This window comes from Malaclemys terrapin, chromosome 23, assembly GCF_027887155.1.
Source record: "Malaclemys terrapin pileata isolate rMalTer1 chromosome 23, rMalTer1.hap1, whole genome shotgun sequence".
NCBI lineage: Eukaryota > Metazoa > Chordata > Testudines > Emydidae > Malaclemys > Malaclemys terrapin.
The window spans coordinates 4,128,767-4,196,365 of NC_071527.1; the positions used below are offsets into that span (position 1 = coordinate 4,128,767).

The window sequence follows — 67,599 nt, forward strand, 5'->3', positions numbered from 1 at the left end:
GGTTAACTGCCGCAGGGGGGGAGTCTCCCCGAGCGGGGTTAGCTGCCGCAGAGGGGGGTAGCTGCTGCGGGGGGGGGCTTCCTGGGTGGGGGTTGGCGGGCTCCCCAGGTGGGGGGCTGGGTTAGCTGCCGCGGGGAAGGGGGTTAGCTGGGGGGGGGGCGCAAGGTGGAAGTTTCACCTAGGGCGCGAAACTTCCTTGCACCAGCCCTGTGAACACCTGTCTGCCAATAGCATGATTTTGGGGGAGATTTTTAACAGCAGGTTAGACAAACACCTGTCTGCCAATATCATGATTTGGGGGAGCGGGGGGGGGCTGACTGATGATTTCTGAGCATTCAGGGCTGACCGTGCAGCTGATGGAAAAGAGATTGTAAACTCTCCGGGGAAAAGAGCGTCTTTTGGTCTGTGTTTGTACCCAGTGGGGGCCTGGTCTGTGTCTCCTTGTCGCTACCATGATAATAATTAATAATAAGTGGATGCTAATTTCGCAGGGTCCCATCCCCTCTTTGTGGCCCAACTCAGCTGTCTTCTCTGGGCAGTGGGGCTGGCCGGGCTCGGCCCTCCCATGCCCCAAGTCACTTGGATGCTAAGGATGATGCCCCATGGAAACAAATGTCTCGGAACAGCAGCCCATGATGGACCACTTACCTGCCCCAGGTGAGCAGGGCTAGGCTCCGCCCCCCCGCCCATCCTCCAATGGGAGCAGCAGGTTGGCCCCGCCTATCCAATCAGGGGGCGGGGGCGCCTCAAGATGGCTGCGTCCAGGCAGCCGCCTTCCTGCCACGTGGAGTTCGGCGGGGCGGTGGCTGCCCGGGAGCCGCCGGAGGCCGCCCCCGAGGGGCTGGAGGCCGTGTTCCCCCGGGACGTCGGGCTCTTCGCTGACGCCTTCCCCGAGGAGACCCGCTACGGCTTCTGCGGCCACGTGTTAACCATCGCCCAGCACCACGGGGCTCGGCTCGGGGTGGCAGCGCCCGTCTGGGAGGCGGTGAGGGTCAGGGTGCAGAGGAGCCCGGTGGAGGGGTGTGTGTGTGAAATGGGGGAGGGGTTGGGTGCAGGGGGGCGAAATGCGGGGGTTAGGTACCGGGGGGGGGGGGAGTTGGGATGGGTGCAGGGGTTGAAATGGGGAGGTGCGGGGGGGTGCGATTGGGGATGGATGCAGTGGAGGGATGGATGCCCTAAAGTACAGGGGGAGGATTAGCTGGGAGATTAGGAGGGTCTGGGGAGGGCTGGCTTGGAGGTGGTGAGAGCAGGGGCGGAGGGGTTGAAGGGGGAAAGTTAGGATGTTTGGCAAGGAGGTGGGGAGAGCTGGAACTTGGCAGTTGGCTGGAAACCTTTGAGCTCTGGGGCTGGGGCATCCCACAGCACATGGAGCTGGGGCTGGTGGTGGATGTGTACAAAGTGGTGTGTCTCCCCCCCCCCCCCCCCCCAGTGCCTGTAGGGTGTCTTGGTGCTCCATTCATGGGGAGTGGCTGGTTCATCAGATAAGGTGGGTGCTCTCTGTGCAGCTCAGGAGATGTCCCTGGCCTTGGGAAGCTGTAGCCTCTCACTTGTTCCTCTACCCCAGAATTCCTGTTCTCTAGCTACAAATCCCATCCATTTTAGGAGCTTCCATGGAAGATCAGACCTGTGGCGATCTAATTCAGAATCCCATCTTTGTCAGTGGCCAGTACTTCAAAGACAGGTGCAAGAAGCCCTGTAACAGGTCATTAAGAAATAACCAGCCTGGAGGGGAAGTTTCTCCCTAAATCTGCCAATTAAGAGTCAGTGCAGGAGGATCTGTCTCCCTTATGCTTTTGTTTTCCTGTCCTGTATATCACCGGATGGCCTCATTCTCCACCTGTCCGTCTGCTCTTCTCATCTCTGCACCGAAGGCTCTAACCCTGTGTAAATATTTTGAGGAGCAGAAGCTCAACTTCTGGGGCAAGAAGGTGATTGAGCTGGGCGCTGGGACAGGCATCGTAGGCATCCTTGCCACCCTGCTCGGTATGTACCGTTGCTTCACGGCGGAGCTGAAACATTGGGAGAGCAGGGGGGCAGTCATGCATCTGATCTGTGACATTTCTAATCTACCTATCACCATAGTGTCTAACTACCTAAATGGGACCTGAGGGGGACGCACTGTACAGAGAGACCTGTTGAGGTTTTGTAACTGGCCTGCTGGCGACAGTTTGCCGGTGTGCCCAACTTTGCTCATCTCAAGATGGCATCAGCAGCTTAGTGAAAGTCCAAGGGCCTCATCTGCTTACAGCGTGGCAAAGAGAACAGCTGTTCCCCTATTTAGTACCGTCTGTAGGTTAAAGAGGAGGGCAGCTGCCAGCTCAGTGTGCTAGACCTCCCCCTAGCCCTGCATTAGTTGGTATGTATAGCCAGCCTGGGGATGGGAAATATGGATCTGTTGCATGGTCATGGATCCAGGAAGCCAACGAAAATCCTGCAACATGTGGATAATGCGTACTGGGAGGGTTGGATTCTCCTCCTAACCAACCTCCATGCCTTCTGGGTTGCTCTTGTCTTTTCCAGGAGGAGATGTAACCATCACAGATCTCCCTCTGGCTTTGGAGCAGATACAGGAGAACGTCCATAGGAATGTGCCTACAGAGCATTTGGCTCGGGCCAGAGTTTGTGCTCTGTCTTGGGGTCTGGACCACAAGGAGTTCCTGAGAGACTACGACTTCATCCTGGGTGCAGATATAGTCTATCTGAAAGACACGTACCCCTTGCTCATCAGGACCCTCCGGCACCTCTGTGGCCCTCATTCAACCATCTACCTGTCTTCCAAAATGCGGCAGGAGCACAGCACGGCTGTGTTCTACGAGGCGCTGCTCCCGCTGCACTTCACTTCAGAACTGGCCTATAGGGATGAAAATGAGAACATTAACATCTATAGAGTCACCAGCAAGCAGAATAGCTGAGGTTAGGGCAGACCTTTCTCCCTGGCTGGAAAGGGACAGACCCAACATGGCCTTTGGCTTTTCCAAACTGAGAGCCACCAGCAGCCAAAATGGAGCACGCAGTGTGGGTGCTGACTCTGCCTAGTTGAGGCAGATTCCTCCTTTCTGCCAGCAATGTGGACCCAAGATGTTACCACCACCACCCTCCAACCTGAGGAGAGAAGCTGGGTTTTAGCTTTTCCCCAGACCTGGAGACAGCGTTTCTTGCCGTCAGTGGAAGTTCTAAAAGCAAAGATCTTTAAGAGGATGGCTGTTTTAGGCCCATCCCTGGAACCCTGGCCTTCCAAGCCAAAAGGTCTTCTGCCACTGAAGCAGGCCAAGTGACTTGAAGCAACCATCAAGAGCATTAAATGTCTCTTAAGAGACACCATAGTGCCTTGTTCCTATAATTTGGCTAAATATATTTTTTTCATAACTTGTCATATTTGAATTAAAAAGGGATTTCATGTGTCACTTCTCCTTGGGAATTGTGAAGGGGAAAAAAAAAAGAGTGAAAATCAAACTGTAAATGACTACAAACTATTTTGTACACCTACACCCTGTCTTGGGTTAGGCTTTGGACCTCTAGATGGCAGTGCAGTTCTATTTATGTGCAGGACACATACCTTCTCTCAAAAGGTAATGAAGGCTTTCCCTTGGGTTTTATTTAAGTAGAAATGGAGGTGTGAGCGCTCAGCATCTTAAATGTTGCAGTTGCTAGAGGCTGCACGGGCTGTGGGAACCACCCTCGGCCTCTGCCCCAGGCACGGCCCCTTTCTGCGGAGGAGGGAGGGAGTGGCACTTCCTTGGCTGCTGATCAGTGTGTCAGCTACCCATGTGTACACCCTTCACTTTTACCCAGCAGGGGCTGTGACTATACCGCTGGATGCTTTCCTAGTGCTGATACCTACCTCGTAACTACATCGAAATGTGCCCTTCCGGGAGAAAGCCTTGGGTCATGTTTGTATGTATAGTAGAGGGGTTTTGTCAGAAGGTACACGGGAAGAGGACTTGCACGGGTTGGGAAAGGTCCCTGGCTTCTGCTCTGCACCCTGCAGGCAGCCTGAGTGTGTTACACGGGGCCGATACGAATCCAACAGGGCAATGAGCAATTGGCCCCCAGCGCAGTAGGGGCTTTGCTTTGCTGCCTCCTCCCGTTCTATGGTGTATGGGTAAGGAAGGGGAGAGTGCAGGCTCGAGGATAGGGCCTCAGGACGCCTGGGTTCCATTCCTGGCTGGGGGAGGGGAGGGCAGGCAGGACTCCTGGGTTCCCCAGGTGGGCGGGGCATGGGCTGGAGGTATGGGGGGGGCAGGGTAGCCTTTGGGGGTGGGAGAGAAATGCCCAGGAGGTGGGTTGTCCCGCCCTCCCTGCTCCAGCAGCCAATGAAACGGCTCGCTCCTTCCCCCGCCTCCTTGCCATTGCCTTCTGTCGTCACCCTCTGCGACGGCCAATCGGCTCCGCGAGGGTTTACGGCGCCGACGTGAGCGGGAGGCGGCGCGGGTGGGGCACCCCTTGCGCACGCGCCCTTGGGCTGGCTGCTGACGCCGGCGCCTAGAGGCTGCGCGATGTGTGACGTATAATGTGCGCGCCGCGGCGGCTGGCCCCGGCAGGGAGCGGGGATGCAGAGGGCGGCGCTGAGCGGAGTTTGCGGCCTCCTGCGCGGGGGGGCCCGACCGGGGCCGGTGAGGGGGGGATAGGCCGGGGTTTGCCCTCCCCCCCCCCCGGGGAGCTGGTCCCAGCCCCTCGGCTTCCCTGTGACCCCCCCCCCGGGGAGCTGGTCCCAGCCCCTCGGCTTCCCTGTGACCCCCCCCGTGCCCTCCCCCCCCCCCCCGGGGAGCTGGTCCCAGCCCCTCGGCTTCCCTGTGACCCCCCCCCGTGCCCCCCCCGGGGAGCTGGTCCCAGCCCCTCGGCTTCCCTGTGACCCCCCCCCCGGGGAGCTGGTCCCAGCCCCTCGGCTTCCCTGTGACCCCCCCCCCCGTGCGCTCCCCCCCCCCCCCGGGGAGCTGGTCCCAGCCCCTCGGCTTCCCTGTGACCCCCCCCCCCGTGCGCTCCCCCCCCCCCCGGGGAGCTGGTCCCAGCCCCTCGGCTTCCCTGTGACCCCCACCCCCGTGCCCTCGCCCCCCCCCCTTCAGCCTATCCTGGCTCCTCTGGGGGGCGGGGCAGGACGCCTGGGTTCCCTCCTCAATTCCCCCCCCCCCCCCGGGGAGCTGGTCCCAGCCCCTCGGCTTCCCTGTGACCCCCCCCGTGCCCTCCCCCCCCCCCCGGGGAACTGGTCCCAGCCCCTCGGCTTCCCTGTGACCCCCCCCGTGCCCTCCCCCCCCCCCCGGGGAACTGGTCCCAGCCCCTCGGCTTCCCTGTGACCCCCCCCCCGTGCGCTCCCCCCCCCCCCGGGGAGCTGGTCCCAGCCCCTCGGCTTCCCTGTGACCCCCCCCCCGTGCGCTCCCCCCCCCCGGGGAGCTGGTCCCAGCCCCTCGGCTTCCCTGTGACCCCCCCCCGTGCGCTCCCCCCCCCCGGGGAGCTGGTCCCAGCCCCTCGGCTTCCCTGTGACCCCCCCCCGTGCGCTCCCCCCCCCCGGGGAGCTGGTCCCAGCCCCTCGGCTTCCCTGTGACCCCCCCCCCGGGGAACTGGTCCCAGCCCCTCGGCTTCCCTGTGACCCCCCCCCGTGCCCTCCCTCCCCCCCGGGGAACTGGTCCCAGCCCCTCGGCTTCCCTGTGACCCCCCCCCCGTGCCCTCCCCCCCCCCCGGGGAACTGGTCCCAGCTCCTCGGCTTCCCTGTGACCCCCACCCCCGTGCCCTCGCCCCCCCCCCCCTTCAGCCTATCCTGGCTCCTCTGGGGGGCGGGGCAGGACGCCTGGGTTCCCTCCTCAATTCCCCCCCCCCCCCCACCGGGGAGCTGGTCCCAGCCCGTTGGCTTCCCGGTTCGCCAATACGGCCTCCGTGCCCTCGGCCCCTCCCGTGGAGGCCCTGGGGGGGGCGGGGCAGGACGCCTGGGTTCCCTCCTCAAACCCACCCCTCCGGACTCGGGGTATGGGGCTCGCTTCCGCCCTCCCGAGCCTGGGGCACGGTGACACCATCCCTCCCCCCACCCTCCCGGGTGAGGAGGCGCCGGGAGACCCCTGCGGAGAGGCGGCCTGGTGCTGGGCCGGGGAGGCCGTCACTGGAGCCAGGTGCTGCCCCAGCCCAGCCCGAGGGCCTTGTGCGGGCTCCTCCAGTCGCGGGGTGTCAGCCTGTGCATACACTTGCATCAGGAGCGGGAGGCAGTAAGGAGCATGAAGCCAGTGGGAGCAAATGGGAGGAATGGGTTACATAGTAGGGGGCTGAGCTAAGTTAATGCTGAGATAGACAACAGGGCTGGGGTTTGGTCACCCCCAGCGCAATCATTCCCAGCCTGAGGCTGTTCCTTACCCCTTTCTTCAGCATCCAATGGGCCTCTCCTGCATGCGACTTCAACTTTTATCTTCTCCCCGCCAGCAGGTCGTTTCCTGGCAGCTGGTTTGTTTCTTTCACTCTGGTCTCCGTGCGTTTGCGGCAGATAAGGAGCTGCTGGTGAAGCTCAGGAGGAAAACTGGTTATTCCTTCGTGAATTGTAAGAAAGCCTTAGAGAAGTTCAGTGACGACTCCAAACAGGTGAGACCTTGCACTGAATTTCAGTGCGATTTGGGTACCTAACTCCCTTAGGCTTCTTTCAAAATGTCAATTTGTGTGAGTTTAGACTGGAATTCCTACTTGGGTGGGGGGAGGGTGGCGCACTGCATTCAGGTGTATAAAAACAAAGGAAGGATATATTTAAAACCAAGCGGTTCCTCTTACTTACCTCAGTCCATACTAAAGGAGATGGTGCATAGATACCAAGGCAATAGGTTTCATTGTGTTTCTGTTGTAGTCATTATGTAGGATTCTCTCCAACGGGCATTGATCATCGAAGGCTTGATTTTTAAAAAGGTCTGGATAATGTTGTGATCTCTATAGCTGTACAAGCTGACACTGATAGATGCATGGGGAATTTAGTTTCCTGCTCTCAAGGCATAAGTAGATCAGCGGCAGAAGGTCAGAAAGACGACATCCCTAATACATACAAGATAATGCTTGGAAATCCACCCAAAACATATTACCAAACTCATCAATGTCATCCTCACCCCCAAGAACATCACATTTAACAACACTGTCCAAACCAGGGGAACAGCCATGGGTTCTGGTGTGGCTCCCCACTTTACCAACCTCTTCATGAACCGCCTCAAGGAAGAATTTCTGGAAAAATGCAACATGAAACCAACAAAATATCTGAGATACTTCAATGATATTTTCATCCTCTGGGCAAAGATCTAAATTCCCTTAATTTCCACCACAACTTCAGCAACCACCACCCATCCATCAAACTCTCTAGAACGCACCCACACGAACATCAGCTTCCTGGACACCACAATCTGCGTCAACAATGGGATCCTACTAACAGCTTTATACAAGAAGCCACTGATCACCATGCAACGCAACCACTGCAGACACACCAAAAAATCTGTTATCTACAGCCAAGCACTCCGTTACCACAGAATTTGCTCCAACGAGAATGTCTGGAATACACACCTAAACACACTTAAAGTTGCTTTCGCTAAACAAGAACACTCCCCCAGCAAAGTAGATCATATCATGGAAAGGGACATCCAAATACTCTGGAAGAACCTGCATCAATACATGAAAAAGAAACCCACTGACCTCACCTCCCTAGTTGTCACCTACTACCCCACACTGGAACCACTATAGGTTATCATCAAACAAGTACAACCCATACTTGATGGGGACCATGTCCTGAAAGAAATGTTTCCTGAACCCCCTCTTCTGGCCTTTAAACAACTCCCAAGCCTTGCCAAACTCATCATCAGAAGCAAGCTCCCCACAGACCAGGGTGGATAAAAATCAATGATTTAAAAAAAAAAATTGGATTTTTTTGATAATTTTTTTCCCTCAAAAAGCATCTAAAGATAGTTTTAATTAAGATACATTATAGCTCAAAGATATCTCATCATGGAATAGGGATTATAAATTCTAATTCTATAGTGAGACAATATATTCATGTAATGTTTAAGAAAAGTTTTGTAAATGAGCTCCATTAGTTCATGGATTAGGGATCCAGGGGCTTCTGTATAGATTATTTAGGTTAATCTTTCTATCTACCCAATGGGACTCAGTGCTCAGTCTAGAAGATACCATCAGAGATGCTTAGTTTTGCAGTCCTCAAACTATGGATTTGTGTCTCCAGAGATAACATGCTTGTTAACAGGAAAAATGTTTTTAAACAAATAAATATATAGAGGTGAGAAATAACAGACCTCAACCCTTTTGTTCCTCTGCAAATTTGTGTACACAGAGTCAATCCCTTTCCTCTCTCTAAAAGTGCAAAGTTTCAAAAAGTTCAATGAATAGAAGATGGTTGGGGGCGGAATAGGTCTGGACAAGAAGAAGAAGTCTGGAGATAAATGTGAGAAGGGAGGGACAGGCAGTAGAAACAAAAGTGAAGCTGTTTGAGCAGCGTATTCCAGAATGCACTTTTATGTAGAAATCCATGATTGAATAGAGTCTTCCTGACTCGTGATTGAAATCAATTTGATTTAAATCAAATCCACCCTGACACAGACCAGGACACACCAACTCAAAAGCACCACCAGACCCTGCCAGAACAACAGATGCAAAACCTGCAGATACATCTCCACTGCTACAGTGATCAACACTCCCAGGCATGTCTTTCAAGATTCACAGGTCCTACATATGCCTATTGCAACATGTGCTGTACCCCATCCAGTACATCAAATACCCCACTAACAACTAGATGGGTGAAACCAATCACTCAGCTCTTGAATGAATTCACCCAGAAAAATGGTATACAACAAAAGCACCATATCACCTGTGGCTGAACACTTCAAAGTGATTACTCCATATCTGATCTTTCAATACTGTCCTCAAGAGAAACCTGCCCAACACCTTCAAAAGGCAAGTCTGGGAACTGAAATTCATAACTTTACTAGACACCAAAAGCCATGGACTTACCAGAGATGCTCATTGCAACAATTTGTAACACACCTCACTGCTACTACCCTTAATTGCCCACTTAATGGGCAGCAGGTTTAAAACAAACAAAAGGAAGTTCTTCTTCACACAGTGCACAGTCAACTTGTGGAACTCCTTGCCTGAGGAGGTTGTGAAGGCTAGTACTATAACAGGGTTTAAAAGAGAACTGGATAAATTCATGGAGGTTAAGTCCATTAATGGCTATTAGCCAGGATGGGTAAGGAATGGTGTCCCTAGCCTCTGTTTGTCAGAGGGTGGAGATGGATGGCAGGAGAGAGATCACTTGATCATTACCTATTAGGTTCACTCCCTCTGGGGCACCTGGCATTGGCCACTATCAGACAGGATACTGGGCTAGATGGACCTTTGGTCTGACCCAGTACGGCCATTCTTATGTTCAAACCCTTTATGCATAAGAATCTAACCCCCAATCGCCCACTTCATTTCAAGAGACCACCTCCAACATACATTACTCCTTTTGCTTAACAATCTGTCCCAACTTGTATTTAGCTCAGATGCTCTGCTTTCTGTCTCAGACCTAAAGAAGAGCTCTGTGTAGCTTAAAAGCTTGTACCTTCCATCAACAAAAGTTGGTCCAATAAAAGATATTACCTCGTTTCTCTCATGTCCTGGGACCAACGTGGCTACAAAGGCACTGCAAATAATCATCCCAAATGGGACAGCACCACACATTTGGTCAGTGTCACGCTGGCTTGGGTTTCTTGCATTTTTTGGAACAATTAGGACGTGGTCTGATCGTTATGGTCTCTCCTATGAGGCTACTTTTCCACTTTCAGTGTTACAAAACTTAGGTCAAGCAGAGAGTTTGGTCTCTGAACTGAGTTTTGGTGGGTTCATCTTCTTGGCTTTGTCTTCAAAGGCTGAAGCCTGGCTACATGAGCAGGCCCAAAAGGAGGGATGGAGCAAAGCTTCCAAACTGCAGGGCAGGAAGACAAAAGAAGGCCTTATCGGGCTGTTGCAGGAGGGGAACGCGGCAGTGATGGTGGAGGTAAGCTCCTCCCCTAGTGTGTGAGGGACCCTTTCCTTGGGATGGAGTAAGTCGTATTAACCTGGTAACTTCCCCTGTCCCTTGAGCTGACCTGTGTGCATAAATTCAAATCTTGCAGCTGTGAGTTTAACTAGGTTAAAATATTAAATAGACAAATCTGTCTAGTTAAATCATGATTAACAGAGTGTGTCTGGCATGAATGATACTAAACGGATTCCTTTTAACTGTAGGACTGACTGAGGGTTTGTTTCTGTTTCTAAATAGAATAGTAATAGCCACAGGGAGTTCCTGCTCTGAAAAGGTGGAGGGCTTATTTCTGTCGCATCAGGTTGCTGACTTCCCTGACAGCAGCTCTGACTGCCGTAACGGCCACCCCTTAAGTGGAAGGGCAGGTGTCAGACAATGACTTCAGAATAATCAGCTGTTTCTCTCTACCAGGTGAATTGCGAGACAGACTTTGTGGCCAGAAATGTCAAATTTCAACAGTTAGTTCAACAAGCAGCAACTGGGACAATGTTCCACCATCAAGGCGCTAAGGACCAGTTAACCACATATATCAAGGTAAGCGAGATCTGTCTAAAGTACTTATCCTTCCCATCTGACCACCTCTCTCTCTTTAATCTATATTTTCCTCCCAACGTCTCCGTGAGGTAGGGAAGTGCTATTGAGACACAAAGATATGGTGGCCGTGTCTGCACTTTGCCAATATAGCTCTGCTGGCAGAGCCCCCTAGTGGAGACTCACCAGAGGCCGACAGAAGCACTCTTCTAGCAGCACAGTTGTGCCTACATCATAGAATATCAGGGTTGGAAGGAACTTCAGGAGATCTAGTCCAACCCCCTGCTCAAAGCAGGACCAATCCCCAGACAGACTTTTGCCCCAGATCCCTAAATGGCCCCCTCAAGGATTGAACTCACAACTCTGGGTTTAGCAGACCAATGCTCAAACCACTGAGCTATTGGGACTTTGATGTTACAACTATGTGGTCTAGGGGATGTGACTTTTTTTCACACCAACATAGCTATGTCAGCAAAACTTTGAGTATAGGTTTAGAGCGAATCTACACTAGAAAATTAGATCCACCCAGCTACTTCGCTCAGGGGTGTAAAAACCCCACTCCCCTGACAGGTCAGCATAACTATGTCGAAGGCCCGTGTGGCCAGCGTTAGGTCGACAGAATAGGTTTTCTGTCGACCTCGGTGCCGCCTCTTGGGCAGGTGGATTTACTACGTCAAATGCATCTCGCTGAAGTGGAATTCTCGCTGACGCTGGCCTGCCTAAGACGTCCTTCCCAATCATGCGCGTTCGGCCAAGCCACTTTGCTGGGATATGTCCCAGCGAAGCAGCTATCCCGCCTCAAAATCCTTGTTTGAATTAGGGGACGTGAGGACGCGCTGGAGGAATTTGTTCTGCATAATCTCCAATGTGTAGAAGTCGATTGAACAGGAGGCCGTCTGGCGGTGCTGTGTGAGGATACGCCGCGTGAGACATCTCTTGGAGTTGCTGGGGCGAGGGAGGCTACCGCTCTCCCGGAGTCAGGGGGCTTGCGGCGTAATCCGTTGTCTCTCGTCTCTTTCAGCATTTCATGAAGGCAGCTGAGCTTTCTCAACTGCGGACCGGGCCTGCTGGATGTTTGCTCAGTGACCAGCTGGCTCTCGCTATCGGTGGGTGCTCTAGTACCAGCTGCCGGTTAGAAGATAGAAATGAGGGAGGCGATTGTGCGGCTTCCGTCAGCCTTGGGCGGGATTGACGGAGAAACCCCTTCCGCTGGCAGGATTCCGCCTTGCGGTCCCGGGGCTGGCTGCCATGAGTCGTGTCTGTTTCCAGCCTCGGCTTGTGCCGATGCCTCTGACAGCACTGAGGCTTAACTGGGGACCATTCAATTCTGTGACCTGTCCTATAACCACTCTCGGGCATTCAGAAGTAGTACTGCTGCAAAGTAGTTCAGAGGGAGTTTTCTGATGTGGGGCATCCCTTTAGGCTACTGCAATGTACTGTCATTCTAGCATTTCTAATAAGCAGTGAGCTAACCAAGCTCTCTTACAGAAAGGGCTTTTCTGTTTTTTTTAAATGCAGGGGAGAGGGTCAGATACTGTGGGGACAGGCCTAGTACCTATACGGAGACAACTCTCCAGCCTTACAATCCTTGAGCAGCAAAACTACCAAGGAAACTGACATCTCAAAGGTGGGGCGGGAGAAGGCAGAAAGCTACAGCAAACAGCCCTGCCCCAGAACACTCAGCCTGATCTGTACCTTTAAAAGTGAAATAAGACCTGTTCTTGTTTTGGGTTTCTAAAGGCAAACTCGGGGAGAACATGGCTATCACGAGGGCTGCCTGGGTGGCCGTGCCAGCGACCTACTACATTGGCTCTTACGTCCATGGGGCGCTGCCAGCGGATAATCCCGCCCTCACTAACATGGCGCTTGGGAAGTATGGTGCCTTAGTGATCTGCCACGCCTCTGAGCAGAGCCAGAAGTCAAACCTTGCTGATCTAGGCCGGAGGCTGGGTCAGCATGTAGTGGGAATGGCCCCTCTGTCAGTGGGATCTCTGGAGGATGAACCTGGCGGAGACACGGAAACCAAAATGCTTGCCCAACCTTTCTTGCTGGACCCCAGCATTACCCTGGGCCAGTACGTGCAGCCCCAAGGTGTGTCTGTGCTGGACTTTGTGCGGTTCGAGTGCGGAGAGGACCCAGAGATCCCAGAAGCGGAGCAACCGCAGCAACGTCTCACACAGGAAGAAAACTCTTCGTAATCTCACACCTGCGGCCATGGGCCGGGCATTTACATATCGGATCAGTAAGGAAATAATGATGAGACGGGATCAATAGTGAATTAATCTCACATGTGCTGGACATTTAATACAGGTAACTTTTTTTGCAAAGCATTAAAGGACCTTGGTAACTGTCCTGTACTAAGCCTATGAGGGCATTTTATATAAAATGGGCTGGCCTGTTTATTTCTAGGGAAGTCAGCAGGGAGCGTTGGATCTCGGCTGATGCACTGACTGCTGGAGTCTATATTTAAATAATCTTAACCCTAAGGGGCCAGGATCGAGACCCGCTGAGGTTTAACCATTTAGACCAATATCCATCCACTGATCCCAGACTCTCCTACTCTTAAGCTACTCCCACAAAACCAGACTAGCCCCTTCACTCACATCCCCTCCCCTGGACAATAACAGTGTAGGACAGCCAGCTAGCAGTGCTGCGGGGGTGTTGCCTTATGTTGCTTAGACCCACCCGAAGAACAGTTCCTTCCCCTGGGCACACACTATCCTGCCAGGAACCGAGTGATGTCTCAAGGGGCACAAGCTGTTTCTTCAGCAGGTGTAGCAGACCAGGGACATGTACGCTGCCCACTAGGAACAAGGCTCCAGTGCTTGGCTAGCCAGCTGGAGAAGCTTCCACTTTGATTCCAGCCCAAACAGTAGTGAATATTTGGCTGTACACAGGACTGCCACCTTCCTCTTCAGCTGGCTCCAACCTGTGATAAAGGGGCTATGATCTTTGCCTGGAGGAAATTTTCAGCCTGTAATAGATCTCTGGCCAGGTGTGTCTCTGCTACAGCCACTCCCCTGGAGACAGAGCTGCAGTGCACGAGGGTGCATTTTGAGACCCTGCTGCATCCAATCAAGGGGGAGTCTGATCAGTTACCGGCTGCAGCTGTGATACCTAATAGCCTTGGCGAGCTTGTAACTTGGTGACGCAGTTAAATGCCTGGCTGCTGAGGTGTAGCAGTAGGCGGGGATTTGTGGGTCTTGATTCTGTTTAAGACTCAACATGGACAGAGGCAAGCCTGAAGAAATGGGGGTAAAGAACTTCTTGGCAGGTCCTCGGAGAAATCCACCTGGACACTAGGGAATTAAGTGCAGGCCGCAGCGCTCACACAGTTTTGTCCACCAAGCTTGCTTGGTAATAAGCATTAACACACAACATCTAGTTCATATGATACATCTTTATTTTTAAAAAATGACCCAGGCGGGGAGGTTACAGGCAGAAGACTGGCTAGAACTGGCCCTTCTACTGTTTGCAAACTAGCATCACCTGCGTGAGGTGTTCCTCTGGAGAGGAGATGCTAGCAGGTACAGTTGTCCTGCCAACAGCACTAAAGGTTTGAGACAATTGCTGAAGTTTGAAAGCCGGAGCTAGTGATATGTAGCATTTTGTTTTCCAGCCTCCTGCACTTGGCCGGCCGGGTGAAGCTGAAATGCAGCCCGCATGCCTGGCTGCGCGGCCACAAAGGAAATGACATTAAATGTGTATAAAAAGCTAAACTATCAGCCGATCGAATACACGTGCAAGAGTAAAAACCACACCCCCCCTCCTGTCCCTTACTGCATCGGTCCCAGGTGTAGTATAGACCCGGTAAGCCAGAGCCCACCCCTATGATGTGGGGCTCTGGATGTTTTCTGCCTGTTGGCGGGGCGTGCCATTCTCTTCATTAGAAGAGCCCTTTTTCTTTCTTCAAGTTGATCTGCTTCCAGCTGGGAAGAGCAGCAAATTCCTCCCTCCCGATTCCAAACACAGCCACAAAGTCACTTTCGGAGAGGTAATTCTGGCAGAGAAAAGGCCGGGCAGATTAGCAGGGGTGGGGTGGGGTGCGGTGCAGTGGCCGTGGGAAGGTCATTTTGGAACCTAAGGGGGCGTAGCTAGGTAGGAAGGGAGGCCGGGCTGCTTTTCCGTAGAGCCGAGGAGGCGCTGGGCTGGGACTCGGGCTCTGGCAGCGGAAAGCCGGGGCTGCAGACTGGACAGTTACTAAGAGGAGACAGAAGTTCATTGACTCAATGGAAGCCCAACAACCTGCTGGAACTGCCCAGTCCCAGAAGGTAGCAAGAACCAGGGCAGTGGGTACTCGCTTCTCCCCTTAGGCCTCACCAATAAACCCTCAGCTCCTCCAGGGTGTTGCCGGCGAGAGGGAAGGTTTTCAGGGCTGGATTCCCAAAGGGGTTTAGGTACCTGTTGAAATCAGTGGGAGTTGTGGGGCTAAAGCCCTGCAGGCTCTGAGCCCAAGCGCCCAAGCTTTGGTCCCCAAAGCTCACCTCTTTCTTGGCTGGGTCTACGTCTCCAGGCAATTCCTCCCTCTGGTTGGTTAGCACTTCTAGAGGGTAGAACTGAACCACGCCAGCACTCTGGGCCCCAGGGCCGGGAGAGAGAGCTGTCCCGTTCAGATCCTACGCAGGAGAAACCCCGGAGCACGTCAAGTTCGCGCGCTCAGGAGAGGCAGGGCCCCTCTCTGCTGAGACTTTGGTCCTAACTCAGTTAAGTGGCTGAATGAAAGAGCTCCGCGGTCTAGCTGTTCTTGCTGGGATCCCCTCAATTGCATTCAGTCTCCCTGCAGGTCCCCTTACAGTTTCGTGTAGCTACAAGATCCCACGTCACCTGGACCCAGAAATGGGCTCTTTTTGCTATGCACTGTTAAACCGCTGTTGTGTTCTACCCCAGAGGTGGCTGCATTTCTCTGGCAGGGGAAAGCATTCCTACATGTGCCATTTGCAATGTGCTTTGGGATCTCTCTAGTTGGAAGGTGCTAGGTAAACATAGTGGGTTGTCGCTTCAGCTCTGTGAGCACAGCCGTTTGTCTAGGCGCTTAGGGGCTGATTTGTAGCAGTTGTGAGGAGATTAATGGGAGCGGCAGGTGCTCGGTGCTTTAGCGGGGCGGGTGGCTGCCCAGCACAGGGTCTTGCATGAGAAAGGCAGGAAAGACCCAGTGGACATAGGGCACGTAGGAGAGTTCGCCCGCAACCTAGCTATAAGTTGTAAGTATGGGCACAGTGGGGCAAGGAGAGACCAGTTAGGGGCGTAGCAGCATGCAGATTCTCTATTTGACTCCCCAGAGGGCCAGACACCTGCTATCCTGGCACGAGGGGACATGTCCCACCCCATGCTCTGCAGCAGGGCGGGAGACGTGTGGTCAGTTTGCTTCCTGGAAGTCCTCCCAATCTTTGGCCACCTGAGCCGAATCCCACCCAGTTCCGGCTGCCTCCCTCACACCCCGTGCCACAAACACAACTCACAGCTGTGATCCTGACAACGGCACAAGCATCTCCCAGCTCCTCCTTCAGCTGCTCATAAGTCTTCCCTTCCTGGAAGGACACAGAAAGCGGAGAACCCCATTAGCCATGGTTATAGCAACAACAGGGAGGGTGGAGTCTTGCCCTGTTCACGGGGAGGTGCCCCAAGTGGGTGCAGGACTGCCCAGCTGTTACCATACCAGAGCGGGGAACACCTGCAGTCAACCTGGGAATGCAACTAGAGGAGGAGAGAGCAGCTTGAGTGAATCCCTTGTCAGCGAGTCTCCAAAGCCAGAAGGGACCATTGTGATCATCTAGTCTGACCTATAACAGGCCAGAGAACTGCCCCAAATAATTCCTAGAGCAGATCGTTCAGAAAAACGGCCAAGCTTGATTTAAAAACGGTCAGTGAAGGAGAATCCACCATGACCCTGGGAAATGGTTCCAGTGGTTAATTACTCTCCCCATTAAAAGCTTTTGCCTTATTTCCTGTCTGAAAATGTCTAGCTTCAGCTTCCAGCCGGTGGATCGTGTTCTACCTTTCACTGCTCGAGCGAAGAGCCCATGGTTAAATATTCGTTCCCCACGTAGCTACTTAGACGGTGATAAATAGATCGAGCTCTTTGAGTCTATCACTACAAGGCAGGTTTCAAATCCTTTCATCATTCGCGTGGCTCTTCTCTGCCCTGTCTCCAATTTATCAACATCCTTCTTGGATTGTGGGCACCAGAACTGGACCCAGGATTCCTGCCGCGGTCGCACTAGTGCCAAATACGGAGGCGAAATAACTTCTCTCTCCTCCTACTCGAGATTCACCTGGTTATGCAGCCCAGGATCCCATTAGATCTTTTGGCCACCACCTCACACTGGGAGCCCATGTTCAGCTGGTTGGCCATCATGCTCCCCAGGATAGAGTCCCCCACACCGTGAGGATGACCTACCTTCCTTGTTCCTAGATCTTTTCATTTAGCCATATTAAAATGCATGTTGTTTGTTCGCACACAGTTGCCCAAGCGCTCCAGGCTGCTGGAAATGAGTGACCTGTCCTCTTCTCTGGCCCAGCCTTATTCCTTATGTTGCCTTGACTTTCTCCTCCCCTCTTTACATTCTCCATCGTTCCCACGCGAGTGAGAGGAGAGAAGAAACTGGAGACTTGAGTGTGGAGATCAGCCAGGCCTCCAGCCTCCGGGGAAAGGCAGTGGATACTGGGCAGCGAACTCCCCTGTGTGCCTTCAACAATCTCCCCCTTGGCTCCTTATCAGCAACCAAAAAGCCCTCTCTGGTCCCTGCTAGTCTAAGGCTCCGTTTCCTTTTCCCCAACTGCTCAAGGCCAGGCCCTGTGTTAGCAGAGAGGAGAGGCAGGTGCCCCGGACTGTGCATTCTGATCCAGAGCAGCAGATGAGCATGAGAAACCCTGCCCCGTCTCCCGGCTGGAGCCGCCCACCCCACTCTCCCACCAGCGTGCTGTGCCCAGGCTTCCACCGTATTTATACTCACGCTCCATTTGTGTGGGTCCCAGGCTACGAACCACCCCGTGAAGTTGGGGGGCTCAAAGCCCTGCTTGACCACCAAGATGGGTGTGTCAGTGTCCCTCCCGCTGGGGTGGGTGTGGAGATATTCCCAAGCAGTGGCCAGCGCTGCCTCCTTCTCCGTGGCATTAGCGTCCGTCCCGAGCCACAAGAAGACCTGCAAGGGGAAAAGTCTCACTGGTCAGTGGAACGCAAGTTAGCCAGGCACGGGAACGTAGGGTTACCATCCGTCCGTATTTCCCCGGACAGGTCCGGCTTTTGCGTCTCTAAATAGCCGTCCTGTCCGGGGTTTTTTTCTCCCTCGCCTCCCTCCCTCCCTTCCATGCAGGGTGCGGCTGCTGATTGGGTGGCTGGGCCGATTGACTCGCTCCCATTGGCCTCCAGCAGCCAGAGCCCTCCCCGGCTCCCCCCCGCCCTCTTTCTGCAGCCCTGTGTAACACACAAACCGGGCAGCGTGTTTTGCAAACACGTGGATCCAGAATGGTAAGGGGAGTCCGGGGGTGGGGGCAGTCAGGGAGCGGGGGAGTGCTGGATGGGTCCCTGGCCTCCACCTGCTACCCCCCCCCGCACGGCCTCCCCTACCTGCCTGCCTCTCCCTTGTCTGCTTGTACTGCCAGAGCCAGCAGCAACTGCTGTCTGCTGCCCCCAGGTCCTAGTGCCCCCATCCACTAATGGGAAGACAGGCTGCCCTTACCCTGCTCTTCCACCCTAGCCCTCAGCCTCTCCAACGCCCCAAACCCCCCAGCCCCAGCCCTCATCCCCACACACCCTAATCCTCTGCTCCATCCCTGAGCCCCCTCCTGCATCATGAACCCCTCATCCCCAGACCCACAGCCCTCACCCCTGCATCCCCTCCTATCCCCAAACTCCCTCCCAATCTCCCTCCCCCTTCCTACACACACCCTCCTGCCCTCAAACTCCCTCCCAAAGCCTGCACCCCCTCCCTTTGCACCGCCTCCCACCCCCAAACTCTATCCCAAAACCTGCACCCTGCACCCCTCCTGCACCCTAATCCCCAGCCCAGGACCTGCACCATAGACCTCCTTCCCCCATCCAACCCCCCTCCCAGAGTCTTAAGCAGGTGGGAGGGGGGGTTCTGGGCACCACCAAAATTTCTACAACCCTGCCACCCATGTGAGTGGATAAGGGTCAGGGCAGTCAGGGGACAGGTAGGGTCCTGGGGGGGGGGCAGTTAGGGTGGGGGGGTTCTCAGCAGGGCGCAGTCAGGGGAGAAGAAGCAGGGGGGGTTGGGGTTCTGAGGGGGGCAGTCAGGGGGTGGGAAGTGGGAGGGAGTGGATGGGGCGGGGCTAGGGTGGGGCTTCCCCGCCCCCACTGTCCTCTTTTTTGATTGTGGAAATATGGTAACCCTACGGGAACGGGACTGGAGCCGAAGCTTAAGGCCAGAAGGGCCGGTTGTAATAACCTGGTTGACCTCCTGCTTAACAGAGGCCAAAGAACCTCAGCTGGGATTTGTGCATCGTCCAGTCTTGGGTCTCCCGCTCCCCCAGGTCTACCAATGCCCCTCAATCCTGACCCGCCGCACCCCCGCTAGTCCATCTCCAAGTTCCCCAGACAGCCAGTTCTACCAGGACCCCCCTGACCTGTAGCCAACCCCTCTACCATCCCACTTCTGGGCAACTCTCACACTGGGACAGCTGATGTGTCCTTAATTAAAAAGCCCCCTGGAAAACCCACATCCCAGGAATTTTCCTGGCTAACAGGCGCCCCTGTTCGGGGCTGGGCAAACAGGGAACCAGTGGCTTTTGCTCTCCCAGCGCACCTGGTCCCACGTGTCGAGCAGCATGACATCGCTTTCGCTCAGGTCATCCTGGCCGAAGTCGGTCACTTCCGTCACCACGAAGCGTCCCGTCTTGTTGGAGCATTCAAAGAGCCGGGGCGGGTTATCTGGGACCTCCTGCTGGAGCCTGCAACACACAGCTCCTTCAGCAACCCTCCCCAGCTGAGCCGGGCAGTGCAACCCGCTCTGTGCCCTGGTACCTTTTATCGTTGGCGTAAGGGGCTTTGCCTCCCAGCACTTCCCAGAACACTGCTGGCTCCTGCCCTTCGGCCACGGTTTCCTGGGCGCCGTCACAGATGGTTGCAGCCAGCTCCTTTGCCATTTCCCGCTCGTCCCCGCTGGAGCCCTGGCGGGCAAGCAGACAAGCTGGCATTCGCTGGCGGTGGCGCACGGCGACAGGGGAGGGCCGCTCGCGGGCGGGTTCGCTTCCCACTGGCTGCCCCTTACCTTGCCGTACCACAGATAGTGCTCGGTCTGGGTCCGGAGCAGGAAGACGTCGTTGGAGTTGAGCGACGAGGCGAACGCCGGGACTTCCATGGCTTTGGTGTTGGACTGGTCGGTTCCGTGGATCTGGAAGAGCCTCACGGGTGGTTCCGGTTCGTTGCTGCTTGTCCTGGATGTCCCACCCTAGAGAGAAGTGGGGGGGGGTGAACCGAGCCCTGGTGCCTGAGACCGAGCCCCAACAGGGCCCCAGGAGAGAGAGAGCGGGGCCTAGTGGTTCCAGGTGGGTTACGGCAGGCACGGGTAGGGTCCGTGCTGGGGAAGGAGAGAGCTACCGGGGGAACCTCATGTTGCAGAGGGTTTGGAGGGAGGCCACCACAGCTGGGAATGGGGAAACACTCATTAGTGAAACGATCCACCCCCAGCCCCCGCACAGCAGTTATTGCTCCAAGCCCGTCTGCTTCTACTTCACTCCAGCAACAAGCGGGGTGGGGGGAGGAAGAGTCTAGGCCCTGTAACTGAGGCAGTGTGGAACAGACACCTGGGTTCCATTCCCAGTTCTGCCACTGATCTACTGCGTGACCCTCCCCCCCCCCCCCGCTTCGTGCCTCAGTTTCCCCTCCCAGCCCTTGTCCGTTGTAGATGGTGCTTTTCAGGGTAAGGGCTGCCTCCAGCTCTGTGTTCGTGCAGTTCCTGGCGCAAAGGGTCCTTGATCTTGGCAGCAGCCTCTAATTGAAACAGCAGCTGCCCCGGTGACTGGACAATCCAGCCCAGCGTCTCCTGCCCCCAGCCTCCCCTTCACCCTGCTCCCGCCAGCGCGGCCGTACCTCGAAGATGACCAGCTTCCCTTTGAAGATGGCCAGGAAGTGGCGCGGCTCCTTGCCCATGCTCACGCGCACCTGCACCGGCTCCCCGGCGAACTGCCGGTCCACTTCCACCGCCTGGTACGCGGAGGCAGCCAGCTCGTCCGGCGTGGCGTGCCGACCCTGGGTATGAACAGAGGAACCAGCTCAGACCGGCGGCCCGGAGGAGTCTCCGCTCCCGCGGGCGAGGCAAGGCCTCTGGGCGGCGCACCGTGAAGCGGAGATGGGGCGACGGGTTCTGCCTACCTGCCAGATGTACAGGATGTAGCGGGGCTGGTGGTTCACGCCGTAGGTGTAAAGCACCAGGTAACAGTCTCCGCCGTAGAAGAAGCCGTGCCACTGGGATTCCACCGGCGCCAGCTCCAGATTCTCGATCCTCCAGACCTAGAGCGAACGGAAGTGATGTTAGCGGGGGAATGGTAGCGCTGGGCTCTTCAGGTGGCCGGTCGGTCCACGCTGACCCCGGGACGAGGACGGTCTTTGTAACGCGGCCGTTAAAAGCAGGTTCCCCTCCCCCAGACTCAAACTGTTGCCCCATAGCATAGGGAGTTTTGGCTTATGGGGAGGCCGCACCCCACCCATTCCCTGCACAAAGCTTGGAAGGGGAAGGGGGCCATAGGAAATCGGCCAGACGCGGGACCCTCTTTGGGGCAGGAGCTTGCGCAAAGGGGGAGCATGCAGGGGCGTGGGCCCTCCCCAATCAGTGGGGGCACAGAACACCTCCAGCCCAGCCAGGGCGGGAGATGACAGCTCCTTTGGTCCTGGGGCTGCAGCAGGGAGAACCAGATCCTCCGGCACTGGGGAGAGTGAGCTCCACCACCCCAGGGTCCACTGCCCCAAGGCCATGGGGGAGAGCCAGCTCCTCCGGCCACGGGGAGGGCGGGGCCCCAGAAAGTGCCCCTCCGAAAGCAGCCAGATTTTTATTCCTGTGTACGCCCCTGCTTCGGGTCATTCAGAAGGTCTGGCCCGCTCAGCCCAGAGACGCCGCGAGCCACTTGGGCGTCTTCCGTGTGCAGCCAGGCCCGACGACTAAGGATTCCCAAGCCACTCGCAGGCGCGGGACTCCCCTGGGGCTTGCCAGCTTGGGCACTGCGACGGGCGCAAGGGCCCCAGGCTGCACCTCAGCGAGCGGAGGGTCCCGGGTCCCCCTGGTCCCAGCAGCCACGGGGGCTAAAGAGACACCTGCCTTGCCAGGGAAAGGGCAGAGGGGTCACTCAACAGAGCATTCGGCTTCCATGCGGCTCGCGGCTCCTACCTCCACCTTCCCTTCCCCGTTATCCACCATCCGCTCCTGGGCGGCCAGCTTGGGCCGGGCGTGCAGCAGCGTGGCATCAAACTTCTCCTGGCTGACTTTGGCTGCAAAAAAAAGAGCATCAGGGTTTGGGCAGCAGCCTAGCAGAAGGGAGGGAGCAGCAGATGCGGGCGTCAGGGTCGCAGCTGTCAGTGTGGACCCTATAGCCCACAGCGTCTACCCCTATATGCTGTATCCCGGCACCCTGGGGAAGACCTCGGCATGGGGGTAGGGGGCTAGTTTAGGAAACGACCAGAGCAGCCCCGTGTCTCCCTGCAGGCTGGGGGGAAGGCAGCCGTGCACGGTGCGAGCTCCAGGAGAGAGGAGGCTCTTCCTTACCCACTTTGCCAGCGCTGTAGGCTTTGCCCAGCCCCACCGTCTGGTCCCGGACGGCCCATGTCTGGAATAGCTGCTTGAACATGGCGGATTCGGCTCCGTCGTTCACCATCTCCACGTTGGTGCCGTAGGGGTAGCCCTTCATGTTGATGAACTCCTGCTGGGCCGGGGGCGGAAAGCGGCAAGGAGCCCGGTCAGGGGGGCGACCCGGATGCCCGGCCAGGGGCCCCCACCCTCTGGCGGCAGGGAGTCAGGAATCCTGCTTTCACTCCAGGCCCCCAGCTCGTCCCCGGTCTGTATCGGCTCCTCCCCCTCCCCGCATCACGGTTAGCGAGACCCCTCCCCCAACCTCGGTCCTACCAGAGCTTTGGCCATGGCTGTTTGCTTCTCTGCCTTGGTAGCCCCCTTCCCCTTCCAGACGTAGATCTTGGTCCCGGCGTGATCCAGGATGTAGCAGTCCTGGGGAGGAAAAGGTTAAACCACTTCCTGGGGCTGCTGATTTGGCCCCATGCTAGGCTCCCCTGCCTTGCCCTATAAGGCGCGAAGGGGGGGTTGGGGTTTAAAATGGGGCGCAAAGGATCCAATCAGGCACCATGCGCCAGTTCGGGGGGCTTCCCGGACCACACCCCAGCGCTCAGTCCAGCCCCGGATTGAAGGGGACGTAGGAGTTGCCAGAGTGGATCAGCCTCGACGTCCGTCCAGCCCTGTCTCCTGTCTCTGACAGTGGCCAGCGCCAGACGCGGCAAAGGAAGGCGCAAGAAGCAGATGCGGGATGATCTGGTCCCCCTATCCCCCGCCCCAGTCTCAGAGTTAGCCCCATCCTGCAAAGAGGACTCTAGATGGCTGGGGACGCAGGGCAGAGCCGGGCAGGCAGAGGTGGGGCTCTGGGTGAAGTGGAGTGACAGGAGCAGAGCCCCAGGGCGCAGAGATGGGTTTTAAACGGCACATGGCGAAAGTCCCGACGATGCCCCAGGAGCCCCCGGCTTTCACTCACGTCATGGGTCAACAGCTCCTGCACCAGCGGCCTCGTGGCCTCTTCCAGCACCTGCATTTTCCCTCCGGAGTCCGAGACACTAGAGAAAGGAGAGGGGTGGATTTATTCCCATGGCAGCCGGGGATGTGGGGACTTCCGGGCCCAGGAGGGGAGCAGACGCCAGGGCAATCCGATGGGACAGTTTCCACCTGCTCCCTTTTCTACTGGTCTCTCGGGCACAGGGCCGTCAGGGCCCATCCCAACGATGCTGCAGCAAATCCAGGAGCCACCAGGAGCCCTGCTTGGTTTGTGAATTCGCCAGCCGCGCTGGGGGGCGTCCCTGGAGGAAGATCCCCGAGGAACAAAACCCAGCCAGCTCCGTTGCGCTTGGATCAATCTAAGCCTGTGTGAGAGCTGCGGATTAGCGAGGGATGGGGAGAGAGGCCAGGCAAACGCCCTGGAGCTAGCGAGATGGGGAAGCCTCTGTATGATGCGCCCCCCCGCTGCTTTGCACTGCACCCTCCTCCCCGCTTACCGATAGAGCAGGACGGTGGCCTTCTGCTGCTGGTCCACCACCTCGTCCGGGGTGCTGGGTTTGATCTTCCGCGGCCTGTCCCCGAGCACGCTCTGCAATGCTGTTGTCAGCTCCGGGCTGGCTCCCTCCTGGTCGCCGTCCACCACCCTGATCTCCGCCCGCCCCCCGCGCTCCCGGTCGCGGATGTCTTTGGCCAGGAGCATGGCCTAAATGAGACCCCCCAAAGAGACCAATCATCGGCTCCCCGCAGCGCACTGGGCAAAGGCACCAGATCGCCCCTGCCCGAGAGCCTGTGCTGTCTGAAAAGGCAGGACGGCCAGACACGGAGGGGACAGGTGAAGGGCAGATCACAGACTGAGTACAAACACAGACCGGCCTCGGCACCCCGCACGCTCACCTGGTCTGTGGAGAGAGGAACCAGCGCTCGCCAAATGCCCTTCCAGGGTGTCGTACAGAGCGCACCCACCTCTAGGGCGCTGGTTCCGAGCCAGCCCCGTAGGGCCAGGGAGCGGGATACAGGCCTTTCCCCCTAGGGCGCTGGTTCCGAGCCAGCCCCGTAGGGCCAGGGAGCGGGATACAGGCCTTTCCCCTCTAGTGTGCTGGTTCCAATCCAGCCCGTAGGATCAGGGAGCGGGATAAAGGCCTTTCCCCTCTAGGGCGCTGGTTCTGATCCAGCCCGTAGGGCCAGGGAGCGGGATACAGGCCTTTCCCCTCTAGTGTGCTGGTTCCGAGCCAGCCCGTAGGGCCAGGGAGCGGGATACAGGCCTTTCCCCTCTAGGGTGCTGGTTCCGATCCAGCCCAGTAGGGCCAGGGAGCGGGATACAGGCCTTTCCCCTCTAGTGTGCTGGTTCCAATCCAGCCCGTAGGGTCAGGGAGCGGGATAAAGGCCTTTCCCCTCTAGGGCGCTGGTTCCGAGCCAGCCCGTAGGGCCAGGGAGTGGGATACAGGGCCTTTCCCCCTAGGGCGCTGGTTCCGAGCCAGCCCGTAGGGTCAGGGAGCGGGATACAGGCCTTTCCCCTCTAGGGCGCTGGTTCCGATCCAGCCCAGTAGGGCCAGGGAGCGGGATACAGGCCTTTCCCCTCTAGGGGGCTGGTTCTGAGCCAGCCCCGTAGGGCCAGGGAGCGGGATACAGGCCTTTCCCCTCCAGTGTGCTGGGTTCCAATCCAGCCCATAGGGTCAGGGAGCGGGATAAAGGCCTTTCCCCTCTAGGGCGCTGGTTCCGAGCCAGCCCGTAGGGCCAGGGAGCAGGATACAGGCCTTTCCCCCTGGGCGCTGGTTCCGAGCCAGCCCAGTAGGGCCAGGGAGCGGGATACAGGCCTTTCCCCTCTAGGGGGCTGGTTCTGAGCCAGCCCCGTAGGGCCAGGGAGCGGGATACAGGCCTTTCCCCTCTAGTGTGCTGGTTCCAATCCAGCCCGTAGGGTCAGGGAGCGGGATACAGGCCTTTCCCCTCTAGTGTGCTGGTTCTGAGCCAGCCCGTAGGGCCAGGGAGCGGGATACAGGCCTTTCCCTTCTAGGGCGCTGGTTCCGAGCCAGTCCAGTAGGGCCAGGGAGCGGGATACAGGCCTTTCCCCTCTAGTGCACTGGTTCCGATCCAGCCCGTAGGGCCAGGGAGCGGGATACAGGCCTTTCCCCTCTAGTGTGCTGGTTCCGATCCAGCCCGTAGGGCCAGGGAGCGGGATACAGGCCTTTCCCCTCTAGTGTGCTGGTTCCGAGCCAGCCCGTAGGGTCAGGGAGTGGGATACAGGCCTTTCCCCTCTAGTGTGCTGGTTCCGAGCCAGCCCGTAGGGTCAGGGAGCGGGATACAGGCCTTTCCCCTCTAGGGCGCTGGTTCCGAGCCAGCCCAGTAGGGCCAGGGAGCGGGATACAGGCCTTTCCCCTCTAGGGGGCTGGTTCTGATCCAGATCCAGGGGAAGGAGAATGGTCCAAACTTCCCTTCCCTACAGCGGAAGGAGTAATCAGAATCCAGGGCAGGGTGGGGCAGGTCCAGCGAGGTTCCTACCTTCAGCCGCTCCTTGGTGTTGCTCTCGGGGCCGTTCCACTGAATAATGACCTTCCCCAGGTCCAGCAGGAACACGTCCCCCAGGTTAAAACTGTCCCAGCTCATCTCCACCTGCGGCCGGGGGCAGGGGAACAGAGAGGAGGCCGTGAGGAGGTTGGCACCAGGGGAAGCGGGAGGACCGAGCGGCAGTGGCCCTGGTGGCACTGAAGTGGGAAGGGCACTGGTAGGGCGGTCAGTGGGGCAGCCACCATGCTGGGGGAATCGGGAGGCAGGGACTGCGCCAGCACTAGGGTGGGAAGGCAGCGCGGGCATGGGGCGGGTGGAGCGTTGGCTCTACCAGAAAGGCAGTGGCGACGCTGGCCCCAGGGAATCAGAGGCCAGGGGACGCAGGGGAGAAGGGAGGCTGCCTTGCGATAGGACAGGCGGTGGCCCAGGCCAGGGTCGGGAGGTGGAGGCCGCGCTGGCCGGCACAGGTTCCGGAGCCCAGGCTCACCTCGGTGGCTGTGACGTTCCGTCTCCCCTTGACGTGCAGCAGGCGCCGGACGTTGTAGACGTTGGTCTCCACGTGTGTCATACCTGAAGCCACGCCGCCCTTCTTGTAGCTGGGGGAGAGGGGCAGGGGAAGGGTGAGCGCCCACAGCAGGGAAGGGGGGCCCGGGCCAACCCGGCAGGGAGGAAGGGCCGTCACGGGGCAGGAAGGGGAGACACACACGCGGGGTGCCAGGACCGTCCTCACCCCAGCAAACACGGCCCCGTCACCCCCCAGCCCCAGAAGGTGCTACAGCCACAGCTCCTTGCAATACTTGCAGGCTGACGTCCCCGCGTGGGGGCTGGGTGGGTGGGGTGGTCTGTAGGCCACACCCTCCCCCAGACGTCCCCGCGTGGGGGCTGGGTGGGTGGGGACGGTCTGTAGGCCACACACGCCCAGGACGTCTGGGTGGGGTGGGCAGCTGGAGTGAGATCCTGTCCCTCCATGAGGCTCCAAGCGGGAGGATCGGTTGGTCAGGCCCACCAGGACAGGGCCCCTCGGCCTCCTACTCACATGATGCCCTGCTTGAAGTAGCCTTTGAAGAGGTCCGACTCGTGGCCCTGCACCTCCCGGTGCTGCACGGGGCCCCCGCCCAGGTAGTCGTCCAGCTGGGTGGTGTAGATGGCGGCGCAGCCCTGCTCGTCCCGCGAGGAGCTCTTCCCGACCCAGTAATGGATGTCGTAGGCCAGGACGCTGCCCGAGCGCCGGGTCTGCAGCAGGGACAGAGCCCGAGGAGTGACCCTGCGTCTTCCCCGCCGATCAGACCAGCATCGGGACTGCCGGGGGCCAGGTGCTCCCGGATCCCAGCTGGCAGATGTCCCCTCCTCCACTGCATGGGGGAGGGAGGGAGGGAATTTCTTCCTGACACCCTGCCCTGCTACAACTGGGGATCAGTTTGTCAGGGCCCACCCGGAAGCCGAAACAGACAAGCTCTCCTTGCTCTATCCTCACTCACGCGCTAATCCTAACCAGAACGATTGCCTCCAAATCATGTGGCAGGGAGTCCCACAGGCTAACAGGACGTCGCACAGACCATTTTCTTTTGTCAAGCTTAAACCTACTGCTGTTGCCTTCGCCTTTCATCGGCGCTACTCTCCCCCCCACACACTCACACCTTCTCTGCAGCTCTTCCAAGGCGGAGGGGAGGGGGGCGGAAGGAGGAAATGGAAGAGATCAGCCTTGCAAAGCAGCCTCCCCGAGCTGCTTGTCTGTCCCACACCCATCAGGGTTAAAGCAGAGCGAGGGGCCCTGGAGCGAGTCCCAGCAGGTCGGCGGCCTGGGGAATGGGGGTTAATGACCCTCCCCCCAACAGTGGTGGCGGCTCCCTGGGGGCACTCACCGAGAGGAGGACGTAGCAGTCGCCCTCATAGAAACTGCCGTGGGATTTCGGAGGCACCTGCACCAGGTCCATTTTCTGGGGGGAGGCAGAAGTGCATTGAGACCAGAGCAGCCCCTCTTGTCCTGGCGTCAGCCATGGGGCACACAACAGCCCCCCTCCCAGAGTGTCCCTCACCTCCTCCCCCCACCCGCACCAGCAGCTCAGCCGAAATGGTGCGTTGGGTGTGCACCCAAGGGGAAAAGCACCAGCCAGACTCTCCCCGGCGGGCCACCCAGAGCCCATGGGCCGCTCAGCTCCCCCAGACAGGGCAGGGCCGGCAAAAGGAAGAGCCAGGAGGGAGGAGCCGGCTGGGCCATCAGGGATCTGGACAGAAGCCTACAGAGTTGGGGGTGAGCATTGGCCTGGTGGTCGGCAACAATGCAGCCACCTCTGGGGGGTGGAATGGCAGCTGTTTATGGAAGTCCTGCACATCCACCACTGGAATGCAGCCACCTCTGGGGAGGGACAACACAACTGTTTATAGGAGTACCCCACATCCACCACTGGAATGCAGCCACCTCTGGGGAGGGGCGTGGCAGCTGTTTATGGGAGTACCCCACATGGATCACCAGGGGCACGGGGCAGCTGTGCCAGCAATGCTACACCATCGTTTGGGATAGGAAGTGAAGACGCCCACCTGGACACTGGAGCCTTTAGGGACGCAGAGCATAAAGGGCTGGAATTGGAATTAGGCAAGGGCACCGCACCTCAGCCCAGCCCCCACGAAAGGGCCGTGGGAAAAGACAAGTGGCCCACTGGAAGCACTTGCTAGCCCACTGCCCATACCCCTTTCTTCTGCACCCTGGAGGTCTCCCAGCCAAGCCCTCGTTACCAGGCCAGACCCGACTTAGCTTGGGAGCTCCAAGGGGATCCCAGCCCCACTTACCTCGACCCTCCAGACGATGAGGCCGGGCATGTTGTTAACCGCCTTGAAAGCGCTGCTCAGAGCCATCGCGCCCTGCGCCAGGGACTCGCCAGGGAGCTGCTGGGCAAGACGGGACAGTCAGCCCAGAGCCAAGGCCAGCCCACCCCCGACACTGCAGCTGACGTCCCAGCTGAGCCAGCCAGGGGTGTAAAAAGCTTCTGTAAAAGCCTTGCCCGGAAGCTGCGTGCTTTGGGGGGGGAATTAAAGGGGTGAAGCGAGGCAATGTGGGGTAGGGGATCCCCCAAATCGCACGAGATGGGACCCAAGCAGCTCAGCAGGGTGCACCATCCGTATGAGACCACCCCACCCCCAAGGGCCAGCCCGGATCCTGTCTGCAGGGGCTGCCTGGGACCCAGGAGAGGTGGATGTTCCTCGGGGGTGATGCGTGCAGCGTGAATCAGCAGCCAACGCCCAGGAGAAGCTCCCCCCCCCACGTGTCTCGCAGCACTGGGGATCTGCCCCACCCCACATCTCAGGGGCTCACCTCTGCAGCTGTCCCCCTCCCCCGAGTGATGCTAAAGGCTGGTGCCTGGTATTTGGGGCTTTCCCTTGGAGCCAGAGCTCACCAGCTCCTCAGGATCATTCCCCCGCCTCTCCCTGAGTCACGCCAGCCAGAGTTTGGGAGACTCCATGGCCCCTTTAAGGAGGAATTCTCCTTCCCAGGCCTGGCCTGCCCCCCCCCAAGCAGATGGAAGCTGTTAGGGCATGTGGGCCCCACCCAGCTGGTTCTTGTGCCACCCCAACCGGAGTCAGGCCGAGCTGCGCATTCACACTGCACAGCAGCCTCTCCCGCCCTCCCTGCACTGGCGGGGATGGAGCCCAGCAGAGAGCAGGTTTTCTAAGCTCTGGACCCATTCTCCATGCCCTAGTCCCAGGCTGGGCTGGGCGCCTCTGGCTTCGCCGGGGTCAGTGGCTTTGCCGACGCAGCCAGGGCTCAGACCCAAGGGCACCCTGCGGATACTTACGAACACCGCAGGGATCTCTCCTGCCCACTGGGTGCTCCCTGCCTGGGGTGGGTCCAGCTACCCAGCACGCTGGCCCAGGGCACAGACGGGGCGTGGGCCCTGATCTAGCTACGCTGCCCGTTGCACTGCAGGGAGGGACACGCCCTGACTGCAGGCTCTGGAGGAGAATGGGTTCGAGGGGCCGGGCTCACAGCAGCCCAAACCGTAACCGCTCCCCCCCCCTCTACATCCCCCCCAGTTTTCAGTCATTGAAGCCAGATGGTGTAACCTGACCCAAGGAGCCAGCCCAGCCGCAGTGCTAGGAGAGCCTCAGCTCGGTGAGACACCATCAGCTGGGTTTGATTAGCCAGGAATGTGCTGGTTTCGGGGCTGGGCGAGGCGGTGTTGGCAGAAGCCGTTCACACTGGTTCGTTCCTCTCCGACATGGCCAGCCCTTTCCGACCATTGCCCGATCGCAGGGCAGGCGTCTGCTCGTGCTGAGCCCCTGGGAGGAAAACCCCCAGGGCCAGACTTCCCCTCCCCATGTGGCACCAGCTAACCCAGTACTGGGAAACCTGCCATGGCCTTCCCTGATCCAACCCTTGGTTGGCACCAGTTCCTCCTGCCTAGGGCGCAAGCGATGGCCGCTCTCGGATCCTGCCTCAGCTGGGATCTCTTCCCCCACCCCGTTTAGATCTACCTTAATTCAATACTTTTCACTCCTCTTTCCCTGCCCGAGTCGCCGCCGAGGGCCCTTGCCAGTTCTCTCATTAAACAGCCACATGGTGGCATTATGCACCAGGAGCCCAACAGGAATGGGGCGGGGGGGGCTTCAAGTTACTTCTCTGAGCCCCAGCTATAACCCTCTGCCCTGAGCCCCACAGATCTGGGGCCAGCTCAGCCAGCCCCTCTCCCTCACCCAAGGCAGGAGTGGTCCCTAAGGCCGCTGATCTAGGTCTTCGGCCACCCCAAAGTCAGGCCGGGACTCACCTGAATTCGCTGCTGTCCTCTGCAGACGGCTGTTGAGGAGACCCCGGGGCAGCTGCTGGCACGAGCCCCAGTCACCCGGCGCGCCCGGACCCAGGCGTTATATTTGCCTGAGTTTGCATCTCAGCCGCCTTTGGGCGACCCTGGCCAATGAGCACTGGGCTGGGCGCACGCTCCACATAGGCAAAGCAGAGGGAAAGCAGTTATTTGTTCCTGGTCAAAGCACTGAAGGGGGGGTGGGAGGCGGGGGGGGGGCGCAGGGACTCGAAGGCCAGCACCGCCTGGCTTGCCTCCGTCCACGCCCTCTTCCCATCGATTTTTCTTAAGTGCTCGGGCTGATTAATAATTCAAAGGGGAGGGGGGAAAATTAACCACACGCGGGCGACATGCACGGAGCCGAGGCAGGAGATGGGGCGGGGGGAGGAGCTGAGCCCTGAAGGGGGCAGCTCTTACCCTGCAGTGAGGGGGCACCAGAGATGGCAGGGGTGGGGGGGGGGAAATAGCAGCAGCAAGATAAGCAACTAATAAAGGGGACAGGCCCAGGGTGTCTCCATCCTCCCCTTGTTGGAGGGCTTGGACACGCCCCACAGCCCCTCTTGCCCCCCTGGAGCGTAGGGCCCACCCCAGCGCCAAACATCTGGGCTCTGGCTGGTGACAGTCAACCATCTCCTGAGCAGACCAGGCCTGCGGCGGTAGGTTATTGAGTGTCCTGGCCCGTGCGTGGCCATCCCCAGAGCCGGAGCAGCTCCTGCTACCTCAATACCAGGAGGTTAACGGCATTGGCCCCAAGCCCAGAGCTGGCCCCTTGCTGCAAGGGGGGCGGGGGAGAGGCACACGGCCATGAACCACGAGCCCTTCGGGAAATTAGCATCACGCGGGTCACGCTGCGGATCCTATTAACCGAGCGGCCGCCGGGGCGGGGACGACTCTGGGAAAGCAGAAGCCGCTGACCCAGCAAAGGGACAGAGCAGCACCGCCTGCCCGCTGCCTTGAGGGCGCAGATCCAGCATCATCCTTCCACCCCCCCCCCGCCCCCACAGGCTTCGGCAGCCATGATCCCACGGAGCGGAGGGACGCTCTGCCCAAGGCCTGGACTGGGGCACCCCCAGCCTGCTGGGAGTCAGCCCAGCCACAGGGATCCAGCAGGGACTTCTGGGCCTTTCCCATCTCCCAGCCCCCCAGGGGGCCTCCTTAGCAAACCCCATCCAGGGCCAGAGCCGTGGCCCACCGCCAGCCCGACGCTGCGCCCTTTGCATCCTAGGCCCCTGCTCTCTAGACCCGTAGCTTGCTCCACGCCAACACGCCACTTTCCAGACTTCTGCCGGCATTCTGGTCAGCCGGGGTAGCATTGCCTAGAGGGTAGACCGCCTCCCAGGGACTCAGGAGCCCTGGGTTCTAATCCTGCCTCCCCTGCTGACCTTTGTCCCCGTTCTGTGCCTCAGTTTCCCCTCATCTGCCTTGTATTTAGATGGCAGGGCCTGAATCCTTGAAGTCTGTGGAAGCTAGGAGCCTAAATACCTTTGAGGATCAGGGCCTAAGCTCTTCTTGGTGGGGTCGGTCTGTCTGTCTATGCAGCACCCAGCTCACTGGGCCTTCGGTCTTGGTTTGAGCCTGTAGGGGGCACTGTCAGAAGCCAGGCCCTTATCCATCGAGCAGAGCCAATAACCAGACCCGATTCACTTTCCTTTCCTGGCTTTAATCGCAGTTAATACAAAGATTCCAAAAATAGAAAGAGACCGAGACAGCAGCGCGGGCTTCAAGTGTTTTCTTTTGAATAAGACAAAAATGTAACAAACAAAAGGACGTGACCGTGTCACCAAAGCAACTGAAGTCTTTATGCCCTGGGGGTGGGGGGGGACACCCCAGGGCCTCATGCTGAGTGCACCGACCCCCACCGTGGGAGATGGGGGCACCCCCCCCCGACTGCAAGAGGGGGGTCCTGAGCAGAGCTGTGGGGTTTAGGGGAACACAGCCCCACATGAAAGGCAAATCAGTGAGCTCAGGTGAGCATGTGCATGCTGAAGGAGGCCTGGGGAAGCCCAGCTCCGAGGCCCCAGCTAGGCTGCATTTTGGGGCTCACCTACTGCCAGTTGGGGTGTCAGAGGCATGAGACCTGCCCAAGCACCTGCAGCTAGACTCCCCCGTCCTCAGGACTCCTGGCTGCAGTACAGGGGGTGGGGATTTCCCACGGCCATGTGCATTTCGGGGTAACTCACCAGAGGCCGTTGAGTCAGCAGATGAGGGATAGGAGTGGGGCTGGACCGGATGCTGGGGCAGGTCCCCCAGGTATGTGCAGGGGTGGGGGCGGGGAGAACAGGTCAGATGTGGTAACCACTGCTGGAAAATTTCTACAATACAGGTGTGGGGTGGTTCCCCCACCTGGGGGGAGGGGACGCAAACAAGGGACCAATTTCACATCCTAGCATGGCCATTTCAAGCCACATCAGAGGTTGGGGAGGAAGGGTCCTGAGAAGCTCAATGTTGAGTTGTGTTCCCGAGGAGGGAGAGGAAACCTGTATTTATGAGAAGTTGGGGTGTCCCCCCCCCCACCATCACCCCATTGGGCCTGGTGTTCCACTGCTCCCTGCTGGGCTCCCCTCTACAATGTGCAGAGCTGGAGTCCCCGCTCCTGGCACACATCGGCCTGTTACTAAGATCTCCCCTATAAGGACTCGGACCCTGAGGGGCAGGGGAGACCTGCAGGGGGAGGGGGTTCCCGGTTCCTCTGACGCCAAACCTAGGCTGTCGGCCCTTCTCCTTCTGAGTCACTCCGACAGGTCCCGGCCCTTCCTAGCTGGGCCTGAGAACAGCACCCCCTGAGGGCAGGAAGGGGGTCGGCCTGCCCCAGGGCCCAGCCAGGCACGGGTCTCACAGCTTTGGTCCCATGGTGCCCTCCCCGGGCCTGGGGCTTGGCCGTGACCCACAAAGTTCACAGTGGGGGCCAGCCCGGGCGGGCGATGGGGGAAGGTAAAGCTGAGTGGCACAGACACGGCTGCCTCTCCATCTTGCTCACGGAAGTGAAGCAGGTCAGACACGGGGGCCAGGCCCAGACAGGGGTGCCCCTTGGCACTGGCCCGCGGCCTAATGGCACTTGATGGTGTAACAGCCCAGCAGAGTCTGTCCTGCTGCCGGAGGGATGTGCGCCAGGCCCCAACGCCACGCGGGCAGAGCGACAGCCATGGCCCAGCCCACCCGAGAGCCCCCTCGGGGAGGGGATGCTGCCTGCAACCCGGTCGACATTTGGCTTGGACGAAGAGCTGGTTCTCTTTGGAAATGCCAAAGCGGAAGGTGCAGCGGGGGGGAAGGCACCGAGATGGAGAGGGGCGGTTGCCAATGCTGGAGTGGCAAAGGTGCCCGCAGCAGCCACCGCTCATCGGGGCGGCCACGGATAGGACATGCCACAAACGCCATCCCGGCAGGTTCCTCGGGGCCTTGCGGGGTTGTGTTGTGGCACCGACGAGGAATGCTGGGAGGTCAGAGGAAGGGCCCCGTCTCGCCAGGCTGGTGTGGGGAAGTCAAGCTGTGCTGAGAGCGGAGTCAGCACAACGCAGAGCTGGGGGAATTGGGGGGGGGGGCTGGCGCCAAAGTCTCCTATCGCCAAGGGGCTCAGCTCCAGTGAGCATTTCCTGAGACCACCTGCAGCAGCTGTTGAAGCTGAAGATGTCACCACACTGGGACTTCAGTGGGGGGCTTCTCGCACTGAATATGTGGCTCCTGACCCCTTCAGCACCCCACAGAGGGGATGCTCCAGGCTTCGCCCCAGCAGCCTGCTGGTGGTGGAGGAAGCATCGTGTTTTCATGGGCCCCATGTCCCAGATGGAGGGCAGCAGTTAAGGCAGGGCGGTGGGCGTGGTCCCCTAGATCGAGCGCGCTGCTTTGGACTGTAGGAGCGTGAGTCCAACGTGACCGTCTCCCTGCAGCCCAAAGGTGCCCCCGCCGGCCCCTGCTCTGGGCTGAACCGGCTAGGGAGGTGGAGTGTGGCTTTGGTTTAAAGTTACCCGTTACGGCAGCCTCTGGCTGGGCCGCTCTCAGCATCTCCCCCTCCTTCGGAGCCGAGCGGCAATGGGTATGAGGCAAGGATCTCGGCTCCACTGGGCAACGGCAGCTGTTGGGAGTCACGGGGCCCAGCTGGGGTTGCTCCAGGAACATCCTTCAGAGCGACGCTGGGATCCAGGCCAGGAAGGAGGATCTGGTTGGGCTGGAGACCCAGCTCCTGGAAGGAGCAGGCTAAGGGACAAGGGAGGATGGAGAGGCTCCCTCAGGATACGAGTCCCTGGGCCTGGGCCTTGCCGGGGGGACGACGACTGGGGAGTGGGTTGCTGACCCCAGACAGGCCTGGCTCCAGCTCCAGAGGCCTCAGTAGGTGCCTCCTGGGGGAGAGTGTTACAGGGAATGGGATCAGTGGCTCCCCGTGGGAGGATGAGACTGGGAGCGGGGGACGGCAAAGGCAGGGCTCTGGCCCAGCCCCAGGCACCGGCAGTGGGATTCGGAGAAAGCCACAGCAAAGGTGCCGCAGCAGCTGCCCCGCCATGCGGGACGCCTCCAGGGGCCGGGGACGCCTCCAGGGGCCGGGGACAGCTGGCGTTTGCCCTTTGGAGAGCTGGAGGGCCATCCTGCCGGGAGGCTGGCCGTCTGTTCAGGCAGTTGCTCTCGGAGCAGCACGTGGGGGGAGACGGCAGGCATTGGGATGCACCCCCCTCCCCACCCCCCATGGCAGGAGTCGCCCAGCCAGGCCCCCCACGTGGAATCCGCAGGCGCTGTGTGTCAGGGAGGCGAGCAGGGCGGGAAGCAGGGCCCCGTTTGCGAGTCGGAGCGCGGGGAGCCCTGCACCCCGCAGTGCAGAGACCCCAGGGCTACCAGGAGATGGGCTCAGACCTGTGACCGGGGCTACAGAGATTTTCCCGCTTTGCAATCCAACATCCCGTCCTGCGCCCCGGTCCGAGAGGCGAGGGCTCGGGCACCGCCACTGGGGCCCGGGAGCCGACTCCTTGCCCGACCACCTCCTCCTGGCTGCTAGCGAAGGCACTGAGTGAAAGTCCCCTGCAGAAATGGGCCGCCAGGGCACTGGAGGCTCTACGGCGCCCGCAGCTGGCCGAGGCTGGTATAAACGTCCTCAGCTTCGCTCAGCTCTTCGAAGATGGGGAGGAGGTTGAGCAGCTCTGTGTCCGCCATGTCATCAAACCAGGACTGGACAGGCACCTGCAGGGGGGCAAGGACGGGAGGGGAGGGTCAGCAGGAGCCCCACAGAGAAGTCAAGGCAGGCTGGGCCCAGATCCTCGACGGAGCACGCTCCGCTTAGCCACCCCCAGGAGCTCAGCCGTGGCCCGGGGCGCTCACCGCGTTCTCCGGGTGGAAGATGTAGGAAGCCGGCGAGTTGTCCAGGATGAGTGTCTTGTGCAGGTCCCGGCCCAGGCGGCTCAGGTCCTTGACGTAGCAGCCCTGGTGGAAGACGCAGGACTCCCGGAAGAGCCGCGCCCGGAACACCCCGCACTTGTCCAGAAGGTCCGTCACCGGGTCGGCGTACTGGCAAGAGCAAGAGAGGGGCGTGTTGCTTAGAGTGGGCTCTGCCGGCACGTGACCGGAGCAGCTCGGTTCCCCGCAGCCCAGCGCCAGGGCTAGCAGGAGCGGCTCGGCTTGCTCAGAAGATATCCCCCCTCCTACCATGGCTAGGCCACGGCCAGGCCAGCAGCACAGAGAACCTCTCCCAACCACGTCCCCTCTGCCCGGAGCAGGCAGTGTGGGGAGCACCCCCACTCCCCCAGGTTTCCCTCACCTTGGCCAGGCTGGCAGTGAAGAGGACACACTCAAACAGCTCGCCCATCCGCCTCAGGAATTCGTCCACAAAAGGTCTCTTGAGCACATAGACCTAAGGAGGGGAGGGGCCGTCAGCAGGGGGCAGGAGAGACTCTGGGGTGAGGGGAACACAGCCCCCGGGGGGACGATGCTCGCGTTCCCTGCTTCTGCTGGCAAGTTGGGGGGGGGGGGCAGCATTGGCCTGGGGCTTATTCTCAAGCAGATGGAGCCTGGTGCCTAGCGCCACCTGCCCAAGCTGCCCCTTGGGAGCCAGCTGGAGGGGCACGGAGGGGCTGTCCTGTGCTCGTCGCTGCAGCCAGCGTGGGGGCTTCAGCCGGGACCCGTCACCGCTCCCCTCCCCCCGCCACGCCCGGCGCCGAACCCAGCCCCGTCAAGTCCATCTTCCTCCGGCGCCAGCAGCCGCCTCCTGAAACAAGTAATCAAGAATAGGCCGTGCTGCCTGGTAACAGCCTATCCTGGATTACTTGAACCGGGCTACGGCCTCCGCAGATCCTCCGCGGCCCCAGGGAACTGGGCCTCCTCGCACACAGGACAGGACAGGCCCCGCTCCTGGAACAGATCCTGGTCACAGCGCCACCCACCCCATCAGAGGGACTCGCTTACCTGGTGCAAGGTCCCCTCTATCTCCACAGGCACTATGAAGTCAGCATTGTTGATTGGCTGAGGGGGGAAAGGAATCAAGGGATCTGTTAGCACAAGAGCAGAGGGGGTTCCCCATCACGGCAGCCCCAGCTCCCCAGGGGCAACAGGAAACCAGACAGAGCACGCATGCCGGGGTGTCTCCGCATGCATCTGGCTCTGCTCTGGGGGAGATGGTGTCGGAGAATTTTGCTTTGGCGGGCGAGGAGCCTCCAGGACCTGCTCCAACCCCCAGCTGCTCTGCTGTCCAGCCAACGGGGCGCAGCAGATCCCAACCTCCACAGCTGCCCCAGCCCCTCCAAGAACATCTCATGCCTCGTTTCCAGCCCCCGGCGTGTCACCCGTTTATCGGGCATTCACGGGATCTGGGATTAAGTATTCTCCATGGCCAGCAGTGGCTCAGAACCCAGCTCCTGAGAGCCAGACCCGCCTGCTCCTGCCCCTGCACCGTCTCTTCCCACCAGCCGCCTCCCTGCGCCACCCCTCCACCCTACCCCCTGAGCAAGCACGTGGGGTCACCTTAAAGGAGCTGTGCACCAACGTCTCATCCAGGTCAATCACCACGCAGATCCTGCCCTGGTCCCGCTGAGTCACCTCGGGGAGCAGGCACGTCCCGGGAATCTGCAAGCAGATACACGTCCAGCTGTCAGAGGGATTCGGGGAGCAGCCCTGGCCCACATGCAGTTCACAGGTTGAGTTGCCCCTCCTCAAAGCGAGACCCCTCCATGGAGATCAGGGCCAGTGGAACTAACCAGCAGACCCCCCCTCCCGCCCCCACACCCCTTGGAGAAGGCTCCTCATCTCCAGCAGCTCTCCCATCTTACACCGAGTTGGGGTGTCCATCCATGTCCTCACACTGGAGAGAATTCCACTGGGGACCAGCAGGGAGACTGTAAACATCCCATCCAGATATCTGGGCGATACCCTCCCCATGACCCGGAGCACCCTACAGAATTACCAGCCTCCTTCCCATCTGGGCCATCCTGAATTCCCACTGGGAGCGGCCAGGGACTGGGGAGAGACCTCATGCCAAAGCTGCACGGACCGTGGCACATAAGAACGGCCAGACTGGGTCTGACCAATGACCCATCTAGCCCAAGATCCTGTCTTCCGACAGTGGCCGGTACCAGATGCTTCAGAGGGAGTGAACAGAACAGGGCAATTATCAAGTGATCCGTCCCCTGTCGTCCAGTCCCAGCGTCTGGCAGTCAGAGGCTTAGGGACACCCAGTGCATGGGGCTGTGTCCCTGGCCATCTTGGCTAATAGCCACTGATGGACCTCTCCTCCAGGAACTTATCTCGTTCTCTTTTGAATTATGCTTCTGGCCTTCACAACACCCTCTGGCAACGAGATGGTGGCGCTAAGAGATGGCGGCCTTTACCTTTTCTCCAGTGGAGGAGCGGTGCCCATCCCACAATGCTCAGGGACGAGTGGGGAACTTTGAAGCGAGGGGGAGTAAGGGAATGTTACAGTCTTAAGCTTCTCCACCTTCCCTGGGAAGGCAGATCACTTTGGGCTGGAGCCAACACCCAAGCAAAATCCACAGGACTCCCAGGGATACTGTGGGGTTTGGATCAGGGCCTGTTTCTGCAGGAGAGGAAGGGGCATTTGCTTGGGAGATCGGAGCTGGGAATCTCAGCCACCCACACAAATACCCACACAAATACCTGGTAGAACTGGTACTGAAGACACTGCAGCAGATCGGACTAAAGCGGGAAAGAAGAGGAGAAACACAGGTATTAGGGTGACAGCCGGCAGCAGCAGAGAGACAGCGTGGCCCTGACTGGGCTGCGGGACTAACCCGCCCCTTAGCCCTAGCCATCCGGGGACAGGACAGAACTCCCCTGCGATCTGCTGCCATGTGCTTGCAGCAATTCTCATCTGAGAGAAATCAGTTAAGAAATAATCAAAGGCTAATGAATAGCAGCACAAGCACTGGGTCAGCCAGAGAACATGAGAATTAAGACAGATCAAGCAGGGAAGGACTCAGAGAGGAAACTGCTGCAGGCATCTCTCTCTCTCTCTCTCACACACACACACACACACACACTTGTTTATGGAGAAGGGGCCCAGTGCTGCCACCTGGTGGAACATTCCCATCACACAGGTGGGGGTACCTGCACACACACCTGCTCTATGAGTTTTGGGGGAGATGGCTGCAACTTTAGGGGGCTGTGCTTGGACGAGGGTTCCTTCCATTCACGTCTGCGGCAAGGCGACAGAACCAGACTCTCTGGCTTTTTGGTTTACCGTGATCAATGACAAACAAGCTTCGTTCTTAAGGCACAGGCATGTCCTATGTGGGGTCAAACACACTGGTGTCTAGAGGGTCGGTAGCCCAGCTCCAGGCCCCCCCTGCCCTGCAGCCCCCTTACCTTAGCGATGGTGCTGGGTTCCTCCTTGTGCAGTGCATGCTCCCCACCGCAGCCTGACTGACCGACATTCTGTGTGCGGAGGCAACAGAAAAGCGCCTTGAATATGTTCCGGCCACGAGGTTTCTTGGGAGAAGACTTGGACACCAACCCTGGAGCACGGGGAGAGAACCACAGCCAAGCGTAAGCAGGATGGTCGTCCGCACAAAGCCAGCTCCCCACGCGGGATACAGACCCAACCTCGCGGTATTGCAGGGGCTGGTGGGAGAGGTCCAGTCCACTGCAACGTGTCTGGGAGACTAGCTCAGCACAAGGGTTGCAATCAATGAGGAATATGGGCCCAACAGGGCAGGACCGGGGGGGGGGGGTGAGGAGGGGACGAGTGAGCCCCTGAAAAACGAACCATAGCAGAAATCCAAGCAAAGGACTGTGGGCAAAATTCCTTGAAGGATGGAGTGGATTCAGCCCAACGGTCCTCACTCATCCTCGTCCCTCCCCACTGCCCCATCCCACCCAACGGGCCCTTGAAGGCTGCGACCCTCCCAGCCCCAAACTGGGAGGGACCCAGGGCTGCAATGTTGAGTAGCAGCCAGAAGGTGGCGCTGCAGACCCACAAGTCCCCAGCACCTTTGAAGTACAGTCATGTCCGGGAACTGCTGGAGGACCAGAAGTGGGAGGGGGAGCCCCCCAGGAGGAGGGGGAGCTGGCAGGCTGGTACAAGGGGTGAGATAAACAGCCCCTGGCTCAGAGCCAATGGTGGGGAAACAACCTGGGGGCACATGTCACAGCCCCCTAGCGTGATCATTAGCTAAGTGACCGTCACTGAGCCTGGATGGAAGGTGAGCTGGGGACAACACATGCTAAATCCAGCCATTCTTGGGCACCAGGCAGTAAAAAACTCTGCAAGGTTTTTCCCTCCAAGAAAACCAGGCAGCTGTCCACAGGGCGGAGATGCCAGCCTGGGCTCTGAGCCGCTGGGCTGGGGAGGGACCGCAGCATCTCTGGGACCATTGTGCAACTGAGACCCCCAATCCCTCCCTCCCAAAGAGTCCGAAAACGAAAGGCCTGATCTCCTCGCTAACGCTGGTGTAAAGCGGGAGTAACTCCGTGGGAGTCAGAGCAGTCAGACCAGCAGGAGCGGCAAAGCAGGGCTGGAGCCTGCAGTCGGCGGGCCGCACTCCGGAGCAGCTCCGAGCCTCGCTCTGGAAACTGCATCCTTCCATCAGCACAATCCTGGTGCCATAACTCCACTGCCCCAGGGTGCCAGGGGGCCCCTCCCTCGCACTCTCTGGCTCCACCCCCTCCACTGTCATGCTGCACCCCAGGTTTTGCTCCCCTCCAGTCCCACCATATTATCTTGGGTTTTAGAGTCAGTTGAGAAGAATTCCCATCACCTTCCGTGCCACCTGAGTCACCAGCACCTCCAGGCAACCAGGTGCCAAGGCCCACCAGCATCTAAGCACAAATGGGCACGTGGGCATGGTATGGCTGACTGGCCAACTCCATGCACCGTGCACCACAACTCTCCCAACTCCCCACCACCCCCCCAGGCTGGTCTCTCGAGGACAGGCTGCCCCCTAGGCCAAATGTTGCACCACGCTCCACGGAGGTGACGTGGGGCTTATCTGCTCTTGGGACCCAAGCCGGGATTTGCACCCAGGGCTCCAGAAGTGCCTGGTATCCTTCAAGGGTGCTGAGCACACACAGCCCTTTGAGTAAATGTCTCAACAGAGATTCGCCCCTTCCTTATCTGTGCTCCACCCGCCCTGGGATCTCCCTGGGCCCATGCAGCACAGGCAGACACAGCCCATGGGCCGGAGGAGCAGGCAGAGAGGCTGGCGAGTTGTAGTGAAGCCCATGTGAAGAGACTTCACCCCAGCACCGCTGTGCAGCCAGCCTGATCCGGGAAAACAGCACGGCCACTGCAAGGCACAGGGGGGCTGAGGCTAAGGATTCGCCCATCACGAACTCTGCCACTGACTCATTGTGTAGCCTTGTGCAAGTCCCTTCACCTCTCCTGCAACTAGTACCTTCTTCTAGGGGCTGAAAGTGCCTCATGCATCTGCATGCTCACAGCACGCACCCGGGGGTGTCTTGCCTGGCAGGCTTCATCCCCTCCCATCCTGGAGAGATCTGAGCCGAGTGTCCCCAGGATTGTAACTGGGGAGAGGAACCTGGGGCCAGCAGCGATCCCAACCCATGGGTAATCTGTATCTAGGGCTCCCTGCACCAGCTCCCAGCAGCGAGAAAGATCAGGCTGCGTCCCTGTCCTTCTCCAATAACTGCAGCGGCATTTCCTCTTTCCCTGGCGCCGTGCTCTGGCGGACGAGGTTAAACGGCGTTAATCACCCCAGCCGCATTCGGCGATGGCTTCCCTCCCGAGAGCCCTGGCCCCAGACCAAGAGAGCCGTTCTCAGGGTCAGGGTGCAGAAGTTACAGGACAGCACAGAGGGGGAAGCCGGGCAGGAGACTGGCTGGCTCCAGAGAGTCTGAAAAAACGTAGCCTTACGGATCACGGGCCAATGGTCTCCTCACACCAGCCACCTCCCATTTACAGAGACAAATGCAGGGTTCGCGCCCAATCGTGACAAGAACCATTGACCAATGGACGTGCCAGCTAGAAGCAGGGCCGGAGCCCGGCCGGCTCAGGGCTGGGATCGGTTAATGATAAACCTGATGTTTGCTTTGCTGACAATCCAAAGGGACAAGCTCTGTGGGGTGCTGGGAGAGCACTGAGGGAGGTACCAGGCCTGGAGTCAGCAGGAGGCACACGGGGTAGAAAGTGACAGGCGCTCTGCCCTTTACAGGGTAGCCTTCAAGGGTGGAACAAAACAGCCTCCCCACACGCACACAAACACACGCACACACACCCCCACACACACACCCAGCACCTTTCCCGGGCTAAGATTAATTTCTAACCCTTGCTGCATTTCCTTGTTCCTCCCTGGTCAGAGAATCTCTTCACAAGCAGATCTTAAATTTCCTTTTTAAAACCTCCATCTGGGGCCGAAACTCTTTCCCCGTCTCCTTCGCAATGCTGAGCTAAGCACCGGGAGGGAGGAAGCACCTTTCACTCCTCCACCAGCTGCAGAAGCTCAACAGCATAGCTCAGTGGTTTGAGCGTTGGCCTACTAAACCCAGGGTTGAGAGTTCAATCCTTGAGGGGGCCATTCAGGGATCTAGGGCAAAAATCTGTCAGGGACGGTACTTGGTCCTGCTGGTGAAGGCAGCAGACTAGACTCGATGACCTTTCAAGGTCCCTTCCAGCTCTATGAGATAGGACCGGCAACCAAGAACCCCCAGGCCACGGTCAAACTCGAGTCTCCAGATCCGATGCTCCCAACCCCATCACTGCATTATCTGCTCTTAGGGGCTTCTCCAAACCCCAAAGTGCCAGGAATGTGCCCCTAGGGGAACAAACATGGAGAACGCCCCCACCGAAGAAGAGATAGGAACAGAGGGTTTGCCATCACAGGAGCCTGTGGGCCCAATGTGCCCAGCTCCAGCAGCAGTTGCTATGAAATGCTACTGAATACTCCATGCTGAACGGTCAGGGCACCGTAAATTGCCCCCCCTCAATCAGGAAGTCTGATCACCTCTAAAACAAATCAGTTGCAAACAAAAAGTAGCCACGAGCCATGGAAATGGAGGAGAAGGCACGTCTACACATGAACGTTAATCCAGACTAAGGTAGGGTGTGAATATAAAGCCGTTTAACTATTCCCGATTACCTCCACATGCGGGTGCTGCTCTTATTCTGGAGTACAACAGGAATAGCTTCTGGAATAACTCCCCATGTAGACAAGCCTGAAAAATCTCTTTAAAATACGGACTTCAGTGTCCCGTGCCCAGTTGGCTTCACTCTCTCACTCCTGGTGACATTTCAGACCACACTGGAACCCAATCAGTTATTTCCCTTCTCCCGCAATTAGCGCCCGACCCATAGATCCACTCCCACCTTGGGGGAATCTTTCCAGGTTGTGGGTTTCTATTTTGATGTTGGGCCCGGGGAAGGAGGCGACTTAGCTGATACAGACTAGACAATGAGCAGTTCAAGAAGCCTTCTCCACCCGCCAAGTTTTATGCTCATCTTGAACCCCTAACCTAACCCCACCTGGCTCCCTCTCTGAATTTGCATCTCCAGCTGATGCACCAGGAAACAAGCAGGACAATTGTAGTCAATGAGTCATCAAGGAGACTCAAGCCAGGCTTTGTTAGCTGATGATAAAGACAGTTTGTGCAAAGCAGGGAGGGGATCCTAAACTTTATTACCTCAAAAAGAAGAACAGGAGTACTTGTGGCACCTTAGAGACTAACAAATTTATTAGAGCATAAGCTTTCGTGGACTACAGCCCACTTCTTCGGATGCATGGGCTGTAGTCCACGAAAGCTTATGCTCTAATAAATTTGTTAGTCTCTAAGGTGCCACAAGTACTCCTGTTCTTCTTTTTGCGGATACAGACTAACACGGCTGTTACTCTGAAACTTTATTACCTCAATTAGCCTTCCAAATTACCCCTGTTCTCACAGGGCCAGCCACCAGGCTCCAGCAGCCCATCCGCTTTGGGAGGTTTCACTCCATGCGCCCATCTTTTAACGAGCAGCAGATGGTGGTGCAGAGGTGGCAGATCCTGGCGACAGAGACTCTGGTGCAGCCCAGGTTGGAAGCTAGCTGCAGTAATATCGTGGCACCTGCCTGCAGAACCAACCCTCCCAGCAATCGAGATGGGCCTACAGCCTTGTCCTCTCCAACGGCTTTGCCTGGTCCTCACAGCCGAGTTGGTGGCCGAGGAAGAGGCATGGCATTAGCAAGGTGACGGCCAGCACGCTCGTGCTGCCCAGAGCCCCAGAAGCAACTGCAATAGTTGCCTCCTGCAAAAGCTGGAGGCCTGGAGGGCAGGCTGGGGCTACCGAGTCAGACGATGACCCAGCTGCATTGCCTATGGCAGTATGAGGAAGGATTCAAGTCGCCAGCCATGAGGAAGACAGAAGCAGGTAATCGAGGCATCTGGATACCAGCAAGACTCCATGATGGAAGCACTTGTTGGGCTTTGATTCGCTCTCAATGATTCTCCTGCCCAGCCCAGAGAGAGACAGCCCCAAGTCACCGCCCCATGGGATTCCTACACACGCCCACACACTTCCTCCAACGCGACTCACACCTGCGTTCCAGGAACAGCAGGCAAGTTGGGATCAGCTTCATGCTGGGTGAGGGGTCGGGCCGCCGGGGTAGCATTGAGAGAAGTGTTTTTGCAGGGAGCCCTAACTTGGGAATGCTCCAAACCATCCCAAAGCACGTCAGAAGATTCCTAGGCTAGAAGGGACCACTGGGATCATCTAGCCTGCCCTCCCGCGTAACGCCCCTGAATTCCCTCTCGTTTGCCAGCAATGGAGAATTCACCACAACCCCTAGTAAAATTCTTCCAACGGTTAATTCCCTTCACTGCTAAACAGGTGCCTAATTTGTCCTCTGAATTTGTCTAGCTTTAACTTCCAGCCATTGGATACTGTTAGACTTTTGTCTGCTAGATCAAAGAGCCCAGCAAATTTTTATTCCCCACGTAGGTACTTGCAGACTGTGATCAAGCCACCCCTTAACCCTCTCTTTGTTAAGATAATTAGATTGAGCGCCTGAGCGAATCCAACACCTTTGTCACATGCTTATTTGTCTAGGGGGACATTAGTGGCTTGAGATCACATGTGTGTGTTTTAAAGGCGGAGAGAGATGGGGAATGGGTTCCTTAGGGCCAACTCCCAACCCCTGGCATAACAGGGTCAGGGACATAGCTATCATCTGGCTCCCCAATGGAGACTCCAGAGCATTTCCGGCATCACCGGGTCCTTTATGGGCCAAACCACACTCATTGGAAAAGACTATTTCCTACTGTATATGCCGAGGCGCACCAACGTTTGGGGACGTGGTGGCGAAGGTCAATGCACGAGTCAGGCAGCAGCTCTCAAAATAGCCAAGACTGAAGTCAGTTCTAGTAACCCAGTGTCCAACGCAGCTCTTGAGAGGAGGAGACAAGTGAGAAGGAGCCAGAGGCAAAGGTACAGGGGGCCATGATATATATGGTATCCAACCACTTCTCCTGAGCTGGGTACCACTGTCACAGGCCCAACATCCTGCAGGGAGCTGGGATGGCTGCTCTCCAAGACAGGCTCCTGGTCGCGATGGACGCCTGGTCTCATAAAGGGAGGCAAATCTATGTGCCAAGGGAGCCAGGGTCATGAACAGGGAGAGGGGTAGTGAGCTGGAGAGGTTCGCGGGATACCAAATACCATCTGTGAGAAGAAGCCAAAGTCAGCGGAGAGCTTTTCCTTGGCCACAGCATGGATCCTTCCGATTTTTTCTATGCTCCAACAAACACCTTTCCCCAAACCGCTCCAGGGCTCATAGCAGCACCAGCTCCAGCTCCTCGTAGGCTCCCAGCACAGGGCAAGAACGGATCTGGCTTGAAGTTCTCCTCATTGTTTTCCAGGTGACTGTTGCTGGGCAGGACCTGGAACGCGCTGCAGTAGCGGCAGCCCCAGGACCGGGGAGGCTGGTCTCTGCAGCCCATGGAACAGACCAGGTGATGTTTCAGTCTGCCAGCATGGAATCCCATCTGGCAGGACACCTGGGAGCTGGAGGGCAAGACACAGCGGCAACTGGTCACAGCAGAGGCTCTTGTCCAGAGAGCACTGGATGCAAATTGCAGCAACAGTGGTTTGGGGGAAGAGATTAAGAAGGTTTTGCACGTGGAGCTGGAAAAAGATATTGGACAAGTCACCGCAGTGAGAATACAATCCTGGGATTTCTAAAGCACCCATCACCGTAGTATCTGGGCTGTCGTACTGCGGCCTTCATCTCATTTGTCCACTTTTCCGGATCTTCTGTCTCCACAGTGGCAGTTCCAGCCGGATGCTGCAGGCGGTGGGGTCTCGCCACCTCCCTTCCAGAGCCACGCTGTTCGGGGACCCATCACGCAGAGTGCAGTGTGGGGGTGGGTCTTCCAATCCGAGGCAGCTGCTCCCTCGATTCCCGAGCCTAAGTGCTGAAGGTTAATGAGAGGCAAGCATCCCGGGCTAAGGTAAGGTCTGACTGCGGGGAGGGCCAGGCCCAGCCATTGCAGGGAGAGCAGAGGGGCGCATCTTGCTGGTGACTGAACTCACCTCAGGAACCAAAGTGCCACCACTCTGTACCCTGGGGGTGGGGGCTTTAGTGTAGTACCCCCACCCCGACTGTCCCTGAGAAGAGTCACTCACCTTCCTATGGCTGCCCCTGGAGAGCCTATTTCTTGGTGCAACAGGACAGTGATTTACTTCCTAGGAGGCACACAAGGGCACCCCCCTTTCTGTCACTCCCGCATATATCCTCCCCCGCTCCCCACCCCATGCCCACACTTTGCTTTGCCAGACCCCTCCCCTCCAGTGCACTTCAGTCCCCGCCCACCGCCCTTTCCTCTCACCCTGCCCTCCTGATTCCCTGTTCTGCCTAGGCACTAATGCAGCCATCACACTGCACCTGTCCCCTCGTCCCATACTTGGACTCTCCCCAGGTGGTTACTTCTCCTCTGGGTTTCTAGTTGCTGGGGAAGGGGGAAATCTCAAAGACCCTCAGCCCCAGGGGAAGCCACCCAGAGGAGTCCAATAAACGCCACCCACCAATTTCCAGTCTGTTTGGACTGAAGCTCAAATGACAACAGAGGGGAAACGGACGGGTTATCGGCCCATCCCAGCAAGCCCAGGCTTCCCTCCCCAGCCCGTCCCCATAATGAAGGGGAGATGACCCCCCATTTATACCTTGCAGCTGGAAGCAAGCTCAACTTCAGCCCACAATGCTGAGGGGCTGAGCCCCCGCATCCTCCCTGGCCCAGGCACCCCCCCAGCGAGCTCCAGGCACCGAAGCTGCCAGTTAATACATTCGCTGCCGATGCACGGAGCAGTTACTCAGTGTCAAAAATACACCGAGTGCATCCTCAGCACGTCTCAGTGGCCTGGCCCGGGGCCCTGTGGAGGGATGAGCTTACAGGGTCAGGAAGCGATTGGGATGGTCTCTCTTTGGGGGGCCAGGGAGAAACTAGGAATCCCAAGTGGAAACTCCCTCTGCCTGGAGCCAGTCCCCACGTGGGGAGATCAGGGCCAGGCAGCAGAGTGGGATCCCCTGGGATGAGACGCAGAGGGGAGGAAGGGTCTCCGGCACCTGGCAGCTTGCCTGACCTGTGAGGACACTGGCCCAGGAACAAGCAGTGCCAAGGGAAAGGCGACTCCCCCCCGCAGCTCCCAGAAGACATGGGGTTGCCGTGCTCCGAAGGAGCCGCTTCCTGCCTCCCTCGCTCGGCAACTTCACTCCCAAGACAAGCGGTGGGGTCCCAGGTCAGACTGGGGGTGCTGCAGAGCAGATGAGAGGGAAGGGGGAGGGGGTTAACCCACCGCAGTAAGGGCGGAGGCCCCAGAGCAGAAAGGAATTCTGGTAGGTCCCAGAGCAGATGAGCCCTTCAGAGCAGGCAGGGAGCTCCAGGACATGAATTATTCACATGGCAGAGCCCCTGTTCTATCAAATGTCACCAGTTCCAAGGGGCTGGCCACTGCAAGCACTAAGTGGCCACGGGGGTGGGGCTGGGAAGGGGCAGGAGACTTTTCCCCTTGCACAGATTTTGCAGCTCCCAACAGGGGGGAGATTTAGAGCTCGACCGAGGGACCTTCCCCTTGCACCCAGGAGGGGGGTTTAAACAGTCCCTAAACCCACCCTAGACCAGTGATGGTGCAGCTTCCGGGCCCCAGTCGGTTGCAATCCCCCTGGTACTTTTCACCCTGAGCCGAGCCCAGCCCTTGTGACACGTACCCAGCCCCACTCCTCAACGCCAATATTTCAGTGCAACTTTGCAGAACAAAGACCAGTCCCTCTGTCCAGGCAGCCCACAGCTGCCTCCCACTGACAGCTTCCTCTCACAGAGGGGATCGTGGAGAGGGAGAGCTAGGGCTCTCTGGGGGAGACGGCTCGGGTTTCTGTGCTTAGAGGCATCTGCACAAGCACGGTGCTGGGCGTGGTACAGAGGGAGTTGCTTTGCAATAATCCCAGTGCATTCCCAATCCAGGGAACTGTCATTAAGGTATCGAAGCAGAGAAATGACATGTCAAAAGTATTGTTTATTTGTTAAACCTCCCAACAGCGTCTCCCACCTGCCCTGGGGAGAACCTCCAACTTGTCTCAATCACCTGCACGGCGTAAGCGGGGCCAAGGGCACAGGGAGAACAGAGATGTAAGATCTTAGCGGCACGTTGGCTGTGTGTAGGAGAAAACTATCCAACATCCTGCAACCACCCTGCAGCACCCACTGAATGAGGAGGCTGGAAGCTGGAGATAAATACACAGCTTGACTGATTTCGAGTCACTGAATAAACATACTTTGGCGTTCTGTGAGCCAAGGACCATACCCCCCGGGCAGGAGATTATGCCCTGAAACGATCCTGAGATTCGGGCAAACCCTTCCATGCAGTTCTGTATGTTTTCTGACACTACTGGAAATGCTCCCAGGATATGCTCCGGGTTTCCTGAAGCCAGCCTCCGAAACAAAGGATTTTAGCCCTGTAACTCCCACCACCAGTGGAAGTCAAGGGACAGACAAACCTCAGATGAGCTCAGGCGTTTTTAACACCCACGTCTCTGGCAACGCACGGCACAGTCACCCAGACTGCAAACTGGCAGCCGGCAAGACTGAAGTTCAACCACCCCCAAGCAGGTGAATACGCTTACAGAAGACAACAGCACACGCTCGTTGGGTTTTCCTTTTTAAAAAAGACCAGAACAAGTCCAAACAGAACATCTCAAAATCAGTAGAGCCAAAAAAAGGATACATTGCTCCTAGCCCTATCCAAAAAAAAAAAAAAAAAAAAAAAAAAAAAAAAAAAAACCTCAGGAACCAGTGGACTCTGCTACAACAAACCGCAAAAGTTCACCTCTCACTTCAGTGTCGTCACTACCCCAAAACACAGGAACCCCAGGGCCCAGCCCCCGGAACCCCAGGGGAAGGGTTTGATGGACAGCACTGAACAGGGGTCACTCCTGCTGGAGCAAAGAGATGTGAGGCGGGGGGGAACAGCTTTCAGTCACAGGCCATCCCTGAGTAAAATGAAACCTACTTTCACTCGGAGAGTGACCCAGCACTGAGTGATGCCCCAGCCCCTCCCATCCTCCATGCCAGCCTCTGCCCAGATTTAGAGAGAAGTTACAGCAGGAGAAGCCATGGCTTTTGCCTGGCACACTGCTGCTCCGGTCCCTATGAACCACAGCCCCAGTCGCTGGGGCTGACCAGCTGCCGGTTCAATCATCCACCTAGCAGAAGGCAACTGGTGAGGACGAGCCAGACAGCACAGGCTCACCCCCAGCATAAACCTGTTTAGCAAAGGCTAACAGAGCAGAAAGACAGGAATTCCTCCTGGGCTGGGACGCACAGCATAACCCTCCCCCACCCACCAGCTCGTTAAAAGTCTGATTCGCAGCTTCCCAGGACTTCCTTCTTGCACACACTGACGGGAGGAGGTTGGTGGTTGGGCAGGGCGAGTTTCTTCCATTAGCAGCCCAGATGAGCTAATGCTCACAGCCGACGCTCCAGGTCTCAGTCATGTCACCTGGGTCAGATATTATCTCCCACTCCTCTACAAGAGGGTGGATGGGCCCCTTCCTCGATACAATTTCTGTCTAGCCTCGCCTTAAGGAGGAGATCACAAACCTGGTTCAATGCTATTTGAGGAGGCTCTGAGGACCCGGGGAGACAACAGTCTCTAGGAGCAGCATGTGAAACTTTATTAATTAATATGGAGCTATACCGATCTCATAGAACTGGAAGGGGCCTTGAAAGGTCATCGAGTCCAGTCCCCTGCCTTCACCAGCAGGACCAAGTACCGTCCCTGACAGATTTTTGCCCCAGATCCCTAAATGGCCCCCTCAAGAACTGAACTCACAACCCTGGGTTTAGGGGGCCAATGCTCAAACCACTGAATTATCTGGGTGAGGAATACGCTCTTTTGCTCCCAATCCCTGTTCCTGAACTTCAGCCACAGGTCGGGAGATGGGCCAGGGCAATAGGTCGTCTCACCCCAACCCGTTAGTTCACAAAGTCTTCCCTAGAACTCAGAGGTGCCCAAAGCCAGAGGGGCAGTGACAAGCTTCACCAACCGTCGTAAGGCCGAACTGCCTGGTCGGAGATGATCAGGGCTTGTCTACACTGGATACGGCTACAGCAGTACAGCTCCAGTGCTTCAGTGTAGACACTATTTATGTGGCTGGGAAGGGTTCTCCCATTGGTGTCGGGGAGAAGCAGCGGCAGCAGCTCGGTCGATGGAGGAATTCTTCCATCAACTTCGCACAGTCTATGCCAGGGGTGAGGCTGGGATAGCTACCTCGCTCAGCGAAGAAGCTATGCTCATGAAGTTCCCAGCGTAGACCAGCCCTTAGCCAGAGTAGAGACACCACGACGGTGACAGACATTTGAAAATGGGATACAGGCCTTTAAAATCCAAGGCATAGCTCTCCCCTTCCTCAGCTGCATCAAGGAGAGAGAAGTAGAGTCCAATTAACGAGTCTGTGGCTGAGAACAATCGAGCTTCGGCTGAGCATCTTGGCCAGGATTGGGGGCACCTAGCTCCCATTTGGAGAACCCCCAATCCTTGGTCTCATCCATGCAGCTTCCATTTACTGCGTCTAAGTCCTGACACAGAAGGTCCAGTGGACTGAACGTGAGGCTGGGATCCAGGAACTCCTGGGTTCTAATCCCACAGCTAACACCGGCTCCCGCTATGGCCTTGAGCAAGTCACCTCTCTGTTAAACAGGGACGATCGCAACCACAGCGCGGGGAAGGGAAGTGCTAAGGTTAACCTAGTGAGCATCTGTACTATTGAAAAGCGTGATGTAAGTGCTTGGTTGGAGCATTGGCCTGCTAAACCCAGGGTTGTGAGTTCAATCCTTGAGGGGGCCACTTAGGGATCTGGGGCAAAAATCTGGTCCTGCTAGTGAAGGCAGGGGGCTGGACTCGATGACCTTTCGAGGTCCCTTCCAGTTCTATGAGATAATAAATATATATGGAGATATACCTAAGTCTTCCAGAGCAAACCAGGGTCTCTCCCAACAAAAGACACCGCTCCTCACCCCCAGAGGCCGTACCTACATTAATCTTCTCTCTGAATTCTTTCCCATCGCTAATGCTAGTACAATTTCAAAAGGGGGGAGGGGAGGGAAAAGCAATGGTGTAGACAAGGCATCAGGCGCCAGTCTGTATTTTAAACACTAGGTCATCTGACCCTGTCATTTCACGCCCCTAGGGCATGAAAAACGCTGATGGTCGCCCAGAGCCTTCTCTACACTAGAGCTCCCACCAACGGTGCCGCAACAGTACAAAATAACCACCTAGAGGAGGCCAAAGGGAACACAGCCCAACGACACTCCAGGTTCTTGCAGGAAAAACCCAGGAGTCCTGCTGTGAAGGGGGGAGGGAGTCAATCACGTATTTAAGAGGGAAAGGCCTCGGTGTTCTACAACCAGAGAGCTCTTACTGCACATCCTCTGCAATCCTCCCAACGATACCCGAGCCCATGCTGCCCTTGCGCCTCTCACGGCCTATGCAAAGTGCCCTTATTTAAGAGTTAGGTGCGGAAGAGGCCAATTAAGAACAGTGAAGTGCGACCCTCTTAAAGGGCCGGGGCTGGGTTTGCCAATCGAGGTTATGGGGGTGGGGAGCACCATGCTAGATTCCCCATCAGCTCATAGTAATCACTGCCTAATTAATGGGCATCTCCATTTAAAAAACAAACACACACAACAATGGCCTTTCACTGCATTATATCACTGAATCAATACCCGGTGGGACTTGCTTCTCTAAGGGAGGCACCATTTATAGCAAAGCAGAAGGAAAATGCCAAATTATTTCAAGCCCATGACAAGGTGTAAAAGGCAAATCCAATTATAACCCAGAAGCCTCTGCCCAGAGGGACATTATTCTGTGAGGCTGATGCTATGGTCTAGTTTATACAATCTTCAGGGCAGGAGCGGTCACTTATCACAGATCTGTACAGCGCCCGGCACAACAGGCCCCAACTTGGTTGTGACCTTTTACGTGGCGCTGCAATATATACGTCGAACAACAATCCATAGCCTATGTTGGAATTTCTGCCACTGATGTAGCTGCACAAAAGCAAACTCCTGGTGTAGCCCCCCGCCCCCATTTATCCTGGTGCCCATCACCCTGCGGTGGCGCACGTCACATCTACGCTAGGGGGCTTACATTGGCATGGTCACATCTGTGGGGGAAATCCCAGCGTTGATTCAGAGATTATACTACCAGAAGGCACCACTGTGATTATCTAATATGTAAAACAAGACTTAAGGATGTAAGACAAGGTCTAAGGGTGTGGGGATTCATAAGTCCTTGGCAAGATCTATCTTGTCTACTTATATGGTCCTCCTTACCATGATATCTGAGTACCACATACTCTTATCTTCACCAGCCCTCGTGAGATACAGCAGTGCTAGGAGGGGAACTGAGGACAAAGCAACTAAGGGTGGGATCCACAAAGGGAATTAGGCGTTGCAACACTCAACCTCACAGCACCTAACTTCTAGGCACCTAGAAATTCACAGGAACGCCCCCCGCCATCCGCAAAGCCCAAACCAGGCTCCCTAGACCATGAATGGGGAGAGACAGGTGCCTTAAAATGGGCAAAGCCAGCATGGTAGGTGGGGAGCCACCTGAGCTAGCCAATGGGAGATGCCAATGATGGGGGGGGGGTGCTAAGCCTTTGCCCCTTTCATAGAGATAGGCACCTAAATCCAGGCTGCAGGGAGGCATCTAGGTCTGTTCGCAAGCCGTGAATGGGAACCCCTCTCCTGGAGTCGGGCAGTAGGCACTGAAGCTGTTTGTTGCCTGCCTCGCACTCACCCGGGATGTGGGAGACCGAGGTTCAATTCCCCCCTCTCTGCCAGAGAGGGAGAAGGGAGACACCCGGTCAAATCCTCTCTTTCGGGAGCGTGCCCTAACCACTGGGCTATGGGCTATTCCGATTGGGGGACCCAGTGTCTGTTGCTGAAGCTGTTCCACTGTGGATAAATCATAAAGGGCTGCACGGGACTGGACCCGAGGTGCCCTGTCTCCCACCTAACCACTGACCTATACAGTGACTCTCTCTGGCCCAACGACTTAAGTATTTAACCAAAGTGGAACAGCTTTAATAGGACGGACTAAGGTCTGGTATTGACCTAGTTACGTCGTTCAGGGCTGTGAAAAAACGTCAGGCCTTGTGCGACGCAGTTCGGTCAATTTAACTAACCCCACTAGCTCCAAGGAAGAATCCTTCCGCCAACCTGGTTATCGCCTCTTGGAGAGGTGGACACGCTACACTGATGGGGGGGAAAAAAAACCTTATTTTGATGTAGGAAGCGTCTACACTATGGCACTAGAGCGACACAGTTGTGCCTCTGTAGTGTAGACATGGCCTCAGGGAGCCCCACATCAAAATACCCCCTCGCTCAGTGGTTAGAGCACTCTCTGGAAAGGCAGGAAATCTCTGTTCAAATCTGGCAGAGAGAGGGAACTGAACCTGGCTCTCCCACAGCGAGTGCTCTACCCACTGGGCTAAACCATTTAAGGTGGGAACCATCCCCACCTCCTCCTCCAGTTGGATTCTGACAGGGACCTGATCCTGGAGGCCGTTTCTCAGCACGCCTACCGGATTGGACCCTGCATGCAACATAGACAGATGCGTCTCTATCTCCCCCCAGTTCGTTAATCGCTCTGGGGCTTAGGCAGGACATAAGTGTCCAGGTGCCTAGAGGAAGACACTGGTGCGCCTGCATAAAGGCAGGACATAGGTGCTGAGGGAACGGTTATCCTGAAAACGTAGGTGCTTAAGCAAGTTTAGGCACCTACAGGGTTCAGCAGGAGTTTTGGGGATCACAGTGGAGCCAAAACTGGGATTTAGGCATGTAAATCGGGGGTGGAGATGCCTAAGTACCTTTGTGGGTCCCACTTCAGGGTCACAAAGCAAGTCTGTGGCAAAGCAGGGAATTGAACCTGGGTCTCCCGAGTCCCCAGCTACCGCTCTAACCACTAGACAATCCTTCCTGTTGGACATTTTGGCATCATGTTCTCTACGCCCCTAGTCCTTTCCCAGGCAAATACAGCTATACGTTATAATGGGATTAAGAAACATTTCCAAACCGTAGATCTTTTGCAAAAATCAGCAAGGAGCACGTTTCAGTATCAGATTCATGCTAAACAAGATTTTTGGTGCCTCTCTTTCAACAAATAAAATCAGAGAGAAAAGCTGTTTTGGGGGATTAAGGGAAGAGGGGTCAACCGATGCCGCTCCCGATCCATTATTTTGTAAAGGGATTGAAAGGGCTGGTTAAAATGTATCTTAAAATGGCCTCACACACCCCAGTCAGTTACCTCCCTGAGCACTGCAATTTGCAGTGCATTTTTCAAAACAGAGGAGTCGATACAGCACGTTGCTGTTTGATCTGGCTCCAAAAATGGCTGTCACGACCAGAAATCCTGATCTCTTGCAGCAATCAAAATCCAGCCCTGAGAAGAACTCAACAGGAAAAGCAATCCTGCCCAATCCCAGCCTTTAGGAACACCAACCACCCGGGGAGGGGGTGGCGTGTGTGCCCCTGGTACTGAGCTCAATGGTACCGAAGATATTGTACTCCCTAAGGACATATGGAAGGAACGCATACTTTCCTCACCGAGGATCCGCTCTGGGGACATTTCAGCACGCATCATTTGCTTTAGGCAAAAAAATCTGTTTGGGAAGTTCCTAGAAATGGGGGGAAATGCACACAAAGTCCCAGCGCTGCTGACTGAGTTAAACGTCATGTTGCAATACTGTGTTCAACCCACAAAGAAACATATAGAAGAGGAGGAAATACGTTTTCTGCCTGGGAAGTTACTGAACATTTAAAGCCAGAGCGGAGCGAGAAAGAGAGAGATCCTCTAGAAAGGAGAATTTCACTGGCTTTCTCTGCTTACACATAAATCACTGCTTCTAAGAAGAGAAAAACCCATTAAAACTTTGCTGTTCTGTAAACATCCCAAAGGTAGCAGGCGCAGCTCCCACCAAGTCAATAAATTATCCTTAACTACAAATCTCACCCACAAACAGTGGGAATACCTTTTTAAAATTTGCGTCTGCATTTTCAAGATTTAAAAAAAAAATTGAGAAAAGACCCCAAAATTCCTCTGCAAAGATTCCAAACCTCTAAAATTGAAGGATCATTTATTTCATCAGACAATTAAGGACTTAATGAATTTTTTCCTAGTAAGTGGTGTTCTTCTAAACTAATTCCAGTAAGAAGGTTTGACAATCCTGTGACTATCTTCCGTGCTGATCATGTGGGGAAGGACTGGGGTCTGAGAAAAACCCAGGTCAAATATCAAGGGGGATCTCTCTACAACTGCAATTGTGAAGGTCCAACAACTAGTTATTTGAAACCTCGCTAATGAATTGCTGAGGGCAAACTCCAAAAGGAAAAAAACAAACACACGAACACAGAAGCAGTGAAACCTCCACTTTAAGAGGAATTTACACTGTCAAAAGCCAACGACACAAACCATTCCTATCAAGCAGATTATAATAGGGAGTTTAGACACTAGGGAAATTTCTCTTTGAAGTGGTCATTTGGGGTCCACAAAAATCCAAAGGATGATCAGCACACACAACCCAGAAGGGCTCAGTAATGGGGAAGGACCCATCTCATCTGCACTAAACCCAAACTCAGCACTGCTAACAGTATCCGGTTGTGCCAGCGTCCAACAGCAAACTACGGAATGAGGGGCTCCAAAGCCGCGTGCCCCCCACGCTCAGACTTGTAGTTCATCGCTCTCCAAAAAACAACACTTGTTCCACTTCCTTATCAAAATCAAGTTTTACTAGTAAAATACTTAAGAATTATTCATCTCCTTTACTGTGCCACCCACCAAGACAAAAGGAGAAAGAACACACAGGCCTCCTCACGACCAACTTCCAAATAGAGCCAACTTGTTTGTTTGCTAGGGATTTCTCCACCCAAATTAGTGTTTCTCTGGGCGACTGCCATGAGCCTCCATTTCCCTGAAACAAGGCAAGCCAGAGGAGCGACTAGATGCTGGCATTCAATTAAACCTTTCTGGATCAGCCAGGGCACCAAGAAGAAGGGGGTGGGGTGCCTGGGGAGAACAGCAACGCAAGTTCAAAGCCAATGCCACCTCCAAGATCTCTGGCACTCCTGCCAAGAGCTAATCGGTAGGTAGGCAGGCAGGCCCCAATCAGCCAGAGGGAACGGTGGTAAACAAACTCCCTTCACTCACGGTGGGGCACGTAGCTGATTTCTAGCGTCCAAGGGGCAAAATCTACTGGACTTTTGCACAGTTTCGCCAATTTCAAAAGACTGGGCGCACCCAACATGCATGCAGCTCCCATTCAGGCACCCTAAGAAGTGGCTGGCGCATGGAGTGGTTGGCTCTTTTGGAAGAAAAAAAAATTTGAGGAGGAACTGCCAGGTGCCCAGCACTTTGGGAAAAAAGGGCCTTTATTTAGATGCTTAAAAATTGGAGTGGAGCTCTTTTAGAAAATGTGCGCCCCACGGTGGGTGGAGAGAAATAAATCGAACCCTGAACTTTTTCAGAGTTCTGGCCCTAAAAGGAATAACACTGCCTCTTTAAGAGCATGGAGACACTGGGAAAAAGGAACTGGAGAAAAACTGAGGCCCCAAATTAACCCGCATGCAACCCCAGAGCATTCAAAAAACAAAAAAAAGGGAGACAATTCCATGTTCTGTTGCACACAAACAAATGCATCACCACGGCAATCAGAAACACCCAATAAACAATGGACTAATTATTCCTACTCCTCCAGTCACAGCCCTTCAGAGTCTCCAAGTACAGTTTTGCACAGCTGATTTCAAGATCTCATCTCTCCAAAAACCTCCCCCCCCTCAAAAAAAAAAAAGCCACCGCACAGGTTTTATTGCCCGTAGATGAAACTAGTGGCTAGTAAAAAACCAAAGCAGAACTGGACTACAGAGCTACCAATAAGGGGCACATTTAAATTGGTTCGTGTTTCCAGCTAGGTTTTCCATACATAAGCCAAAGAGGATCGATCTTTCAATCGTAGTGTCCTGCAATTGGCAAAGCCCATCGGGTCAAGTCTTGTTTTTTCCATGATGAAACCATGGCGCTCTATGCTGGGGAAGCCACAGTCTGTGGCATGGCAAAACCAGGAGACAGCTTGGGATTGAACCCCCCCAAATCTCCTATATCAGCTTGGAAAACGCCAGGTTTGGGAGAAGGCTGCTTGGAGGGGTCAGCACAGAGCCACAAACAGTCCCTTAGACCAACGTGAGAGCACCCACTTGTAGATCGGGTGACCAGATAGCAAGTGTGAAAAAACTGGGACACTTTTTTTGGGGGGGATACGGGGGGGGAGTTGCCTATATGAGACAAAGCTCTTAATAGCAGGACGTGTGGTCACCCCACTTGTAGCCAAGGGCAGGGCAGAACAAACAGCAGCTAGTAGGAAGCAATGGAGCTCAAACCTGACGTTTTAAGATCTCCGATGCAAAAAAAATAATAAAATAAATCGTGTCAAATGCCAAGAAAGTCCAGGAGCTGGGCTCAGCGGAAAGGGGGGGGGAGTGGGAACGCATGGAAGCCCCTGGCATTCCTTCCTCTCCACATAACTAGGATGTTTATGAAAATTCCCCAAATCCCAGCCGCCCAGGACAGAAGAGGAAGGAGGGGAGGGAGCCGATCACAGCGACAAAAACAACCCCACCAGCGCAGGGGAAAAGGCAGAAAATCGCAACCACATTTAAGGGTCAAGTGAGGATTTTGCAGCTGGGTCGAGTCGCCCCCTTTCAAAGGCTCTTTTTGCAAACGTTAATACAAGGGGGAGGGGAAGGGGGTGGCGGCAGGCAAAGGGCCCCGCGTAGCTGCAGAAATGGAAGAGCAAAGCCCCCCACACAGGTCGCTAAACAGCGCCGAACCCGAGTGGGGAAGGGTGCAAGAGACACCCCCTCCGCATTGGCACAGAACAGGAACAGCCCCCACGTTGCCTAGATCAGGAGTTCGCTCCCCACCACTGCACAGATAGGGGAGGTGGGGGTGATAGTAGGGGGTGGGGAGAGAGACGCCTCCTGTTCCTTATTGCAAAGTTTCTAACTTTCTCTCCCTTACCTTGTTTTGCAAGCACCAGGGCTTCTTCCCTCTGCACTTGGGTGATGATAGAACCGCTTTCCATCTAACAATCCCACAGATCCAGGGGATCCTTTGGGTGGGAGGGGGTTGGGGGAAGGAAGAGGCCCAGGGAGGTGGGGGCGGGGGTGCTGTGTGTAGGAGGTGTGGGGTGGTCCTCAGCTGCAAATGCCCTGGAGTAGGCTGCATGCATGCATGCATGCAAGCCGAGCAGCGGCTCCGGGCTTCTCAGATCGGGTCCAACATGGAGAATCCGGGGCTGGAGCGCAAAAAAAAAAAAAAAGCCAACCCCCCACACGCACACACACACACACACACACACACCAGAGGAAATGGGACACAGGCGCGGTTTCCAGGCTCCCCCTCCCTCTTCCAGATAAACAACCAGCAGCAGCTCCCCGGGCCCCCGAGGCAGGCTGAGCCCGACCTGCGGAGCGCCAACCCCGGGCAAAACACCCGGAGGGGGGAGACCCACCAGCCCGAGGCGGCGCACGGGGAGAGTGGGGGCCGCGCCCCCCGGTTACTTTGTGGCAACGTTCGAAGCTTTGTTATTTTGTATCAATCCAGAGGCGCTCAGAGTGGAGGGGGGAACCCTTGAAACTGCTCCCGGGCTCTGATTGGCCGCCGGGGAAGAGGGCGGGGCTAGAACGCTTACTATGGGGTGTTTACCTAATAAACATTCCAGCCGCCCAGGGAGTGGGCAGGGGCGGCCACGCCTCTCCCACCAGGGGCTGCGGCGCGCTCTGGTTGTGCCTCTATTTACCCCAGGGATCCGTGCAAGCCAGGCCAAGGATCAGGGTGGGGGAAATACACCCTCCCCGATTGTGCAAGAGAAAGACCTGGCAGGTTAGGTCACGGTGCACTATTGTGTAGCCCACCGTAAGGGAAAGAAGATGTATGCAACACTTTCTAGCGTGATAGTGGCTTCCTCCCCCCCTTACCTTGAGAAGAGGACAATCGCTATGAGGGGTGCATGCCCAAGTAACCTTAACTTGCCCCCCTTGTGCTTATGCATTATGATCAGGAATCCTAGTCCTCAGTGATAACCCCCCACCCCCCATTCTCTGATTTAAAAAAAAAATCAACAAATCTGTGTTTTTCCACAATTAAAATGAAACGCTGAACTTTAGTTTCTCCAGCTACAATAGGGAGCCCCGCAGCAGGGGGCTGACAGCCCAAGCCCTGACCCAGGATAATAGGGAGAGCCGGATAATGGTGGCTCAGATAAACAGGGTTCTACGGTATGTTTTTATTTTTTCCACAGAATGTAAAAACTAAACATTCTCCGTAAAAAAACCTCACATTTGGTGTTTTTCCATGGCAAACGGCTTTCTTGGATCCCTGTTATGATATAGATTTGAGTTGCACTTTTTTTTCCACCTGTATCCCTACTTCATTCAGGGGACAGATACATAGTAGTCATGGATTGAAATTTACAGAGCTGTATTCAGTGCAGGATTTAGATGGTGCACAGCGTTTACGGTATGGAGCCACACCTACCGTGAAAAGGATAAAAGAAAAATCGTCTACAACTACCTCATCCACTGTGCATGGAATTAGGCAGGGAATGAATATATGATCACATAATTAAAGACTACCATCATTATTAATTATTGTATCATTGTAGTGCCTGCTGTACAAACACAGAACAAGAATATAAGGTTGTGCGACCTTAATTCTGTCATTTCCTCACCTAGGTGCATTTTGTAAAAATGTATAGAGACAGCATCCATAAACAACACAGGTGCCCAAATTTTTCCTAGCTGTTCGCCATAGCTAATTTGGATAAAATAGAGCAATAACAACCACTCTCATATTAAATACAACAGGGGGTCCTGTGGCACCTTTGAGACTAACAGAAGTCTTGGGAGCATAAGCTTTCGTGGGTAAGAACCTCACTTCTTCAGATGCAAGAGCAAGAAGTGAGGTTCTTACCCACGAAAGCATATGCTCCCAATACTTCTGTTAGTCTCAAAGGTGCCACAGGACCCTCTGTTGCTTTTTACAGATTCAGACTAACACGGCTACCCCTCTGATATTAAATACAGAGACTCAACACTGCAGAAACTACAGGCTCCTTCATGAAATGCTCTTCGGACACCTGCTAATTACTGTGCTAATTCAATAATAGTTCTTTCGTAGAAATAATTTTTATTATCTCAGATTTTCCCAATATACTAAATTTTATCTGAAGATGGTATAACCAGACCTTGCCTTCTGGGTACAATCTCTCTCTGACACGGAGCAATTATTCCATGCTTTCTGCTAACTCCTGATTATAAGTAGTGTCTCAGTAGCTCCCAGCTCGACTGAATTAGGCTGGTTAAAGATCACCATGGCAAAAACTGCCTGAAAGGTGCACCTGGAATACTACTCCAGTAGCATCATGGAACATTGGAGCAACTTACCAAAGGTTGTGGCGGATTCTCCATCACTGGCAATTTTTAAATAAAAATTGGATGTTTTTTTTCTAAAAGATACACTCTAGTTCAAAGAGTAACTCATTCAGGGAAGGCCTATCGCCTGTGTATTGAATGAGGTCAGACTAGATGCTCACAACAGGTCTGTCTGGCCTTATAATCTACAAATCTATGGTCAAAAAAATCCCCCAACAGCCCCTTAAAAGATGGGCAAAAGAAAAATGACATTTTCACTGTCCCTAAGAGCAGCACCTGGGATTTATTACACAATATCTGATAGCTTCCTACACGGCATCTGAATTAGAATCCTACTTATCAGATAAGTATCAAGACTGGCTGGGACCCCTGGCCCACCCAGGGCTGGCTCCAGGCACCATCTTGCCAAGCAGGTGCTTGGGGCGGCCACTCCGGAGAGGGGCGGCAGGTCCAACTATTCGGCGGCAATTCGGCAGACGGTCCCTCACTCCCGCTCGGAGCGAAGGACCTCCCACCGAATTGCCGCCACAGATCGCGACTTTTTTTTTTTTTTTTGGCGCCGCTTAGGGCGGAAAAAACCCTGGAGACGGCCCTGGGCCCAACCCAGCACCCTATAAATCTTTCCTGATTTAATTAAATCAGGTGTAAAGGACGGCTGCCCGGCCAGGCAAGGATATAGGGATACAATCAGTAGAGTCTGGGATCAGGAAAATAAAAGGAAGTCACAATAAGAGTTGAAAGAAGAAGTAAAGGGAGAAAGGGCAAGGGCTATGTTTCAATCTTTACAGCATTTCATGGCAATAAACCTTATCTGCAGCTACTGCTCCATCCTGCAGGGCTGGAGAGCATTTCCCATGCTCAGTGTAATAATCATACAACAAAGAGGGAACTCTGCTTTCTGGGAATTAGCTAGTCCAGCAGCATTCTCTCCCTCTCTTTCCTGATGATGGCCCATGTCTTGTTCACCTTGGTTGCCCAGGTGAAAAGGCTGCAAGAGGAAGTCGGAGGGTGAGGTTCAGGAGACAGAAGGGTGCAGACTTCTTAAAGGTGGAGAGTACCTGTTTTTGTTGAAGCCTCGGCTGACGTTCCATAATATCATTGCTGCTCCCTGAAATGAATACTGGGAAAATCTCTGAGCTGGGAGAGGGCACTATGAACACTGTCTCGTGCAGAGCAGACTCTCTGAGTGATGTCCACAGGGAAAGCACACTCTTCAGCAACAGAATGAAATAAGACAGCAGGCCAGGAGCAGAGAGAGAGAGAGAGAAAGAGGAGGCTGGATGCCAGGGAATGGGGAGGCCCTGGGGACAAGAGACAGGGTAGGAGAAGAAGATGAGGAAGCCATCAGTTTGGTTTCGTACTGTATACCTCTTTCCCAGCTGACGGCCACAAGTTCAGATATGCACGGTGCTCTGCTGTGTGACTGAAACCTCACAGTGCCATTTTGACACTGAGGATGCATTCAGAAGCTAAGCTCTATAAATAGGCATGTGAGAATTTGATTTTTTATATATCTAATTTCAAGGGATATCCATTTTTAAGCTCCCCCTCCCATTGTTTATCAATTTAAATGTTCACAATTGCAGGAAATGATGGGGTGGGGGTTCAGACAGGGCAGGTCAGTTAATTATTTCATGACAGTAGACTTTGATTTCAAAAAGTTAAAGCTTTATAATTGGTAAAACACAAGTTGTCTCCACCACATGTCAAAATATACAAAGCAAACATCCTTAATTCAAACTCTACTAACGTCTCAAACAGCATTTTTCTTACTTGTCTAGCTGTAATTCTCTATTGTTATCAATGGAAATACGTTTTCCTTAGTTTGTGCATGGATGGTGAAATTAACATTTATCAGCATTTATTGATAAAAATCTAGTCTTTCCAAGCCTACCTTTAAAATGGAAAGCAGAACTGAAGTTAGCAGAGATCAGGCTATCTTGGGAGCTATGGAAGAGGCAGGTTGGCAAACTAGTTTATAAATTGCTCGTAAACTTTTGTAGCAACATTTAAAAAAAAATTCCTCTAACACCTGTTTAACTCAAACATCTGACAATGAGCAAGTGAGAACAAAGCTGTTCTCTGTAATAGAATTTTGCTGCTGGTCCACATGGTTTGACTCTGCTGGTTTATAGACTAATATAATTCCTCATGAATAAGGGTGGAGACATTTATGGATAGGTTTAAAAGTAGCTGTTCCCTGCACACAGAATCAACGGCTCCTTCTGTGTATAATTTCACTAGGATTTCTAGTGACAAGCCCTGGAAAAAACCAGGAAACCCCAACACCACATCCCACGAAGAACAAACACATCGTTCACTGAGGCCATTTGAAAACATCCTACTTCTCAGCAGACATCTGAATCTAGTTTGCGGTGTTCCTAGCGGAAAAAGGTTTGTGTGTGGACATTTGGCGTGTGCAGATCCGCTCCAGGGCGGGCAGCAGTGTGGGATGCATGGGGGAAGATCAACTTAATGGCTGTTGTTTTAGCTGCACCAGGGTTGAAGGAGACTCTTCTTTGTCCCAACGCTGAGAATCTCTAATATACTAGTTATCAGATGCAAATAAAATTCTGCCTTAAAGCAATTCTAAGTTGTGCGTTAAATGTTGACAAAAAGTCCTCAGTCCTCTGCAGTTTGGAGCCGTCAACTATTATTTAATTTTCAAATGTGCGGTGGGGGAAGAGGAGGGGATTTTCCATCCCAATAGAGATTCAAAAAGTAATTCCTCTCTGAAGGAGAGGAGTTCCAAAGCATCACAAGGTCTGCTCTGGTACTTAATCTGTCTCCGAGAGAGTAATCCTGCCTCCTTCTGCCTTCCTTCCGGCTCCCAACTTTCCTCCCAGCACTTCCTTCCATTTGCTTATACAGGCCTAGCTCCTGGGGATACTTCCATCCAATTAGTTCCTCAGCTGTACCTCCATTAATTTAATTGGCCTCTTCTGCGAAATGCCCGTCTTTCAAACAGTCGATATAACCTGGAGGGGATTTGAGTGACAGGGTGCGGAGTTAGCTCCTGAGGCCACACCCCCTGTTACACACCACCACCACCACCCCCTTCTTCCCAGCCAGGGTCTCCTCTTCTCAGTGCTCTGTTTTCTCTTGGTCTGAGCTCTTCCCTTCTTATCATTCCCTGCTCTGTGTAGGACCCCACCTTTGGGTCTCTTCCCGGCCCCTTGACGGGTGTTCTCTGATGTCCACCCACACAAAGAACAATGGTCTGGCCCAGGGGTAGGCAACCTATGGCACGTGTGCCGAAGGCGGCACGCGAGCTGACTTTCAGTGGCACTCGCACTGCCTCGGTCCTGGCCACTGGTCCAGGGGGCTCTGCATTTTAATGTAATTTTAAATGAAGCTTCTTAAACATTTTAAAAACTTTATTTACTTTACATACAACAATAGTTTCATTATATATTATAGACTTATAAAAAGAGACCGTCTAAAAATGTTAATATGTATGACTGGCACGGGAAACCTTAAATTAGAGTGAATAAATGAAGACTCGGCACGCACCCCCCATCAGCCAGGGCCGGCTCTAACTTTTTTGCTGCCCCAAGCAGCAAAAAAAAGCGCCGCCCCGCCAAGCCCCCCGCCGAGTGCCGCGCCGCCGGAACACCCCCCCCGCCAAGCCCCCCCTGCCGAGCGCCGCACCACCTGAACTCCCCCCGAGCGCCACGCCCCGCGCTGCCCCCCCTGCCAAGCGCCGCGCCACCGGAACCCCCCCCCGAGCGCCGCGCCCCACACCGCCCCCCCGCCGAGCGCTGCGCCGCCGGAGCCCCCCGCCGAGCGCCGCGCCGCCGGAGCCCCCTCCCCGCGGAATGCCACGCTGCACCGCCCCGTGTCACCCCAAGATTGGCCGCCCCTTACCAGGTGCCGCCCCAAGCATGTGCTTGGTTGCCTGGTGCCTGGAGCCGGCCCTGCCATCAGCTGGCATGGGTCATCTCTGCCCCTTATGGCTCTTCCCACCATTTTTTGGTCCCTTTCCCCCCTTGGGCATCTACAGACTTCTTCCCTATCCGCACAAGGGATGGACTGTTCTCCTGGGTAAGTCAGCTTCCAAGAACCCTTTGGTGAGCTTCACCGCATTGTCCAAAGTTCAGGGTCACCTCGGGGGAATTTTGCAAAAACTGTTCTAAATTCACTGCATCCATCTCTTCCTCCAGCCTCATCCAGCAGCCCACCAGTCTGTGTATGAAAGCTCTGGGCCGTATCCCCTCCGTCCATTTTACAGCTCGAAATTTCTGTCAGCATTTCTCCAACAACAGACCCATTCTATCCACGATGACTGCCTTGGCTGCGCTGTGGTCCTTGGCACTTAGGGACACGTGGGCCTGCTTGGGCTTTGTCTGTCATATAGGGAGCCATTCGCAAAGACCATGATGCGTTATCCCCGCCAGAACCTAGCACCATCCACTGAAAAGGTCGAGAAAGGCCTCAGAGTTGTCTGTCAGAGCCATTTCACACAGCCAGATTCCCCGGGCTCTGCTGCCGCCCCCAGCCACAGGACTCAGATTCTATGGCATCTGGTGTTGTGCTGCCATCTGCTCCTTAGTAAATTCCTGGAGAGTAGGGTGACCAGACAGCAAATGTGAAAAACCGGGATGGGGGTGAGGGGTAATAGGAGCCTATATAAGAAAAAAAAAACCCAAATCAGGACTGTCCCTATAAAATCAGGACATCTGGTCACCCTACTGGAGAGTCTTCTTCTGCTCTGCCTGCCAGTCCCTCCTGGACCATCGCTTTGCTTGTTGAAAGAGCTGCATGGGCCATTGCAGAGCCTTTTGTTGTTCTACCCACCAGTTAAGGATTTCTTCCATTTCTCCCTGACTGCCAAACCTCGCGCCAGTTCCCTCTGCAACTTCCCACTCAGATGAGGACTGCTAATCCTGGACAAAGGCCCCAGAAAGTCATGGGGTGGTTGGTCCCCTGAGAGTTCTTTCCAGCCTCAGTCACTGAGCACAACCACTCCAGGGCTTCTTCACCACCACTGTGCTTTAACCACCACTGGAGGGGATCTGAGTGACCAGGTGCTGAGTTAGCTCCAGAATCCACACACCCAGTTACAGAAGGGCATGTTTCATATCCTCACAGTGCCCCCTTCTGTTAATTAAAGACCAGTGCTGATTAGGTCACTGCTGGCTGAGATGGCTGGTTCCTGCAAGCTGAGGGAGGAAGTTAATGCTGGGGGTGGGTGGAATGGGCAGATCCCCAGAGCCATGGAATATGTGCCCAGAGAAGCCACAGGGGTCCATGTCAGCTACTGGAGTTTGAAGGAAGAAGGTACCAGAAACTGGAGGGTTCATTCATGTTACAGAACATAGGGCAGGACGTGGTGAATAGTCAGCTCTGTAAAGTAGAGACCTGTGTTATGCTGCAGAATAAGGACACTTATTCTGTGAGGAGAGAGGTTATTGGCTCTTCTCTTTTTTCTGGGCTAGTTAAGACCACTGGCCTACAGCATGTTTGGGACCTCTCTGCTCCAGTCTTTCTGGCTTGCCAGGGTTTGATTTTACTGCTGAGACAGCCTGTATCATTGGTAGATGAACAGCTTCTCTCTGAGCCCAAGAATCCCTGTTTCAGCTTGATTTGGTTCTTCAGATGTGTTCAGGAGAGACTCAGGAGAATTCATCTCCATACGTTAGAGGGCAATTAGACACACAAGGGAGATTTCCAACACAAACAATACTTAATAAACATTGGCTTGTACACACATTCAGAAACGAATGGTAAATAATGAACTTGTAATTGCAGATGATAAATTAGGCTGAATTAATTACCCCATGGTGGCTCTTTCAGTTACAGACACGCACTTGAGCGGCAGCACTCATGCTTCGGCAGAGAACTCGTCCCCTAAGGGTTGTGAGCACAGAACTGACAAACTAATGGAGACAGGACAATCTGCTTGGAGGAGATGAAGATGGACTTGCCAACATTATGGAGTCAAGTATCAGGGGGTAGCCGTGTTAGTCTGTATCTACAAAAACAACAAGGAGTCTGGTGGCACCTTAAAGACTAACAGATTTATTTGGGCATAAGCTTTCGTGAGTAAAAACCTCACTTCTTCGGATGCATTATGGAGTGCTGCAGGTTGTATGTGAGTTTATAGGTAGATCTGAGGCACATGGGTAAAATTGCAAAGGGCAGCCAACTTCACATCAAATCACTGCTAATGGTGAGCTCAGTCCCTGCTAGCAGAAGCAAGAAGACAGCCTGATGGAGGTGGTCCTCTGATTTATATCCAAGTCCATTCTCTCTGCTGATCCCATCTCCCATTTTAATGCCACCTATATCATTAGTAACATCTAGGATGCTGGTTTAAAGAAATCCCAGATCCAGTAGCAACCAAAGGTTGTCCTCATCTGAAGGCAATTTGGTTACCGGTGAGAAATTATTTGGCAAGTCGTAGGCCAGTTTCTAGAAAGCACATCACAAAACCAGCACTACCGCGACTGGGCCCCTTGCTGGCAGTCTCAGCAGCGAAGCCAAGGATGAAATGGGTCACAGAGAATAATTCCTAGTAGAGCTGTCCCTCCGAGTTAGGGCGGAAGCCTGAAGCATTTTGGCAGGATAGTTTGGGGAAGGTCATACACAGACCCTGCTCATGTTGTATCTATTCTGGGAACAAA

The 67,599-nt window shown here is 55.7% G+C and overlaps 4 protein-coding genes across 9 annotated transcripts; 2 read left to right on the plus strand and 2 right to left on the minus strand.

Annotated features, from left to right (window-relative positions):
• The first annotated feature begins 745 nt into the window (after positions 1-745).
• EEF1AKMT3 (EEF1A lysine methyltransferase 3) lies at positions 746-3,401 on the plus strand. Its single transcript, XM_054012746.1, has 3 exons — positions 746-985; positions 1,872-1,983; positions 2,521-3,401. The coding sequence occupies exons 1-3, from the start codon at positions 752-754 to the stop codon at positions 2,910-2,912; spliced, it is 738 nt and encodes a 245-aa protein (XP_053868721.1). The 5' UTR covers positions 746-751; the 3' UTR covers positions 2,913-3,401.
• A 1,103-nt stretch (positions 3,402-4,504) lies between these two features.
• Positions 4,505-12,915, plus strand: TSFM (Ts translation elongation factor, mitochondrial). Of its 2 annotated transcripts, none has more exons than XM_054012801.1 (6): positions 4,505-4,613; positions 6,403-6,558; positions 9,872-10,000; positions 10,439-10,561; positions 11,580-11,664; positions 12,299-12,915. In XM_054012801.1, exons 1-6 carry the CDS (start codon positions 4,551-4,553, stop codon positions 12,754-12,756), a joined length of 1,014 nt encoding a protein of 337 aa, XP_053868776.1. In that variant the 5' UTR covers positions 4,505-4,550; the 3' UTR covers positions 12,757-12,915. The 2 variants fall into 2 exon arrangements, with proteins under 2 accessions (XP_053868776.1, XP_053868777.1); XM_054012802.1 differs by having other exon boundaries at positions 4,506-4,613; positions 6,406-6,558.
• Positions 12,916-13,938: 1,023 nt separating this feature from the next.
• On the minus strand, positions 13,939-30,701 carry AVIL (advillin). Of its 4 annotated transcripts, none has more exons than XM_054012797.1 (20): positions 30,546-30,701; positions 28,573-28,668; positions 27,648-27,722; positions 26,822-27,018; positions 26,273-26,381; positions 25,780-25,890; positions 23,781-23,986; positions 23,267-23,345; positions 22,633-22,731; positions 22,276-22,432; positions 21,901-22,001; positions 20,892-21,029; positions 20,610-20,768; positions 19,789-19,968; positions 19,542-19,687; positions 19,324-19,468; positions 17,512-17,700; positions 16,018-16,086; positions 15,043-15,174; positions 13,939-14,558 (listed from the first exon to the last, which is right to left on the minus strand). In XM_054012797.1, the coding sequence occupies exons 2-20, from the start codon at positions 28,636-28,638 to the stop codon at positions 14,445-14,447; spliced, it is 2,472 nt and encodes an 823-aa protein (XP_053868772.1). In that variant the 5' UTR covers positions 28,639-28,668; positions 30,546-30,701; the 3' UTR covers positions 13,939-14,444. The 4 variants fall into 4 exon arrangements, with proteins under 4 accessions (XP_053868772.1, XP_053868774.1, XP_053868771.1 ...); XM_054012799.1 differs by lacking the exon at positions 30,546-30,701 and adding an exon at positions 29,577-29,747 and having other exon boundaries at positions 22,276-22,429; XM_054012796.1 differs by lacking the exon at positions 30,546-30,701 and adding an exon at positions 29,577-29,747.
• A 1,516-nt stretch (positions 30,702-32,217) lies between these two features.
• Positions 32,218-58,845, minus strand: CTDSP2 (CTD small phosphatase 2). Of its 2 annotated transcripts, XM_054012450.1 has the most exons (8): positions 58,560-58,845; positions 39,372-39,520; positions 38,664-38,702; positions 37,515-37,616; positions 36,960-37,016; positions 36,316-36,408; positions 35,880-36,065; positions 32,218-35,741 (listed from the first exon to the last, which is right to left on the minus strand). In XM_054012450.1, exons 1-8 carry the CDS (start codon positions 58,621-58,623, stop codon positions 35,616-35,618), a joined length of 816 nt encoding a protein of 271 aa, XP_053868425.1. In that variant the 5' UTR covers positions 58,624-58,845; the 3' UTR covers positions 32,218-35,615. The 2 variants fall into 2 exon arrangements, with proteins under 2 accessions (XP_053868425.1, XP_053868426.1); XM_054012451.1 differs by lacking the exon at positions 38,664-38,702.
• Positions 58,846-67,599: the final 8,754 nt, after the last annotated feature.

Excerpts from the sequence above, each read along its gene's own strand:
- CTDSP2 (XM_054012450.1), bottom strand. The coding sequence starts at position 58,623 with ATGGAAAGCGGTTCTATCATCACCCAAGTGCAGAGGGAAGAAGCCCTG. Across the intron at positions 37,617-38,663 it reads TTCAGTACCAGTTCTACCAG|ATTCCCGGGACGTGCCTGCT; the intron begins GTATTTGTGTGG and ends ATCTGCTTGCAG. Across the intron at positions 36,409-36,959 it reads TAGAGGGGACCTTGCACCAG|GTCTATGTGCTCAAGAGACC; the intron begins GTAAGCGAGTCC and ends TCCCCTCCTTAG.
- EEF1AKMT3 (XM_054012746.1), top strand. The coding sequence starts at position 752 with ATGGCTGCGTCCAGGCAGCCGCCTTCCTGCCACGTGGAGTTCGGCGGG. Across the intron at positions 986-1,871 it reads CAGCGCCCGTCTGGGAGGCG|GCTCTAACCCTGTGTAAATA; the intron begins GTGAGGGTCAGG and ends TCTGCACCGAAG. Across the intron at positions 1,984-2,520 it reads CATCCTTGCCACCCTGCTCG|GAGGAGATGTAACCATCACA; the intron begins GTATGTACCGTT and ends TGTCTTTTCCAG.
- AVIL (XM_054012797.1), bottom strand. The coding sequence starts at position 28,638 with ATGGCTCTGAGCAGCGCTTTCAAGGCGGTTAACAACATGCCCGGCCTC. Across the intron at positions 17,701-19,323 it reads TGCTCGACACGTGGGACCAG|GTCTTCTTGTGGCTCGGGAC; the intron begins GTGCGCTGGGAG and ends TTCCCCTTGCAG. Across the intron at positions 14,559-15,042 it reads TAGACCCAGCCAAGAAAGAG|AATTACCTCTCCGAAAGTGA; the intron begins GTGAGCTTTGGG and ends TTTCTCTGCCAG.
- TSFM (XM_054012801.1), top strand. The coding sequence starts at position 4,551 with ATGCAGAGGGCGGCGCTGAGCGGAGTTTGCGGCCTCCTGCGCGGGGGG. Across the intron at positions 4,614-6,402 it reads GGGGGGCCCGACCGGGGCCG|CAGGTCGTTTCCTGGCAGCT; the intron begins GTGAGGGGGGGA and ends TCTCCCCGCCAG. Across the intron at positions 10,001-10,438 it reads ACGCGGCAGTGATGGTGGAG|GTGAATTGCGAGACAGACTT; the intron begins GTAAGCTCCTCC and ends TCTCTCTACCAG.